Genomic DNA, 60,948 nt, shown 5'->3' with positions numbered 1-60,948 from the left:
CAATGGTAGAATAGAAATGCGTTAGGTTTATACAAATAATGAGTTTGGGATTGAGGTTGATACCAAATGGCTAGAAGTAAATATAAAAATAAAATTAAAATTCACTTACAACAGACAGATAATTATGTTAAATAAAATTAACCAGTGTAGAAAGATGGGACCACAATATGTAGAGGCTGGGGTTCAAATAAGAATCTTGATTATAACCTCTTCTCAAGCACAAAAGCAAGATAATTTTTTTTTAGTTTGAATTAAACTACAAACTAGATCTTATAGTAAGGATTGAAATTTGTATAACTAAAAAAAAAAGAAAAAGACTCAGGCCTTTACTACCAGCTAAAACAACGTGTGTTGTGATGAAGAAACTTGTTGGGAGAGCAAAGTGGTCTTACAAAGCTCAATCCGGATTAGTCAGTTACTCGGATACCTGGTAATATGATCTAGAAAAGGTGCTGGATATCAAGTGACCTAAAGAGTTATGAAAAAACAAAAAAAAAGAATGCGTGTTGTTATTCACCATTAATTTTAATGGTGGGAATATGTGCATCTGGAATGTCCCACTGGTTGCTATTTGCTTTCCAATTGCTTCTAACACTGGATATTTGTTTGGATCGTCATTTACAAATGCATGCTTCAAGAGTAAAAACCAGCAATCATGATCTTAGAGACAGCTCAATTTATATACAGAAAATGTATGTGTGATTCTTTGTTGCTGAGTTGATCTTGCTTCCCCTTCTTCCATTTTGAAAAGGAGTTATAAGATCCTTCCGGTCACTATATGTTTTTAATTCAACAGGTCATCTAACACAATACAAAACTTCTTGTTCCTCAAGCTATTTTTAAATTCAACATGGAGGACGTATAGATTTGTACTACATATATGGTTGACTTCTAAAGTGATAGACTCAAAAAACAAGATTATTTGTCACCTCGAGAACATTAAAATCATCAGAAACACATGCCCAAGCCTTCAAATCATCATAATGCTCTTGCACGAGTTGAAGCCTTGGGGATGTTTCTTCTAGCTTGGAATATAATTCATCCCCAAGTGAAATTGATCTGATAGAGGAAAGGAAGAATCACAACTTGCCAGAGACACGTTTGAAGAATTTATGTGTAACTTTAATTTAGATGAGTAGATATTTTTTTTTGGTGACCATATATTTTATTTCAACCATACCGGTGGAAGATACATTCTAGACAATGAACTGAATGTTAGATTGGCAGTCTATTCAAAATAAAAACAAGAGGTAATTTATTGTGAATGGCCTATCATATTAATAAAAAATTTGCTTTTATTTAAAGAAATTAAATAAAAGAATATAATGAGAGTACAAAAAAATGTGTTTAATAATGGGTGATCAAACTATTACCGGTACTGATAATGTATGAAAGAGAACAAGTATGGGCAGTGATATATCAACCACATCATTACAATTTGAATTCATATATATATGAATTGTGTCCTTATCATGAATTTATTTAAGAGAATCATTAGAAGAAAGAGAAAGCTTTTTTGTCTGTTTGACATATTTTAGAAAGTTACATACACATTTTTTAAAATATTAATTACTTACTTTCCATAAATATCAGTAATTAATATAAAGATGCGTATAAGCATAAAAGAATGATCGTGGTGGGTCATTCATCATAACTTCACTATCCTTTCGCCAAGAAGACTGCCCTACTCACTAGCTGAGATATTTTTGTACCCTAACTTCCAAATGTTCCATTTCATCACTGCCCTCCCAATCTAACTCCGATAAATTCAAAGAAATTATAAGGTTATTAGGTCTAAAAAAATCCTAATAATAAATACTCCTCTGGTCCTTAATATAGGACCCAATTATTAAGTTGGTTTTGGTCCTAAATATAAGGCCTATTTCTCACATTTATTAATTTTTTCTAAATTACCCCTATAGATACTCTCTCAACCATAATCAAATGAAAGAGGGAAAGTGGGTATTAAGAAAGATGATTATGATATTTTAGAAAAAACATGTCACATTTCTTATAATTAACTAATTTACCTAATTTTTTTAATTTAATCAAATTAATTAAATGAGTCTTATATCTTATATTAAGGATCGAAGGAGTAGTAGGTTTCGATAATAAAATTTGTTGTTACATGCTATTTACTTATTATTGTGAGTTTTTTTTTCAAGGAGAATAGTAGGTCTGACAAATTTTTGCCTTTTGCAGTTATTTGCGTCGGACATGTGGCAATGATGTAAAATATGTGAACGCTGACATTTTTGTAAAATATCATTACAACTTTTACATTCAGTCTAAAAAGTCAAATTTTTTTTTTCCAAGAGTTTTTTTTTAACCCGCTTGTACGAGTTATATTGGTCCAAAATTGCTACCTTCGAAAGTTATTTCAAGTTCAAGAATCAAGATGTTTTTTAAATGGTCTGTGTGGGTCAAATTAACCTAGATCCGCTTGTAACCTGCATTTTCACACACGAAGTTACGAACATACGTAAGTGGAATAATGTTTTTTTCTTTTTTTCTTTTTAATCTCTTTCTTCTTCAAGGGAGTGGTAGGTATTTTAGGAATTAATGTATTATAGAAAGTGAGATGACTAGTATGAAATAATTCAAGCCTTAACCTATAATAAAGAAAATTAATTACAATACAAGCTAAACTTACATGAGCCCCTCATGAACTAAAAAAAAAAAAAAGCATCTTTATTGCGTTGGTGGAGTAGAAATGCGTTAGGTTTATACAAATAATGAGTTTTGGATTGAGCTTGATACCCAATGGCTCAAAGTAAACATAAAAATAAAATTGAAATTCACTTACAACAGACTGATAATTATGTTAATTAAATAAAGGACATTAGCTATATTCGATGGTCCAAGAGAAGAATTGAAAGTCTAAGGATGCCATTCAAGCTTTAACAGCATTACTCAGTACAACTTTAACTTAACCAGCAGCGTAGAAAAATGAGACCACAATAATATAAAGAGGTTTTGGGTTCAAATCATCATTATCTTACACACACACACACACACACACATATCCTCCTCTCGAGCACAAAAGCAAGATAATTTTTTATAATTCAAATTGAATTATAAATTAGATCTTATACTAAGAACTAAAGATAATATAAATTGTAAAAAAAACAAAAAAGGGCTCAGGTCTTTACTACCGACCTTAAAAATATGTATGTCGGTCTTCAAAGGTTTTTGTTGCTTTCAGAGTTTGAATATTTTGAGAACCACTTTTGATTCAAGTCAGCCATAAAGCTTAAGAATCTGCACTGTGAAGCAGTTGTCCCAGATGTATAATTCTTAAAAAGAAGTAAGGCGTTGAAGCCCTTCTCCTTCCAACTACTTCAGATTGCTAACATAATTGATATAAGACGCACAAGAGAAATGGGGAGTAATTGAAAGGAGGAGTTCACGATGAGGATCCTTGTTTTGATTGCTGCACTATTTGTGCCCTGTTTCTTCAGGTTGCTAAAGCTAGAAATTAAAAACCTGGAGCGCTTCAAGGCCTTGTGCCATGGTCCTTCTCCAACTTGTATTTTTCCATCTTCTGTAGTCTAATATGCCCGTGGTGAAAACCTTAGGAGTAAAGGTATCTTTATTCAGTTTGCGAATATCATAAGATACCTTATACCTGAGATGGAAACTTGTAGTTTTTCCAAAGCCTCCCATGCCCGAGATAACGATCACTCTTTGATCTTCATCATACAGAAGCCTTTGCAGCAGTTTCTCCTCATCATAGTAAAGTTATAGACTATGAGGGCTTTCTGTAAAAAGACTACTAGCGGTGATATATGGTATGAAAGAGAAAAAGTATGCTTCGGCAAAGAAAACAAAAAGAAAGAAATGTGAAAAAATATTGCTTGTGATATCTCAACCACATCATTCATATCTAGGGGAAAAGACTTGCAATTTGCAATGCTGTTGATAAATGGGACTAAAGCGATTTATTTAGTTAAAAGTTTTAAGTACGTAGATATATAGAATTTTTCCCAAAATATCCTTAAAATTTTGACTGAAGTGATTTATTTATCAATAAGAGAATATTTCCCTTCTATTTAATATTTAGTAAGACTAGTGTAAGTGGAAAATCAAAGTGGATGGCAAGTTACTACTATAATAGCATTACCCATCTATATAAAATTATTTTAGAATTTTGAAATATTTCATATTAAATATTTCTTTTGATTTTAAATATAAAAGTTAATTAGGGGTTGCTTTAATACTAAATATAAAATTCAAATCCACTTTTAGCTGCTAAATTTATAATTTTTTCTTCAACTATAATTGTTGATTTCATATGTTAAGAAAGATTTTCAAAAAGGTAATTTTCAATGCAAATAATTAAATGATCAATTAAAAAACTTTTTTTCCCAAATAATTAATTTGATTTATTTGTTTAACTTAATTAACTTGATCAAGTAAGTTGGAAGAAGAACTCGAATTGCATTCCCAGAAAAGGAAGGACAGCGTTAAATGACTTTGGACTCTGGTGGGAAAGCAATTTCTTATACTATTTTCGTTGTCCAAGGGAGTCAAAAGTTATTTAACTTCCTCCTTTGGGCCAACTCGCCTAATTGTACCAAATGAATTAAAGTTTGCTTTTTTACTTAAAGTGATATAATTAAATATCAAAATTAAGCACAAATCAATTAAATGTTGTCCGAATACGATTAAAGTAATATAATTATAACAGGAGGAAGTATGAAAAAGTGTATCATTTTTTTTTATAAGAAAGAAAAACCTTCATCTTGTTTCGATTTCAGAATAATGAATAGACTACCCAACTACCTGCAACCATTCATTGTGGAAAAAAATATCTACGTACACATCAACAGGATAGGAAATATTAACTTTAAGATAAGAATACTCCATTTATGGTATATTCTGATCATCTATTAAAATATTTTAAATTCAATCTTTCAAAAACTAATTAAAAAAATGTTGCAGTTACTTTTGATGAAACACGAAAGGAGTCATCTTTTAATACGAAAGTGTTGAGTTATAATTTCAGTTACGATTTTGGGGCAAGCGGTGCGACGGATTATCAAATGAGAAAAGCACCAAAAGCAATATTACAATTAGGAAAAAATTCAAAAAAAAAAATGATAGTTGACAAAATTTTAAATTATAAATTACTATAAAAATATGTTATGCTTTTCGAGTGTAATCATTTTTTTCACGAATATAATAATCAATGCTGATTTGAAATTTTAAAATTAAACAATTTTTTAGATTTTTCTTTACACCCTGGGAGAAGTTAAACATTTTTATATGGTGGTTTCTCTCTCATCTGACCTTCCTACTTCCCTTGCATTTATTGAATAGTAATTTATATATGGTAAGAAAATTGAATTATATGTTCTTGGGTCCTAACCATAGAACATATTTATTTAATTCACAAATATTAAGAAAAGTCGGGATTAAAGAATGGATTGACCAGATCAGTTGAAAACATTTATTGAAGTGGCTAATAGCTTGATTTGGATAGAAGAACTATCAGTCAGAATTCGAAATCAAATTGGGAGTTAGTCTTTTTTTTTTTTTTGGGTGTCAAAAGAATTATGAAAAGCTCTACAAGTATAAGAATTGGCCTTCTCATAAAGTCTAATATATTTTCAGACAGTTTGCAAATCCAAAAATGGCATTGATGATCTAAGAGAGAAGCTACCATTTGAAAAAATAAAGGAAAGGAAAAGAGAAGGAAAACAAGAAAGAAACATTAAAGCACATTACTTGCGACTTAATACAGGAAGTAGGCAATCATACACGGTCTCCATGCGTGAAGTCACTGTAAGCTTGTATGCAGTTGGCAAGTTCGGACTCGCCAGATCAATTATATCCTGTCGCAAGCTGTCCATAATATCACTTGTTAATTATGTCACAATTCATCTACTGATATTAGTTACATAATATATTTACAAATTCATGACAATGATTGATTAAGATGATATGGTTTATTGATATGCAATTTTGAGAAATAATAAATAATATAATACTTTTTAGATAGTTTCCCCTCCAAAAGCATCCAAAGAAGAGAAATTTAAAATGAGAGATTTAAATAACACCACCACTTCAGAACGTTAATATATATTTAAAAAAAGAGAGCTCTTTTCCCCCCCAAAAACATCAAGAAATTAATAGAGAGAAATATTATGAGGTCCCAAGAAAGGAATGTGCCTATTAAAAAGTTCTAATGACAAGTGAGCATTACATGCTGTTCATTTGCTAGAGGACTTTTCGGTAATTACATTCTTCACTTGGAATCATGTAGTAATTCTCACCATTAAATATGCTACCAAAAAAAAAAAAAAAACAATGCTGTTTCCTCTCCCCTTTTTGTCCATTATTTTCCATCCTAATTAACATGCAATCATACAGATTCCGAAAAACACCATATATAAAGAAATTAGTCATCTTATAGGTCAGAGGAAAGAAGGGGGAGAAACAAAATGGTACAAGTAATACTTACTATTGCCATTCGCCAGAAGCTTCTGCATGGCCCTTTACAGAACTATAGAGGCGATTCAGGCTATATAATATCAATCCAAACATGCATTGTGCATCTTTCTCCTGTTAAAGGAAAAAGAAAGAAACAAAGAAAGACTAAGACTATAATACTTTAATGTAGTACGTTTTATAAAAAAAATGCATTTTGAAAATAACTGCCCCTCCCTACTCCCAAGAAAGTAAATAAGGCCATCACAAAAATAAAATAAAAAAGCCTAATAATGTGAATACTTTTAAGCTTGAATGCTAATTCAAGACCCTAAGATCATTATTTCCATCACTCACCATTTATGAACACTCCATTCACTAGATATGCCCCCTAAATGTGCAAGCTCAAGAATCGGGGCGTGGGGAAATGGAAGAGATGCAGACGATTAATGAAAGAAAATGAATGTGACTATAAGAATGATCAAGGAGATAGACAGGGAAGCAATTTCTTAACATGATGTAAAGAAATTCTCTATTTCTCTGAAAATGATGAGCCATCGATATAGCCTGCAACCACTCTTTGAGAAATAGCATATAAACATGTGCTAGTTTAGGTTCTTACCATCCCTCGCTCAGCAAAATTTTGGCATTGCATAATCCTTTTCTCAACCTCCACCACAAGAAGCCTCCTTTGAAGCCGAGCAATTCTACCTCTACCCTCAGCTTTTTTGTCCTGATTATTTAAAAAAACAAAATTTCATGTCAAACCTAACAAAATATATTATTCAAAACACTTAACGATGACGCATATCATAAATCATGAAAAGTGTAACTCATTAACCTGGCATTGGCCCACCAGCCCACAATTTTTAAAATTCCCAAGAAAAATAGTCATATAAACAGTAATCTGCCTTCAAAAACACAGGGTGTGGTGGTGGGTGAGAGAAAGATCAAAACTCTTATATGCATCAAGTGAAACTATTAATCTGCTGTAATTTGCAACTTCATCCCAAAATATAAGTGGGAGAATCTGTCTTAAATGAATTGTTTAACCTATCCCCGATTCATCTTGCTCACCCAAAATCTCATCATGCTTCAGGGTTCCACTACATATCATACCTTACTTTGCTAATATCAAATAGTGCATATTATCTTCATTCAGAGCTACTATATCTCATATCAACTATAAGCTTTTGGCTTCATGGGAATGTGGAGAAACAAGAAAAGGGCATTCACCTGCTTGAACCATGCACGTACTACCATGATAAGTAAGAGAGAGAGAAAAAAAGTAGGCAACGCAGCAAGAACCGCAAAGTTGATTTCATTTGCCCGTAGTATTTGGTTCAGCTCAAGCATTGCCCTGATTTTGGGGGGGAAAAATCATCTTAAGAAATTAAAAGGAAAAAAGTATTCACAAAGGGGACAAGATTTGTAAAACTCACGTCTCAATATCTAGTTTGAGCTTCTGAACCTGTATGCATCGGCAAATGCTGTTGATCAGTAATGACATGGAAACTCGGACATAAATTACATATATTACATAAGCGGCATTACCTGAATAAGCAAAGCCCGAGCCAGCTCTCCACCAAGAAGGCTCTGAATGGGATGCGTCAGTTCCTTCTCATACCTGCATTTACATTAGCAGTGCCTGATTACTTAACATGAGAAACATTTTTTCTAATAATAACAAAAGAGAACATTTTATTTAATTTTGATAAAATACAAAACCTGGGACAAGGAACCCTTCCTAAACAGTTAAAAAGAAAACAAATGAACTATTATGACAATGAAGTTCACAATGTCAAGAGGACCAAAGTGGTCGCTTTGTGTGCTACAAACAAAGAATCTAACTTAAATATTTTAAAAACCAAAAACTTAAATGTTTCTTTCTATTATATAATTTGGAAAAGACTACAATGCAAGACGTATAAATATAATTACTCTCTGAATATACTTGTCTCCATCTTTCATCAACATCCATGTTTCCTGAGGGAAATCAGAATTTCTATGTACCGTATCAAACATTTCCCCACACCCAAAAAAAAAAAAAAAAAACCAGGTTCAGAAATTTAAAATTTTCAAAGTTAATGAATCATACTTTTGTTAGAACCATCATTTGGCCAAGCAGCCATCATTTACTGTGTCTTAACTTCCAAGGAACCCAAGTCATCCAATCTAAATGATCAAATCACAAAGAAATTTGAACTATGGGGAAATTCAAAACTATAATTCATCAACAGTTTTAAGAAAAAAGAAAACTGCAAAGGAAACATATTTTCTTTTGTCATAAATACCACTCATATCAGAAAGCAATTTCAGCCGTCTAGAATTACTACTACAAGTTATAGTCCAAACAACCCACCCAACATAGAAGGATATATCCTTACCCAATTTCAAAATCAGGTCAGAATAGTGGCTTGACTGAATAGTGATTTACCCAGGTCAGAATGACCTTAGCGAAATCTAGAGTAATTCAACCACTTTTTGCCAGAATCAATTGTTTCTCATAAAAAGATGTCTTTAAAGCAAGTATTAGTGTGAAATAATTATGTGAGAAACTCTGCAGAGCAGCTCTTTCAACCCCCAGATTTCATTAATTGGGAGCCAGTCACATTTCAGTCCTAAATCCGGTGAAAATAGAAGATTTCTTTACCTAAACAGTACTGACCTTTAGCCTTTAAAAAAAAAAAAAAAAAAAAAGGGCCCCACAAACAGACAATATATCCACATTCGAACCTCAAATACAAATTCAAATTCGCAATTAACTTAATATATCTTGCCAGCAGAGATTATCGGAAAAATGTATGTTCTAACTATGGAACAGAAAGCGAAACTCACCGAGCCATAACTATTTCAAGCATTTCCTGATCTGAGGCGTTTTCAGGTAACTTTTCACCTTTAATCTGCTCACTGAATGCCAGTAACATTCTGCATACAAATTTTCACACGACAAAGCTGATGATTAGGTATAATTTAAAGTATTCCTTTAAAAGACAGATGACAGGATCAGGAATGCTACTGAAAAAACATATCTCATCTTTTACAACCCAATTTCATCAATATGAGATGAGGCTGATGCCAAATATTGAATATAAGAAAGCCGGAAAATCATTATTCTAAAGAAGACCACCAAAGCAATCATTATATATCAAAACAATGAAAATGGAAGAGCGAGCTCCAAGTATATTTGTTTTAACTTTCAGTAGCAAAGGAAATGACAGAATATCTCTGTCTGCAAATAGCTTATGATTTATGTCCTTTCCCCACGTTTATGTGTAGATCAGTTTCAGCTTCCAAGCTGCCAAAAACTGCTCTACCAACACATCATCAGAAGTCAACTCATCTCAGTTCTCAGCTTAACATCAAAATTTCCAAGCACTTATTACAGCATCCTAACATAACTTTCACATCCTTGATGCATGGTTCATGGAACACTTGTGGACAAGTAAAATTATATATATGCTTATTAATCAATAACTTCAGGTCAGAATATTAGTAATTACTTATAGTGCACATTTATCAACAGTACAGTGAACCATTTCATGAAAAATTGCCCAGTCTTGTGAATTTTAAGAATAATGGATTATGAAAATAGACTAGGAAAGATAACATCAATTACTTGTGAATTAGAATAATACATAAATATAGAAAATAGGATTTTAAATAAGATAAGGAGTGTTTACTTAAGAATCAATTGGGGTTAATTTGTTCTGTTAGGAATAAATTGTCATGGTTGCTAAAATAAAATTCTAGGATCATAAAAATTTAAATATAAATATTTAAAAACATGGATTTAAAATTATTGTTTTAGGATTATAATTTCTTTTTTGTTAAGAATTACGTATTATCTTGCATTTGAAATGTTATCATTTGGGCTGTAGGTAAAGCCTTTAGTAAATATAGACAGGCCACCTCTCTGACTAATTGTTAACAAAACTCTCATGGTTTGTTAGCTCCCTCTCTCCGTTCCTTTTTTTTTTTTTTTCACATCTTCCTTCTTCTCTTCTATCCTCCCCTTTACTTATCCTCCTCTCACTTCTTTTGATATATGTTTGCTAGTTGCCAATATTCCTACGTGGGGCGAAAAAACTCATTGACCACTTGGTAATTTATTTCTAGCTAACATGATAGTATCCTCTCTCATTCATCAAGCGTGCAAAGATGGCATATATAAAACACCCCAAATTAATATGAAGCCTCGGGAATTTTTGGGGAGAATCAACATATATTGCAACATTCGGGTTCTATTCTAGTTCACAGAAAGGAAAGGTTAGATGATATCAAGATGATAAACAATAACCTGTGTAGTGAGTCGGAAGTTAACTTCACCTCTTCTTGTTCCATTATACCTTCATGCCTCTTCCTGAATGTCTCAAAAAGTTCATCTCTGATAGACAAAAGCTGGATACTTATTGCATCAGCATATAACTTGACATCCAAACTATCATTTATTGATGCGAGAAAAAAAAAATCTGTTCCAATAATGTGTTGGTTTTAAATAATTTTTGCAGGGACTACTCAGATTTTATTTGGTTATTGGTAGCCGATGGCAATGCTGCCACGCAATCCATGTAACTTACCCCAACTAGTAGATAAAGCTTTCTTATGGTTGTTATACTTGGGTTTTACTTGGTTATTGTAGACATTTTTAAGACAATTGGAGTGTTGCAAGTGCGTTACAGGTTAGAAGATACTAGAATGTTGATACTTGCATTCAAGTATAACTGTGCCTGCAGAAAGTAAAATTAGCAATGGTTCTTTTTTCCCCCCTTTCTTTCCAATCATGAGTATTACTAAAATGACTTGTCCTTTATTTCTGGTCTGTTCCAAAGCCTATCAACCATGGGGACTAAAGGTTATCTGGTAGATGATTTCTAGATCTATTTTATGTTGCCATCCTGCCTACCAGCTACTGCCATAATTTCAAAACCCCAGAATGCACAATGCAGCGCACTTTCCACAGATATAAGGGAAGACAATAAGAATGAAGGACACAAATTGAAGAAACAGTGTGCCCATTGATAATGGAAAAAGGTACAGCAGAATGTTCAGTTTATTAATAATATTAAAGATGTCAACAGATTACCAACAAACCGTAAGAGGTTAATGAGAAAATGAAATGAACAGCTCCTCTCTGAAGGAGGTCCTTAGTTCAAATTGCCATAACCTGCTTTTCCTTTATACTAGCATGTCTCACAGAGTGGAAGAAACTAAGAGGTGACACACAATCTATTAGGAAATACACGAGAAGAAATATACCGGTTGCTCAACATGTTCTGTATAAAAGCTAGTTGTTGAGTCCTTGGCTTCTCGAATCCAATTGTCAATATCTGAACTTCCCATCAATCTACTACGTTGTAGGAGCCAGATAGAGCAAACTGACAAACCAACTGCACCACATGAATAGCGGATCCAATATTGAGTTATTTTCCTTGGCTTTCTGTGTTTGGTAACCTGAAACAAAAGACAACCAGTGTATTTCATATCCAAAGTAAAAGGCAACTAGAGGATTGCATCTTAAAATTTGATTACATCACCAACAAATTGGCATATGCCAATTGAAAACAAGAAAATATAGTGTACCAAGTGAGCAATCGCTCTAACTTTAAATCTCTGCAAAATGCTGTTAAATTCGATATATATCACAAGTTGAAAATGAGAATCCCTGGCTACTTCAGTCCGGCAATACACAATTTCGTCAACTTCACATAGCAACTGAGCAACAACTAGGAGTCATGATCTCGTCAGGACAGACTAAGGCCCTCTAACAAAGCTAGGGCATCAGGGGAATGAAAGCACAAGCAGGTTTCTAGTGTCTAACCCAAAACATTTTTATTGATGCAATTCAAGAATAATGTTTGTGGTTCCCAAGCCTCTACTATAACATGACTTTCAAGATGAGAGACTGATCTTGTAAAAGCACTTAGATTGAAAATAATCATCCAGAAATCTCTTTTTCACTTTTTAACATTTTTATGCGTAATTACAAATTTTTGGAATCATCAACTTTGAAAGTACAACTTAAAGACAACAAAAATAATAATGAGCTCAGGAGTGCGAAACCCAAAAAAAAAAAAAAAGTGGCTAAACCAAAAAGCAAATAAATATTGATAATTAAGTGGGTAGAAAAAATTGAATTGTCTACCAAGAACAAACCCCTTCTCTTCTTTCCAAGGCCATGCATGTCACTGCATGGTTCATAAATTTTCACCACAAAAAGAAATTATGTTTTAATAGTTATCAGTTTTTTTCCATATTAAAAGGTATTACTAGGATATGTTACGAAGCTGCAAAAGCCGCACTTGCTAGTAGATAAAGGAGTACAACGGAATATACCATACAATGAATTTTCTGGCAATCATAAGCATTTAGGTAATATTAAGATAATTATCTCCTCCATAAGCCAATGCCAGAATATAGATAAAAGCTCTTACAAGTACAGAAATATAACTGTCCAGCTTGTGCAAATTTCGATAAACAGAATTGATAGCATCGCTAATTTCACAATCTGTCCATTGAGACCCCTCATGATTTATTTCCGGCAGCTTCTCAAACAGCAGAGGAAAAGAATAGGTCCCATCGACAGAAGAATCACTCTGCAAGAAGAAACCAACAGATTTGGAAACAAGTATTGAAACTGAATGCAAAGTACAATTGCCTCCAGTTTATTAGCATTAAAAAATCATACATCAGAAAATAAAAATACAAAATGAAGAAAGAAACAAGAAAAGAGGAACTGCTGCTCTGTTCATGCAAACCTGGCGCATTGCATGTATGTGTCCAATAGATGCTTCTAAAGTTGTGAACAAATCGTTAATTGTACCCAATAAAGATGGCAGTTTCTGCTCTGGATCCTTTACTAACTCCTCTCCAGTTCTATCAACTTCAAAATAAACCTGAAAATATTTTTCCAAACATAATAAGAAGGATAACCTAAGGGCAAATCTGAAATTTCGCATTTGACGTAATATCAATAAATTTATGGCTTCAAATAAAATTGATCTCATATGCATTAAATTGAACCTGTTTATTTTTCATTGTAGGTTTTCGGCTACTCTGTTGAGTTCCCAGCATAGTTTTGGACTATTTTGTTTATAAAATCATGTTACGTTCCAGAAACTAAATTCAATTAAGTGATCATGCCCACATGTGAAGAGCACTATTTGAAGCCTCTGCGGACTGAATCATGAAGCTATATTCCAAGATAGAGTGAATAAGATAAGGCATTGGTTGGGGATACCTCAGTGGCATCATTTTATTACAGGATAATAGGAAATCCTCCAGAAATGACCAAAAACAAAAGAAGAAAAAAGGAAAGGGGGGAGGGGGATCAATAAAAGAAAACTATCCAATCTTATTCACCGTTAATACCTCATAAGCTTTTTTTCCATAATAAAAAGTCGTTTGCTAATAGTTGTCGCTAAATCATAATTCTCCCTCTCATTCCCCCTTTAATAAAAGATTGCATCAATAGAAAAAATAGATCATCAGAGTCCTTCCATGACCAATGAACAAAAAAGACAAAAAAGAAAAACAAAAGGCAAAAGCTAACCAAAAGCACGGGTTTCAAGGTTAACTGCACCATTTTGTCAAGGAGTTCCACAATTTTCATAATTAATTGAACACAATTTTGTCCCAGGAAGAAAAACATTGTTCTCAATTGGCAGAATACTCTTGCACCAAACCAATCAATACATTCTATTATCCCACCAACAATATACATTAATATCTAAATAAGCCCTTCAATCTCTCTGACAGGCCAACAAAGAAAATCACCAGAGAAACTTAGGATTGAACACTCATGAGGCAGCACAAAATAATCCATTTTAACACCACCAGTATCCAGCTGGATATACAATATTTTCAAACTGCAACAAATTCATGAGTCGACTGAATTCAACCTGTTAAACCATTGACTCATAACAAATCTGTCATGAGAGGAACTAAGTCAACTAGTTAAATAAGTCAACCACTTAAACCATTGACTCATAACAAATCTGTTATGAGAGAAACTAGGGGCAGTGTTAGAAATATGAGATTACTTTTAGCAAGTGCAGAACTCACACTGGAACCCCACCTGACCAATCAGCCAAACTGGTTCAGCAACACATAGGGAATATTAAGGAGGATTGATAGCTCAACCCTCTTTCATATTTGCTACAACCAACAATATTAAGACAATGTTCAAGATAGCTAACAAAATCGCCATTATATTAGAATATTTAGATCCAAAAATCCAATCAATATCATGAGCAATAGCGCCTTCAAATGTCCAATATAGCCATGTTAAAGGACAACCATACATGCCTACATCGCATAGAATTACCAATCTAAACAAGAGGAAGAAAGAAATAATATGGTTGAGAGTAAGACCATCATGATATTAACACAAACTAGCTGACAGTTGGATGAAGCAAACTGCTAACCTGAGCCAAGAACGTGGCAAGTGAATATCTTAAGGTACTTAAGACAGTTACTCTCTCGTTTATATAGACAGATGCAGATTGACTCAGCTGCTGTATGGAAGAACCATTAGCTTCATGTCCACGCAACAAGTGAACTGTTTCATCAATAAAAGCCCTTGGACCTCTCTCAAGAATCATGAAATATGCTTTGCTAGCATCTGATTTCTGAATACGAAAACAAGGAACCAACAAAGTTTACAATGACTTATTGAAGTGCATTCAATGAACATTATTGGCTTTACAGCCTAAACACAGCCCCAAAAAAAAAAAAAAAAAAAACACTAACCTCCGCTCTGGACTGCCAAAACTGCAGATTCTTTTGAATGCTATGCAAATTTTTCAGAACATGTTCAAATATATCCTCCAAAACATCATACGCTCTAGATGGCTTACTCATAAACCTGCGATGCAAGGACGCCAAACTTCTGAATCAGCATATTCATTATAGAACAAGTGAAATGACATGCAAAATTGTTTTTGAAGTTCATTTCTTCTCAAATTTCTATTAACTCAATTCAATGTGGGTAGCGAGGAAGCGGTTGAGTGGAATGAAACAAGTCCTCTTTCTCCCGCAAGGAACCCCATAAATCATTCAGTATCGTGCAATTATAAACTTTGCATATTTCATTGATTGAAATCATTCAAAGTCTATGGCAGCTAATCTTTGCTAGGAGCCCAATGGCCAGAGCAATGAGAAAAAGAACACAGGAACTGCAAATATCTTCAAATAGAGACACTGAATTCAGAGTTAATTTATCACTGCAAGTCAAGGAACAACCAAACGAGCTCAACATGACACTTAACAAATTCACTCTCACTGAATATCTCGCAGGCAAAACAAAGCTATAAATGAATGTCAAATGACCATACAAAGAAGAGTCCAGCGAGCTGGAAGGCAATGGCAGAGGGAGGCATTCCCGACGTTTGCGTGATCTAAAACGAGCAGCCACGTTATGAAGGTTGTAGAACGTGCCGATGAATGCATACAAACCGTGCAGACGATTCCAGATATAGTTGGAGTAAAGAGAGAGAAGGTTTCTATTTCCAGCCGATTCTGCCTCTGAAGTTGGAGAAGCCATTGGAGCTAAGGTCGAAGCTCGTTTCGCAGTGCTTTGCGGACTTCCTTCTTACAGCGCAAGGCGAAAGAACATAACTGTAGAAGAATGTCGGACCTCGAATGCTTGGATCGGTCAGTTTTCGCGGTTCGTGATTCTTCGAGTGTTTGCAAACCTGAAATGACCCGCCCCAAAAAGGAATAAACCCGGAAATGAGGAGCGTGCGGGTCTTCACCCGCCCGAAATGCCATCTCAATTTCAACTTGATCAAATAATTAAAAAAATTACTTATTTAATTTACTAATTTTTTTATGAAAGTCAAAATAATATTAAAAGAAGATAAACTTACCTAATTATGTAGGGGATTAACCTAATAATTGTTATGTACTCTCTCCGATTCAAAGTATAAGACCTATTTTGCAGTAAAACCCATTTTATAGTACTCCTCCGGTCCTAATTATAAGACCCAATTGACTTATTTGAGGAAATTAAGGAAGTAAGTTAAGTTGGTTATTTATAATAAATAAGTATTGTCATTCCTAAAATATCCTTGCTAATTAAGTATATTGGCTAAAACTATCATTATTAGAAGGATTATCTTGGAAAAAAATACATAAATATAAGAGACAAAATGGATTGGGTCTTATAATTAGGACCAAATAAAAAGTCAAATTGGGTCTTATAATAAGGACCGGAGGAGTATAATTTACACTACAAAATAGGTTTTATATTTAGGACTGAAGGAGTACCCATTTTATAGTATAATTTATACAATAAAATGTGTCTTATATTTAGAATCAGTGGAGTACTTAGCGTCAAATTTCAAGGATAAATGACAGAGTCTTACAACTCAGTTGAAAAGCCAATTAGTTGCTGAACTTGTGTGAATATTTGGTGCAAAATTCTATATCTAATTATACAAAAGAGAAGAAGAAATCTAAAATAAAGCAAAAGGTGATTACTCGCCACTACTAAATTGCATAATGCCCTTCCACAACCCACAATTCTCAGAAAAGAAGAAAGCTAGGACGCAATCGCCTCATGTGCTCCCCTTAGCTACCCAATGACTACATGTCGTTGATCCTCCTCGGTAAAACGTACGAAAATATTTGATTGGTGACACGCTGGCGTGTACACGATTCCATAATGGATTGTCCCGCAGATGATCTCCTTCGATGGCGCCATTTTAACCAGAGAAATGATATAAAAGAGGAGGCAGAGGAGGACTCCGAAAAGAAGACTATCAAGCAAGAGATCAAATAATCGAAGAGAGAGTAAAGCGAAATGGCAGCATTGGGTGGTGTTCGTGAGGTTGAAGGAAACCAGAACAGCCTTGAGATCGACAATCTTGCTCGTTTCGCCGTCGACGAGCACAACAAAAAAGAGGTTTCTTTTTCTTTTTCTTTTTCTTTTTCTTTTTCTTCGATCTCTCTCACTCCCAAATTGGTATTCCTTTCGCATTTCTTTGTTTCCCGAGAAATCCGATATGTTAAATTTGTTTAGGGTCGACTGATAATCTGTTTCCGCATTTTGATTTGCTGATGTTAATGGTTGTTTTAGTGTTTCGGAGCTTGAATTAAATTCCAATGTTATCATGCATTTCTCGTAATGTATTATTGAATTCTAGATATGTAATATCTGAGAATGGAAAATTTCAATTGTAAATTTTGTATCCTTTTTTAATTGAATTTTTTTCTAATTAAATTTACCATATTTATGCAGAATGCACTTCTGGAGTTTGGGAGGGTTATAAACACAAAAAAGCAGGTGGTTGCTGGTACCTTGTACCACATCACGCTGGAGGCAACGGACGGTGGGAAGAAAAATGTTTATGAAGCCAAGGTTTTGGAGAAGCCATGGTTGAACTCAAAGGAGGTGCAGGATTTTAAGCTCGTGGGTGATGCCCCTTCGGTGTCTAGCACTTAGCAAGGTATTTGATTACTGTGAATCCTTCATTAAAGTGTTCACGGTGCTCACTAATTTAAGTTGAACTGATTTGACTGTTGTAGTTGAAAAGGGGTTTCTGTTCTATAAAATAAAAAGCATTATGTGAAGCAGATCTGGAATGAATTTCTTGTTTAATGATTGAATATTATAATCTGGTAGAGTGCCTCTGGAATGATTACAATGAAAGATATTTTTTGTGCTGGAAAAGAAGTAGTCAAGGGGGGAAAAAAGTTGAACTACTTAATATTTATAATTTCACTGCATGCATATGTGCTTTTGATGCTTGCATATTTAGAATTTGGCTAATAAGATGTTGGGTGAAACACAGAAATATATATCTTGTTGCTAAGATACTGAGAAGGTTGGACATGAACACGGAGAGGAATGATAGAATTTAGAGTCTTATAGACAAGAGGACATATATAGGAAGAGACAATTTCGCTAGCAAATTAACTTGGAGGTAAATGGCAGGACAATGTAATGATGGTGCAAGATTAACATGTATATTGCTGAATTACATCCCTCTCACTTTAATTTTTAACCTGTTCTTTTAATATTTTTTGATGGATTATTGGTTTCATTCTTCATGCTTTCAGAAGGATTGATTATATTTTTGGTTCAGTATAGTTTCATGAAATTATCCAATTTGGAAGGAAAACCAATATTATATCATGCCTGAGTTTAAGACATTGAGGAGAAGGGTCCTTTATCTGTTAGACATAAATGGGATTAATGCTTAAACGTTGCATTGCATTGTCCTAAACACCAAAAGACTGAGACCTTTTGATGAATTAGTTCAACTTAAACTAAGATAATTCCTCTTACATTCATCTTTGGATTTGTAAGTATATACCTTCTCATCCTCCATTTGTTTGTATGTTTACCTCTGTTTTCAGGTGGGGTATGGCTTGAACGCAGGGCGGAGATATCAGGATATGAAATATATTAACCATCTATGGTTAAAATAAATGTAACTTAATTGATACTCAAATCTTCCACTTTACATTTTGATATGCATCACTGGTCCCCCTGTTCTCATGGTAACCATTATGTGTTTGGTGCATCACTATTCATATGTAAACAAAATATATAAACCATTGAGGCTCCGTTCCGTTTCTACGCGAAACATATGAAATATCAGAAAAATTTTAAGACGATGAGCAGAAATAAACAGGATTTATATCTTCTGCATTTAGCAAGCAAATACATACAATATATTTTTAGAGAGTTAATCAGAGTAAAAAAAATAAGAAATGGGTAGTATTGTAGCAACAATAAGTCTCAAACATACTTCTACTTAGGAACGTGTCATTCCAGGAAATTTTGTGGCTAGTAGTGTCCGAACGAGTCACAAATTAGCATCGCCAATGTGTGGTGCTCAAGTCAAGTTCAATGTTTAATTCAATTTCAATGTCAATGATTACCTTGTAATGATTAACGTCCTTTATTTGAATCACCTGCAATAATCATGTGTGTATATGTAAATCCTTAATTAAAATAAGAAAAACTCTAGATAAATAGCCCCTAAAATTTGGAAAACCCAAATTAGTGACTCGAATTTGACAAATGCCAGATCATTATTCCCCATGTATCAAATTGAAATTTAGAAATTTCGTATTTTTACACTCATGATCGATTTGCTTACTATATCCCCCCCCCCCAAAAAAAAAAGCGAGCGCACACGCACTCTTCTTTGTTTGGGCAAGATTCTGATTTTTTTTTTTTTTAAAGCATTCATTGGACTTTTGAATACAACAAAATTCGGGAAAAAAATAGTGAAATTATTATTTTCCAATTCAGACCAGAAAAGAAAGTAAATTGAAATTGAAAATTTGAAATTCAAGAAAAATGATAAAAATATTATTTTATTTTTTTTATATAAAAGAAGTTTTGCCCCCTCGTCAGCACCCGGCTACTGGCTAGCTGCCCAGCAATGCCAGAACTCTAGTGCTAGCCACTAGTGGGGATGTTTTTCCTTTTTTACAAGAGGAATTTTTTTTAAAGGGAGGAAAGTGAGGTTAGTGGGATTTGATCCCCTAACTACGCCGCTTTCCAAACACCGAAAGCCATTGGGGGCCGCCGTCGACATGATATCCGACAAGGGGTTGAACTGTTTTGTTTTCTTCTTTTTTTGAAAAAAAATAAAGTACATTTTTATCATTTCTCTTGAATTTCAAAATGCTAATTTAGATTTACTTCTTTTTCTGTCATTTTAAAATGTTAGATGCTTGAATCTAATTGCATGCATGGGACTACAAAAATTTGTACCTATAGACTTTGTTTGATACAAAGCATTAAAAATGAGCAGTAAGAATTATGATTGGGATTAAAAAAATGTTAAACGACTGTTTAATATAAGAAATTGTTCGTCACCTGAAAGCAAACCCTTATAGGTAGGAGCCATGAGGAGAGATGTAATATTTCTCAATCACACTCACATGGGATTATATAATCTTGTGTAACAAATAATAATCTCATGGAACAAACAATTACTCATAATAGTTTTTCTCAATTCTAATCTCAATCCTTCTCATTCTCAATCAACCATACAGTAAAGTAAATAATAACAATAGAACAGACTTGTGTTGGTTGGTTACAAAGATTTTCTTCTGATGCCACATGACTATACTTTACAATCATCAATATCATCTAGTACCTCACACAATCACTGACTTGTCGATGAGCTGGGTTCGATCCTTTTTTTTTTTTTCCCTTTTTTGGGATAAGGGACAACTCTATTAATTAAAGCATAAGCTATGAATCATTTCTATAATGTCTTCACAATAACACCAAGATGTGAGGTTGACACATGGAGTGATGCGATTTCTGTGTTTGGAATAATCAATCTGCAATTGAGACAAAGGTGGGGAAAAGCTAAATGCATTAAAAAAAATGATGTTTGGGATGGTGATAGAAACAAAAGAGCTTTCTCCGTGTTCTACTCTGATGATAATTATTATTAGCACGTGTACATATTGCATCTAGATTAATATTTGCAAAGATGTCTACGTGGAGCTATCCTTTTCCGTTCAGCTCTCCCCCTCTTCTCTATTTGCAAATATGTTCTGGTCCGACTGCGCGGATAGGCCCTTATGCACTGAATGTTTCAAAAAACATAAAATATTGCAAAAAAAATCCCATGAAACTTGCAAATTAATCTGAAGTCCCAAAGGGACTTATTAATTGCAATTGAGTTAATTGTGAAAGAACCCCATTGCCCTTACTAATACACACTAAATGTCTTGCAATTTTGAAGCCCTATTCCTGTTTTAATCGCTCAATTACTTCTCTCATCACAAGAACATATTCTCATCTGAAGCAACTAGCCAAAATTCTCTTAATCATCACCGGAGTTGTTGAAAGCCGTCCTCATCGCCCTTATTGTTGAAGGTCAATGTAGTTGTAGTGAATCTCCTCACTTTGTTCATCTGTTGAAGAATCTTTGATTTTTGGTAATGTATTCCTTCTCTTTCATTGAGGCAAACTCTTTTATTTTTTCTTTTGAAATTTTCTTTGGTCGACAACGAATTTGCATTAGCATAACGAGGTTCAATGTGGTTTTTATTTGTTGGATGTCTACTAATAAGAGATATGTTCTTAATATTTCAAAAGAGATTATGAATGGCTTGTCTATGTAGTTTAATGCGATTCTGTTGGCTGTATTCCCAAAGAAATGAATAACATCTGAATGCATTTTGCAAGACATCAAATAATATCTGAATCTATTTTACAAGACATTGAACAATATCTCTGTTAGCAATGCACAACATTCACATATGACTAGCTACGTGTTTAATTAGACAACTATATGCATTATGATAGTCTTTAATGAATGTTAGGAATTTTGCAATGATGCTTTATATATGTGTATACACATATAGATGTGTAATTTGTGCGGTAAAGTTGCGATCATAGAGTTTGTAGAATTTGAAGTATTGGAGATAGAGGGAAAATAGGGCCTTTGAGTTATTATTAATCCTTGAATCGATAAGAATATGAATAAGCCTTTATGTGGGCAAATGATAAACTAATAAGCTAAACTTAGAATCTTATCTAATCAAATCTAGTCTTAATATCTTATATTTATTCTTTTAAAATAGGTAAGGTATGATAAAAGATTCTTATAGAACATAATATCCGTATCTAGTCCTAGGATATAATAAATATCATAATATAAAAACTTAATCAATAGAATTAATTAATCTAAATTTCTTAGTTTGCTTACTGTTCTTTCTCATGCGTCTCTAGCATACAATCATATATTTTTTGTCAATATCAGGTGGTTCACATAAATAGAGTTACATCATTATAGAATTTTAGTTTATGAAATTTGTGCTTTGAATAACCCGAAGAAGAAATGTGCTTTTTCTCACATCATTATAGCATACAAGCATATTTCTGGCCTTATATGCTTATTTTACATGTTTATTTTATACTTTTGATTATTATATTTCTTTCTGTTTTTTATTTACGTGATTGTCTGTGACAGTGCTCTGTACACCGATAAGGAGCAATCTGCTGCTACGGAAATGTAACAGACGCAAGAGGAATGGACCCAGAATATGGAAGCCCAGAGGTGAATACAAAGCCCAATCCGATTAGAAGAAGCCATCGGATCAGGAAAAAGCATTGGAAGCTAAGGGACCTGGAGGGCATTGCAGGATAAATACGACAAAGTTAGTTAGAATAGGTGTGGAATGATTTGGATTGTCTCTCTCTCTCTCTCGCGAATCTCATTCTGGCCTCTTCCCCGTTCTTTTGTGATTCTGTTACTGTAATGCTCTCATCCCTTCTGAATAAGCTCTGTAACCGTGATATCCATTAATATAAGCATTGAGAGCTGGTTATATCGATCAATTCGTGTAGTTCTAAATTTAAACGTGACATTTGGTGCTTTCATTGAGAGACTCAAATGGCGGAGAACACACGACTGAAGGAGCTGCAGGTTGATATGAAGAAGACCCATGAGTTTATTGATGATGCACGGGAACATTTTGATGGAATAGACAAACGGTTTGACTCATTGGAGACATTGTTGCGGACGCTGGTACAGAGGGCGGACAATCAAGACAAGCGGACTGAAGCATCGCAAAGTGCAAGCAAAGACGGTTCACCGTCGTCGGATGCGCTAGTGGGCCAACATATCAGTTATGCCTTCCCGGGTAGGACTGTTAAGATGGATTTTCCGAGATTTAATGGAACAGAGGCACTAGACTGGATATATAAAGCAGAGCAATATTTCAAGTACTACGAGATACCCGACGCACAGAGGTCTCTGATCGCCTCCGTGCATTTTGATGGAGAGGTGCTTCCTTGGTACCAGATGGTGGAGAGGTCCGGACGTATACCGAACTGGTACGCTCTGACCAAGGCGGTGGAGGTCCAATATGGACCCACGCGATTCGACTACCCCAGAGCACAACTATTCAAACTGACCCAAAGGGAAGTAGGAGGTAACCTGGACGACTACAATCAAAAGTTTATTGCTCTGGCTAATCGCACGGAAGAGGTGACTGAACCCGCATTACTCGACTGTTATTTGGGAGGACTGGCTCCCAACTTGAAACGTGATGTTTTGGTCCAGCGACCAGGATCAGTACTAAGCGCCATGGCCTTAGCCCGATTGTTTGCAGAGCCTGTTACAAGCGGAGTATCTACACCCCGACTCCCAATCGTTACAGCGAGTCCAAGCAAGTCTATAATACCGTACCATCCTAGTAACGCGGGGGGAACATCCTCAGTGTCATCCGGAGGGGGTAAGGCTAACTTACCACCGCTTTTACCAACACCTAAGGCACCGCCGATCAGGAAAATCACACCAGCTGAAATGCAAGTTCGAAGGGAAAAGGGGTTATGTTATACGTGTGATGCGAAGTTCTCCCCGACTCATCGATGTCCCAATAAACAACTTATGATGCTTTTGGGAGAAGACGAGCTCGAGGACGGCGGAAAGGAAGTGGCAGAAGAGGCCGTTACCTAGGAGCTCACGGAAGGCATGGCAATAGTAGAAGCCAACGCCACGCTACACCATCTATCGTTGCATGCATTGCGTGGGACGCAAGGACCTGCCACCATTTGATTCCATGGGATGATTCAGGGAATGAAGGTACAGATCCTCCTGGACGGTGGCAGCTCGGATAATTTTGTTCACCCTCGGATTGTGAAGCATTTGAATATTCCAGTGGAGCCCACTACTGAGATAAGGGTGCTGGGCGGCACAGGGGGAAAAATATTAAGGAGTTCAACCAAAGTGAGGGATGTGGGAATCAATATCAATGACCATGTCATATCACTAACCATGTACGTGATACCAATTACAGGGGCTGACATAGTGATGGGAGCAAATTGGTTAGAGACTCTAGGGGCCCATGTGTCTGACTACAGTACGTCTACCATCAAATACTTGCATAATGATCAGTTTGTCATTCTCAAAGGCTTTAGGGGACCTGCAGTAGCACAGGCCGAATTCCACCATCTTACTCGAATTCAACAGGTGGACGCCGTGGCAGAGTGTTATATGCTAGAAAATATAACAGATACACCCACACTATCGGAGAAGGATGAAGTGTGGCCAGAGGAACTTGCACGAATACTAGAAGGGCTCCAGAAAGTATTTGACACACCCCACGACTTGCCCCCAGAAAGAGGACACGAGCACCGCATCGACTTACTGCCTAACGCAGGACCTGTGAAGGTGCGACAGTATCGGTACCCTGTGAGTCAGAAGAATGAGATAGAAAAGCTGGTAGAAGAATTGTTGTCCGACGGGTTGATACAGCCTAGCTCCAGCCCATTCTCAGCTCCAGTAATTTTAGTAAGGAAAAAAGATGGTACGTGGCGCTTTTGTGTGGACTACAGAGCTTTAGATGCCGTCACTGTGAAGGACGCATTTTCGATGCCTACGGTCGATGAACTGCTAGACGAGCTTTATGGATCAATATTCTACTCCAAGCTCGACCTTCGCTCTGGTTACCACCAAATTTTGATGCGTGATAGTGACAGAGAGAAGACAGCTTTTCGAACTCATTTGGGTTTATATGAATGGCTTGTTATGCCCTTCGGTTTAACAAACGCACCAGCGACGTTTCAAGCGTTGATGAATGATATTTTTCGGCCATTCTTGCGTCACTTTGTGCTTATATTCTTTGACGATATTCTGATTTACAGCTCATCTTGGGAGTTGCACCTAGAACATCTAAGCATAGTTCTGGTGATTTTGGAGAAACATCATCTATTCGCTAAAATGGCAAAGTATACACTCGGGCGCCGACGTGTGGAGTACTTAGGACACATTGTGTCGGGTGATGGTGTAGAGATGGACCCGGCCAAACTACACGCAGTCCAGCAGTGGCCTACGCCTACCAATGTCACTCAGTTGAAGGGATTTCTGGGACTTAGTGGGTATTATCGACGCTTCATTAAACACTATGCCCAAAAGGCAAGTCCTCTTACGAAGTTGCTGTGCAAGGATAAGTTTGATTGGTCCGAAGAGGCTCAAACTGCTTTTGACGACATGAAAGCGGCCCTAACCCAAGCTCCGGTGCTTGCTTTACCAAATTTCTCTAAGCCATTCGTACTGGAGACAAACGCCTCTAGTGGAGGTATTGGCGCTGTGCTAAGCCAGCAAAATCACCCAATTGCGTTTTTCTCTAAAAAGCTTTCACCGTGTCTACAGGTACAATCTGTTTATGCCCGGGAACTTCATGCAATCACTGAGGCTGTTGCGAAATTTCGGCATTATCTCTTCGGGCATCCATTTGTGATTCGTACGGATCATGAGAGCCTACGCCATTTGATGACTCAAACGATTCAAACCCCCGAACAGGAAGCGTGTCTACCTAAGTTGCTCGGATACAGGTTCTCCATTGAGTACAAACCAGGGAAACATAATCAGGCTACGGATGCACTGTCACGGGTCACTTACATGGCTCTATCGTCGATGACTGGGACTTTTATGGATGGAGTATATGCCACCGTCGAACAATCAGACGAAATACGACTCCTACGGCAACGGTTCCAACAAGGTGAGCTTGTTGAATCACCATTTAATTTAAGACAGGGCGTCCTATATTGGCATGACAGATTAGTTGTTCCCTCCACCAACACCGACTTAATCAACAACATTCTTCACAAATTCCATTCTTCAATAATCGGTGGTCACTCTGGTTTCCTACGAACTTTTCAGCGTGTTGCGCGGTTATTTTATTGGAAACATATGCGACAGGATATACGATTATTCATCAAGCATTGTACGGTTTGCCAACAGGCCAAGGTGTCTCAATTGCACCCTTCCGGCCTCTTACAGCCTCTTCCTATTCCGGAACACATTTGGGAAGATATAGCCATGGATTTTATCACTGGGCTTCCAAAAGTTAAGGGCTCTGCTGCTATCCTCGTAGTCGTAGATAGGCTATCCAAGTATTGTCATTTTGTCGCCTTACCACACCCGTTCTCCAGTGCTCAAGTGGCAGAGATTTTTCTGCAACATGTTGTTAAATTGCATGGCGTTCCGAAATCAATTGTGTCGGACCGGGATAAGATATTCACAAGTGCTTTTTGGCGCCATCTAATGAAGCTTCAAGGTTCTCAGTTGAATTTCTCATCAGCTTACCACCCCCAGTCCGATGGACAATCAGAGGCATTGAATAAATGCTTGGAAATGTATTTACGATGCTTTGTACATGACTTTCCACGGCAATGGTTATCTTACTTACCATGGGCCGAACTCTGGTATAACACGTCGTTACATCACTCCACGGGTCTAACTCCTTTCAAGGTGGTATATGGTCGAGACCCGCCCCCGCTGATTCGCCATTCATCCAGTGCCGACACTCCCTTCGATGTCCATAAGCAACTCGAACAAAGGGATGAGTTACTTATACTTCTAAAACAGAACATCCAGCGAGCTCAGGGTCGTATGAAACGATTTGCAGATCAAAAACGCCGTGAGGATGAGTTTCAACTCGGTGATCTGGTTTTGGTGAAACTTCAGCCATATCGACAACATTCCGTAGAACTTCGCAGGTTTCAGAAACTTGCTCTGGTATATTTTGGCCCTTTCAGAGTGCTCGAACGCATAGGAAAGGTGGCTTACTGTTTAGAACTTCCACCTTCAGCGAAAATCCACCCTGTTTTTCACGTTTCAATTCTTAAGAAATTTCATGGTGATGAGTCATCAAGTTCATACCTACCCCTACCACTTTCAACAGCTCCAGAGGGTCCTATTTCTCAACCGCGGACCATTCTGGACACCCGCATCGTCTCCTCTCACGACACTCCAGTTACTGAAGTATTGGTGGCCTGGGATGGCTCCCTCGAACCCAGTTGGGAAGATTATGAGGTCATGCGGACTCAGTACCCGTCCTTGGGCCTTGCGGACAAGTCCCTATTTAAAGAGGGTGGTGATGTAACGGACGCAAGAGGAATGGACCCAGAATATGGAAGCCTAGAGGTGAAGACAAAGCCCAATCCGGTTAGAAGAAGCCATCGGATCAGGAAAAAGCATTGGAAGCTGAGGGACCTAGAGGGCATTGCAGGATAAATACGACAAAGTTAGTTAGAATAGGTGTGGAATGATTTGGATTGTCTCTCTCTCTCTCTCGCGAATCTCGTTCTGGCCTCTTCCCCGTTCTTTTGTGATTCTGTTACTGTAATGCTCTCATCCCTTCTGAATAAGCTCTGTAACCATGATATCCATTAATATAAGCATTGAGAGCTGGTTATATCGATCAATTCGTGTAGTTCTAAATTTAAATGTGACAGTGATTGTCTGTGACAGTGCTCTGTACACCGATAAGGAGCAATCTGCTGCTACGGAAACCAACTGGAAAAGATTTCACTCGCAACGCATAGCAACCTGCCCATGCATGGTCTATTATTGATTGCAATGATCTTGCATGATCCTGACATGAAAGAACTTTAGAGAAAAGAGTTAAAAGGTTATATTGAAGCATGGGTGATGAATTGAAGGAGTTATACCTTAATGATCCCGACATGAAAGCAAAGGGACAAGATAGATGTAAAGAGTCTAAGAGTATATAACAGGAATGCCTAACTTGTGTATGGCCTTTTTTATAAATAAGAAATAGCTTATATGTAACTTCAATGACAAGCCAAGCCAAGAGAAGGAGAAAAATGTACAAATAGATATATATCATTCCTTGTAACTTATTTGACAATCAATATAATGGCATATTCATTTAGTTCATTTGTATTGACTTAATTTTAGTGGTAAATGAAGGCTGTTATCTCATTTATGTGTATTGGCTCTTTTCTTTTTCCTTTTTTTTTGGGGTAAAGAAGGCTTTGCTATAAATTGACAAGTAAAAGTGTTTGTATTAAGAAGTTAACATGCTGGAATTGACAATTGAGGACACCAACTTTAATTTATATTAGATTTTTAGCAGCAAGAAAATTAACAACTAAGAGTACTTTCATTGATCGGTTAAGGTGCTCACATTGAGAAGTAAGGGTGCCATAATTGACAACTCTTTTTATATCAGAAGGAGATAGTCAAATAAAAGGAGATAAGTAATATATTTACATCCAAGCCAATGACAAGTCACTTCCTCTGCATTAATATATTTTAGTTAAAATATGATATAAAATTGTCATTAAAAGTCAATTATTATTGATGTAACATTATAAAATCACTTATTATTAACCACACATTCACTTGTTAATGGTGACAATACAATTTCTCAATGATGGCACTTTCACTTAACAATTTATCTATTGATATAAGTTAAAAAAATGTGATTTCAAGTTATACATAATATCTTATGATATCATCAATTTCTCTACACTAATATATTTTGGTTATAATGTCATATAAAATTGTTACTGAAGGCCAATTATTAGTGACATAAAATTGTAAAATCACTTGTCATTAGTTACACTTTCACGTGTTAATAGTTGTATTATTACTTGTTAATAGTGGCAGTATAACTTATCAATGATAGCATTGTCATTAATAACATCATAACTTGTTAATAGTGGTAGGGTGACTTGTTAACGATATCACTGTCCCTTGTCAATTTATATGTTTATATGAATATGCTTATGTATGTCATTTAATTAACATAAATTTCAATAATACGTTCTGGTTATAACGTGTTATAATAATATAAAATAATTATATTTTAAGTTAAGTATAATTAAATTGAAATTATGAAATTAATAACACCTTTAGCTGTTAATGTTTCTTATGAGTTCGTATTTTATTATGATTTTTTAATCTTATTTGAGGATTTTATCATATTTATTGGGCTTAATTGCACTTATTATGATTAATTTGAATTAAATGTAATTTGATGAAAATACTACTAAAAAGAGCAAAAATATCATATTTTTATGATTTATTTTAACTGAATGATTTTTAGAATATTTGATATTATATTATCTTGGATTTCATTGCAGGAAAATTAAATGTTTTTTTTTTGTTGTGAAGAAGGAATCATATGCGGAAGAAAGATGAACTGAAAGCGCAAGTTAGAATGATGATTTCGCAACTCACAAATCATTTGGACAAGCTTGAATTCATAGATGTGCCGCAAAAGCTGGGAGTGTCTCACCATTTCGTCCATGAAATAAGAAACATGCTGCAAGAAGTGTCCGCCAAGAGTTCTAAAGGCAGATTTAAAACCAAGTCTGATGACTTACACACCATTGCTCTTCAATTTAGAATCTTAAGGCAACGCGGATTTGATGTGTCATCAGGCATGTACTATAAACTAGATCCTAATTCTTTTGTTTAATAATGCTTCTAATAGGATTTCTCCTAGTGGGAAGATGCTTATTCATAGCAAAAAAAAAAAAAAAAACAAAGAAAGATAGATGCTTAAGGTGGATATGATGTGTCATCAGGTACTACTAAGTTGGAACCTAACTCTTTTATTTGCAACACCCTGACAAGGAACAAAAAACCAAACCGATAATTAAATCGGTCAAGATACTGGGTTAAGAGTTAATGGGTCAGATCGGGGTTAACCGGTAATCAAATCGGTAATAATTAAAATGTTATGTTTTAAATTATATATTAGCTATTTTAAATAGAAATTAAAATAAAGATATGAAGAAAAATGTATAAAATAAAAGTATACTCCTCCGGTCTTTAATATAGGACCCAATTCTTGAGTTGGTTTTGGTCCTAAATATAGGACCCATTCAATATATTTATCAATTTTCTCTAAATTACCCTTATGGATACTCCCTCAGCCATAATCAAGTAGAAGAATGAGATAGGGTATTAAGAAAGATGATTATGGTGTTTTAGAAAAAAATGTATTACTTTTTTTATAATTAACTAACTTACCTAACTTCCTTAATTTAATCAAATTAATTAAATGGGTCTTATATTAAGGACCGGAAGAGTATTTAAGAAATTATATATGTAGTAAATAATATGATACAAGTACTTATTAGCCAAATCCATCTATTCTTGTAGGGTGATTTTGCGTGGGACACTTGAACTGCATGGGAAATCTAATTTTTTATTCACCTCTTTCAGTTTCAAGTGTTCACATCTTTCAAGATCTGCTTCTCCGTTTGAACCACTTCACATTTTTTTTTTTTTGGGTGAAAACCACTTCACATTTTTGTATCATTTTCTTTCATTATTCAATCTTTTTATATCTTGTATGGGATGGATCAGGCATTCACGTGCTGTGGTAGCTTTCTCTCTTGTTCTCATTCTTCTCTCTATTTCAGTATTTTTTTCTTCTTCGTTCAGATGTTCCCCTCTTCTTTCTTTCGTTTTCATACCTCCATCCTCCCTTGCCTTCGTTCATATGTATTTGCAAAGCCAGGATGAAATAAATTTTATTTTTATTTATAGAGCAAACATGCAAAAACGTAGTAACTGAAGAAAACGGTCATCTTTCTTTTATTTCTGTTTTTCTTCTTCTTCAATCAATATTTTTTGTTTGTGTGCATGAAATAGTCTCAGGTTCTTCTTCTTCTTTTTCTTTCAAACAACCCGGCTAAACCATCTAAACCAACGGTTTGGCCGGTTGTGACCGGTTTGCACAGGTTCTTTCCGGTTCGATTTTCCTCCGGTTTTATTGTTAAGCCAGACTGGATTACTGACTGATTCATTGGTTTCTGGTTTGAATCAGCCAATCCGGTTTTTTAATTCATTGCACCATGTTGTAAGAAGAAAGACAGATGCCTAAAGTAAATGAGCCCCACTTGACATGAGACATTTGCCCATCTGCATAGTACACATATATCTATATCTCTTCTCGCAATATCACTATTGCAAGCAAAACTTTCTGTGTTGGTTAGGAAAGACTTTTAGTGCATAAGAGTGTGGTAATTTGTTCTAAATTTAGTTCGGTAAAACAGATAATGTAAAAATTAAACGACCTTATATTAGAATAGCCTTATAACTTAATGGCATAAAAGCTCCCATGTAAGTAGGAGGTTGCAGAGATCTTTAGTGTCTACAATATTGTAGCTGCATTGGAGAGGGAAAAAACCATACCAAATCAAACTGTACTGAGTTTTAATATTGACTAATAAATCTATAACATGCACGTATTGCTTTTTTCACAGAGATATTCAAAAGTTTTGAAGATGAGAAGGCGAATTTTGATTTGGATGATATAAAGGGGATTCTATCACTGTATGAAGCATCGTTTCATTCAATGGAAAGTGAAACTATACTTGAGGAAGCAAGAGATTTTTGCAGTAATTATCTGAAACAATTTGTGAAGAAGGAGAAGAAAGATAGTGAGATATCAGTAATGATAAGTCATGTGTTGGAGCTTCCCCTACGATGGAGGATACCCAGACTTGAAGCTCCCTGGTTCATTGACTTGTACCAAAGAAGAAATAATGTGAGCCCTGCCTTGCTTAAGCTTGCTCGTTTGGATTTGAATGTAGTCCAAGTCACCCACCAAGAAGACTTAAAATATATATCAAGGTAAAGAAAACAGAGAGGTGTTATTGATGTGAGACTGATGTTTACCACAACTATGGGAATTAAAAACTTTGTTTTTGCACCAAAAAAAAGTAAAACTACACAATCACATGCTTGCATGACTCCAAAAGGTGTATTTTATCATCATTAAAAGCTTTTGTTTTTCAATAAGAACAGAAGTAAATACTTATGGTGGTGCTTGACTTTATTATAAATTAAACAATGAAGATGGGGGAAAGAAATGAGAGATGGAGAAAAGCTGAGCTTTGTAAGGGACATACCAGCAAAAAACTTCTTTTGGGGTGTGGGAATGGCTTCCCAACCAGAGCTTTCATATTTCAGAAGAGAGATGACCAAGATCACTTCCTTCATAACGATCATAGATGATATTTATGATGTTTATGGCACATTGCAAGAACTTGAACTCTTCACTCATGTGGTCCACAAGTCAGCATATTATTCTAATTAACTACTACTCCTTTAATCCTTAGTATAGGACCTAATTGATAAGTTGACGTTGATCCTAAATGTAAGACCTATTTCAAATGTTTATCAATTTTTTCTCAAATTAATCCCATTGATATTCTCTCAACAATAATTAAATAGAAGAGGGAGGGAAATTAAGAAAGATGCTTAGGGTATTTTAAAACAAATATCACATTTACTAATTTAATTAACATCTTTAATCTATTCAAATTAGTTATTTAAGTCTTATATTAAGGATAGGAAGAGTGTGTGTGTATATACAGAGCTTCTCTTCGCATCTTCAATCATGTAATATATTGTGTTGATTGTAGCTGGGACATACATGCAATGCACACGTTTCCAAGTTACATGAAAATATGTTTTCTTGCACTCTATAATTCTGTCAATGACGCCGCTTTTGCCATCCTCAAACATACAGGCATCAACATCATCCCTTACCTCAAGAAAGTGGTATGCACATATATATATATATATATATATATATATATATATATGATTCAAGATTCAAATCTTAAAATTTTCAGAATATAATGTAATGATCATGTGTGTTTTTTTAATTTTTCCAGTGGGGTGATATCTGTGAATCAAATCTGACAGATTCGTGGATTTCAGTGGGCACGTGCCAAGCATGCAAGAATATATAGATAATGCATGGATTTCAGTGGGAGGGGCTGTGGCTCTGGTTCAAGTTTACTTTCTGCAGATTCAATATGATTCAATCAGGCCACAGGATTTTGAGTATTTACAAGAATACCCCTGTATTATTCGCCTTTCTTCCACCATTGTACGATTTGCTATTGACCTTGCAGCATACAACATTACTAATAGTGATGTTTCATCAAAATCATCAAGTGGTGAGTTTGATGCTGACATTACCAAGTCACTAAAATGCTACATGAATGAAACTGGAACTTCTGAACAAGAGGCGTATGAATATGTCCTCACCTTGATATGCCAAACTTGGAAGAAGATGAATGAAGCAGTGCATAATTCTGAATTCTCTCCGGGTTCCACAGAAATTGCTCTCAACCTTGCAAGAATGGCTCGAGATATGTACCAGCATGGAGATGGTCATCCTGACGATTCTCATACTAGCCTTCCTATTCTTTCCTTGCTTGACCACCCAATTCCTATTACATCTACATGCTAGTGTTTTTTTTTTTTTTTGCGTCTATATTTAGTTTGGGATCACGTTTGGAGCCCAAACATGCATCTCAACCAGCAAAAGCTCTTTTTTTGTTAAAAGTGATGTTTGGCACACCATTTTTGCAATCTGGCTTTTGGATTCAAATGGACTTTTGGAATAAAACTGATAGATCTTGCTTTTCACAGTGGGAAGAATACTAGTGCGCTGAAATGGGATATGTATTCTTGTTTAATTAGTAGTTGTGATTTTAGAGTAGCAACTTTATTTAAATCTGTTGATATGAAACTTTTGTTCATTTCTTAGGTGTTTATATGAACTGATTTAGAGGGTATATTTATCCATGTAATATATTTAATTAAGTATTTTAGTATTTTTTTAATTCTTCTTAATTTAATATGTTAATAATTTTCTTTTCAATATTTCTTTTACAATTGTCATATTATATACATACAATGTTAAATATGTATTGCTTAGTAAAATTTATATTCTTTTTAATTATTTTACATTTAAACTTATTTTTTCATTAATCATCAAAACAATTTCAGTTTGTCAAGCTGATTTTTTTACAAAAGCTAATTCAAACATAAATCACATTACACTATCTGACTTTTATCCTAACTTCAATTTGCAAAAGTGAGATTGGAAAAACACTACTTCTGTTACACATAATCCAAACACATCTTTTTTTTTTTTAATAAATGGGATCCAAAGGGTTAATATAGACAAAAGGGCATAATATATAGAAATGTAGAAAGATTATTCTCTCTTTGTCCTTCTCCCCGTGAGCTCTTCTTTTTTCTATGATTATGTGACTTTTTATATGTTGTTTTTTGAGGGAGAATTACTATAAGCTCGTAAGAAAGGAATTTAATTACTAAAAAGTTTAAATGATAAGTGAGCAGTATAAACCAGTTATCATTTCCTATACTAGAAATTGTTATTATATGCTTCTTAGTTGTCAACAGATTTTAGAGTAATTAAATCCCTTTCTTGGGACCTGATTCCAATTGCTCCTTTTTTTATTCCAACGGCAACCATGCATTTGTTTTATTGAGATCTCGGACTGATAATGAGAAGCGATAACCCCTTCACGGGAAACCTCCAAAAACTTGATTCTCTTGATTCGGATGCAGGATGCTACGACCACAACAAACATAAAAATATGTTTTCTTAGGTTATTGAACCTACGGTCTTTGGCTTCATCTTACTTCCCATTTATTCCACCCACTATGGTATCAACTCATAAATTGTCAAGCAGCCTAATCACACCAAACACCTCTCTTAAGCCTTTCCTAAGCATTGTGATGGTTGCATGAATAAATTGAAAGATCACACTCAAGTACGAAGTTCTAGATGTTTGGGGACCCAGGTTATGTCGCTAATTAAGGGATTCCCAAGGACCCAGGTGGTGAAGTGTCTGTTTAGGAGTGTTCATATCTGAGAAAGACAACTTTTGCTGTGTTGGTTCTTTGGACAGTTCAATTATTCCTTGTACAAACTTTGTCATTTTTCTCGTTCTGTTGTGTTGCTTTCATTTGTTCTGTGACTGCCCCCAGGTATCTGATATCGTAAATCAGATATGAAAATGTCGACATTGTAGAAATGGGTCCAAAGAAGAGCCATCACCATGAAATTTGGTGCATACCAATACCACAAATTGCTTTAATTATATAAGGCCAAAGGTTGCCCTTTATGTTTCTGCTGTCCTTCAGCACCTTCCCACAACTTTCCTTTCATATTAAGTTCCCTATTACGGCTTTCTCATGCAAATTCACAGCAGGATAGTGTGTCTGTGTGTGCGTGTAGTATGAATCTCCTCATCTTATGGTCTAAAAAACAGTTATTTTGAGTAAAATTTGACAGTATGGTGAGGATCAGTTAATTAGAACAATTGAAGTCTATGGGAAGTGATAATAAAAACAAAGCTAACTTGTCAGAAAAACTGGTTATGTTTCTTTTTTTCTATTATAATCTTATTTAAAAGGAATTTATTAGACTTTTGAATATTAATGTCAAACCATTGGTTTTTTTTTTTTGGGCCCCAGATTTGAACATTTTGAAATTAATTTTTCAATATATCATTCAAACACATTTATGACAAATTGATTTTTTTATAGAAACTTATCTAAACATAAGTTGCATTTTATTAATTGGCTTTTATTCAACTACAGTTTGCAAACATTAATCCAAACAAGCATGAGGTTTGTCTTGGCGTTTAGCTATTTTAGCTGCCTGCAATACGTATATGTAACCACTAAAAAATATCAACACCCTCGATTGCAAGTGAACCTTTGTTGTTCACACATTCAGAAATCTGGATTTGAGAGGCTGATGATGTTTTCTCTCGCCTTTGGGGCGAGCTCTTCCCTTTCCCTCTCCAGAAATTTCTTCAGGCAGTGAGAACTCACTTTCTCTCGTTTTTGCACGAGTGGCAGTCACGGCGTCTCTCTCCCCAGCGCCTTCCGCTGGCGGAGGGGACGTCCGTCTTTTGTTTTGTTCTGTTCTTCTCTTTCTGTGGTGATGGGTCTTTTGTAGCGATCTTCTCTTTCTATCTGGCAATAAACAAGTCTGTGATGTCTGGCACTGCTTGCTTTGATGGTGATTTTGCAAATCCTGACTTAAAGCCTGTTTGGAATCACTTTGAAAAGTGTTTATAAGCACGTTTTGTGTAAGTTAAGATAAAATTCTTTTCATATATTTATCTTGTATTTTATAAATGATAATTGAAAAGTTACTTATAAATTGTTCTAAACAGACACTTAGTGGCTTGGATGTACGCTTTTGGTAAAAAGGGCTCATTGACCGCCTTTGCTTCCTTGGCATTGTTGTTAGGGTTAGCGTTTTTGTTATTGGGCTGTTAGTTTGTTGCACTTTTTTCATTGGACCCCTTTTGGGCTGTGTATTTTTATTAATGAAAATCTCTATTATCAGGTTGGAGAAAAAAAAAGTATTCAGGTATCTGCTGAGATCATTAGGTTACTCGGACTGTTCCTCGTAATTTTTCTCTGCTATCCAATCTCCTTCCATCATCTCCACGCACTATTTCCAACACAGAAAGTTAATGGCTTTTTTACCGGCAGGCTACAAAAAGTAAAAATATATACAAAAATGCTGCTATTTCAAAAGTATTTATCAATATGCTACAACTAAAATTATTATTGATAAGAACGATTTTTAAATTATATACAAGTCGTTTTTGTCAAGAACAATACGAGAATGATTTGTATGTTATCTGATAAAGAGTAAAATCATTCTTGGCGTGAATGATTTCACTTTTTAATATTTTATTTTTTTAAAATCAAAAAGTGAAATCATTCGCACCAAGAACAATTTTATTTTTTTACTATCACTTCCCCACACGACAATCTTTCTACTATTTTCTTCCCAATGCTTACTTCTCTTAGTTGTCAACTCAATTCTTTCTTTCCATGCAAACCCATGAGGTCACAGCAATTTATGTGCTTTTATATATTTACATGTTTAGTTTTTGTTTTCTGCTTCATCTCCTTTCATCTCGAAGCTCTCTCTTCTTTTTCTTCTTTTTCCTCCCCTTGATGGTTCACTTGTTCTATTTTCATTATTCTCTTGCTTTTTTATTTTTGCACTCCTGACAAGCTCTTTTACTGCTACTGTAGGTATGTTGTTTCTCTTCTTGGTTTTTTTTTTAAAAAGATTTGCAGCTGTGATATAGAATTTGATTTTTCATCCATACTATCTTTGATGAGCTAATAATTCATTATTCTAATTTTCAGAAGGTGAGTAGTGGTTTCAACAATCTGGAATATTAGTACTCTTTCTAAACCAAGTACCTCTACCAATGGCTGTTTGGCTGAGTAGTGTGTGTGTGTGTGGGGTGTGTGCGTTGCGAGTTTGGTTCCGCCCCCTTAACCCAAAAAAAAAAAATCAGATGCCTCTTATTTTGACGGTAAAACTATCATCTATTATATTATATTAAAATGTTAAAATTTTGATATAAGCTCAAATCTTTTTTTAGTATATGATTATTATTTTGTCTTGTGAAAGTATACTTCTCCAGGAGTTTAATTTGGTAAGATAAAACTGAAAAACAATTATATGTACACCCTAAATATCAAATATGTAGTATATATTAAGTTGGTGAAAAAAGAAAGAAAGAAAGTGTTCTACCAACTTCAAGTGAACTATTACTTTCATATATTTTTTAGGTAAAAATAAGGTGCAAGTAATGAAAAATTGAAATGAATGAAAGGCACTCATAATTTCTTTTTTTCATTTTGCCTTTTCCTTGCTATTTGCTATGTTGCATTTTTGAATCGGTGATAATATGTCACTACATTAGTGTTTTGAATCAAGAGTAAAATAATCTAACTATTCTTCTAGTTTGCATCAATTACATAAATTGCTCCTCTATTTTAAAAACATATAGTTTGATTCAATTAGTTAACACCGTTAGAAATATTCTAAAAATATTATTTTTAACTAAAATTTATATTAAAATTAAATTTATTTACTATTTTACTCCTCATTTTAAGAAATTCCTAAATTATACTTTTATAGTTACATCAATTTCATTTAGTTGAGGCAACCATAAAAGATTTGATTAAAACTTTAACTAATTTTTTTAATAAATATATATTTAACTGAATATATTTATAAATCTTTGTAATAAATGAAAATGAAAATGCAAGCGAACATGAATCTCCAATTTTTACTTAAGCTTTTGACACATCACCCTCACCATCATCCCTCCTTATCTCTATTGATCCTACACAACTTGAGTCTCATTATATGGCATCCTCATCATCATGATTTTATTAGATAATCCTACAATATTTTTAGCTAAATATAAAACTTTTACTTTTGAACATGTTGAATCATCAAATAAAGCATTTGTCACTCATTGACAATCTATACATTTAAATGAATCACCTTAATTTGATTCAAATACGCTAACTACGTAAACAAATGAGACACTTGAATCTCAAAAAGTTGACATACAGCAACGGCCACAATGTCTGAGAAGGAGGGCAAGATGTCATATTGGAAGTCACTATCAGTAAGGTGGATAATTTTTTCCTTATAAACTTAATTTTTATTTATTATTTTTTATAATAAAATAATTATTACTTTTTTTATTCAATATACATCGTATACTTATTTCACAATTAGTTTTAATATTACTCTTCCGGTCCTTAATATAGGACCCAATTTTTGAGTTGGTTTTGGTTCTAAACATAAGACCTATTTCTCATATTTGTCAATTTTCTCTAAATTACTCCTATGGATACTCCTTCAATCATAATCAAGTAGAAGAGGGAGATGGGGTATTAATAAATATGATTATGGTGTTTTAGAAAAAATGTGTCACTTTTTTTTATAATTAACTAATTTACCTAACTTCCTTAATTTAATCAAATTAGTTAAATGGGTCTTATATTAAGGACCGGAGTATTATTATGTAATTATCAATACTTTTTCCCCCATTATTTAGTATGATTTTTCATTCAAATGCTTGATAAATCATTATAATGATCATTTTATTTTCATTTATTAGGAGAGAAGGTGAGAAGTCGTTTAGTAGGAGATGAAGTTTTGCAATCCTTCATCAGAAGAACGATTTTCAGTCACTTCACGCACATTGATGCTTATTCTAAAGAAATCGTTCATTCAGAAGGACAACTTTGAAAATTAACCTAAAGAACGATTTTAAATATAGTATATTGGTAAATACTTTTAAAATTACAATATTTTAGTATATATTTTTACTTTTTGCAGCATACTGGTAAAAAAGTCGAAAGTTAATATTTCATGCCAGAAAATTTCTTATGGTTGATTAGAAATTAAACATAAAGGTAATTTAGAGATCCACATCGTATAATTCAAGATAAAACATGCAGTGTATAAAACGCCTAACTAGCCATCTCAACACAAGAAGCTGGACCAGGTACTGCCTAGAGGTGGAAATACAGACTAACCTGGCAGAGTTGACAACTTTAAAAAGGTCGGTTATATAGAGTCAAAATTTTAAAAATATCTTAATTTGCTAGGTCTAACCCTTAAACTAATGAGTTCAGGACCTGCCAACAGGCTTTCGGCCTTTTTAAAAAAAATTATTTTTCATATTTCTCATAAATTTTCCTAAAAAAAAGAAAATAAATCGATAAAATTATTAATAAAAGACATAAATATGAATAAAATATAAAATATCATATATATATAAATATCAATCAACGCCTAAGAACATATAAAACATTCATCAACAAGATAACAACATTTAAAAGTTTCATCTATAGTGCAAACGTATAATAAATAAACACTACCATTAATCTTTTGAAATTTTATCATCACTATACTTAATTACTCTTCTTCATAAGTATGCTTTTCTTTCATAGTAAAAATATCAAGTTTTTCTTCTTTATAGGAATTTCACTTGTAAATTTTACAGTCTAGCTATTATTTTACTTTAGTTTAAGAAACATTGTTATTGAAACTTGTAAATTTCCAATTCAAATTACAGAATCATAAGTTATATAAGTATAAAAATACTTTCTTATCAAATATATATAGTTTAAAAATATCAACACATATAATATAAATAAAATCATTATTAAAGTCCAAATTAACCTATTTTTTAAAAATTTAATTGGACAAATTCCTGTCTAAAACTAAATAAATCAAACCATTCTGTAAAATTTAATTTTAAAATAATAATAATAACTAAATATTCAAATTATCATTAACAATGTAAAAAATTTAATAATATTATAATTACACAAAAATTTAGAAAAACAAAAAAAATTATAAAAAAGCATAAATGGGCCGGCCCATTTAAGTCTTCGACTCTACAAGGTCAATCCTTTTAAGCCTGTTTCTCATTTCAAAAGAAAAATTTCAAATCAAGTCTTCAATTTTTGAGTATAAACTGATCAGTCCAATAGACTCAGCCTATTTTCTTGACTCTAACTAACGCTGGGTAGTTACCCGAGTGTGGGATTAAGGTGATGTGGATCCCGGGGGGATGGGGCTTGTGGTGAAGGTGGCTGGTGATGAATCTTGTGGATCAGGTCAGATTAGATCTATTCGTTGAGATGGCTTCCAAGAGCAGCCAAAATTCCACCATGTTTTGTCCGGTGGATTGCCAACTTGAGCCTGATCCCTTCAACCACCAACCTTCTTGTTCATGATGAAAAGGTGCTTTTTAATTGCTCTGAGATTCTTCAGTTTGAGTGGAATAAAAAAGACAAATAAACTTGTTAATTATAATGAATGTGATATGATTTGATGAGTAAAATATCTTTATATAGCATTAGATTGTATATAAATTTATAAATTAGTTTATAAGAAGAATATTATGCTACTCCCTTTGATTCAAAATGTAATAAGCATTAGATCTTTGAAGGTTTTTTTTTTAGTATTAATTTGTATTTTTCTGATCATTTAATATATATTTTTTATTTTTATCGTGAATTAGGTATATGTCTCTCTCATCCTTTTTCTTTTCCACTCATTTTCTCTCATATATTTTCTTAACTCATTCTCCCTCCCACTTATTCTCTCCATAAATAGGAATATTATAGAAAGATAAGTTATATTTTATTTATTTATTAAATTTAACCAATTTTAAGCAACTTTTTGAGTTGCGTAATTTAGTTAACTATTTAATGCTTATAATTTGAAGCCGACGTGGTATTAACAGAGTTTCCATGGGTTATGGGCAAATAGATTAAAAGCACAAAAAGATAAAAAAGAAATAATATCAAAAGTATATGAATGTATTAAGATTTTCATTATGGTTTTTTTTCATTATCTAAAATTAATAAATATACAATGATGTGAAAATTCTGAAATATAACCAAATATAAAGCATTTGCGGTAATGAATCTGAAGCTTGTTTTCTTTGATTCTGCTGTCCACCTCACGGCCCCGAAGAAATCACCGGTTGAAATTACTCGTGTTGCACGTGGAAATGAATAAAATATAAAATCTAACAAAACTTTCTTTGACATCTCTCCGTATATTTTAAAAGTATCTGGCTAGCGTCAAGAGTGTATCCACTTGGCTTATTGATGACCACATGGTACATTTCTTTCTTTTTAACAACTTATGGCAACTTGTTCACGAATTTGATATTGGTTCTAATTATAAAATCTCATTTGTAATCTATAAATGAGGTCTTATAATTAGGATTAGAGGTGGAATATATATATTCCATTTCGATTTTTTTTATAAGAGCATGAAATTTGAATTTCCTTGATCCTTTACTATTTTTGCCCCTAATAAATTTTATATATTGTATTAATTAAAAAGTTGATAACTTGACATACTACCCTCCTTTTCATACTTTCTCTCACTATTATTCTCCTGCTTTTTCTTACTTGCCCCTTATAAATAAGGGCAAACTTGAAAAAAAAAGTTCATTTCTTATTTATTTATTATTTTTAATTAATTTTAACTGTTTTATAAGATTGTTTAGTTTTTAGTTATGAGGCTCTTATAAAAAGTAACGGAAGGAGTATATAAATCATGTTCTCTCTCTCTTTCTATATGCACGCCCACGTATATAACTCTTGAGCTTTGAAGCCAAGGCTTTTCGTCTGAGACTAAGAACTGATGGCTCTCCCCAGACTAGCCTCATTCCCAAATTGCAGTCTCTTCAAAGTGCTCTCGCCATCAAAAACAAAATCCTCAGTGTTCGCTGTTAAATGTAATACTTCCTTTACTACTCTTCATTTCGTTTCTGATCAAAACAACGCCAATCTTCGCCGATCTGCAAATTATCAACCTTCAAGTTGGAGTTATGAACTTATCCAGTCAATCACTAGTGAATATGGGGTACATATATTTCTGACTTCTAATAATCTCTTCATTTTTCCTAACTTATAATAATTCTTGTCCTTCATAATTAACCTGTTTTCGTTTTCTGTGCAGAAAGAATCATATGCAGAAGAAAGAGATGAACTGAAAGCGCAAGTTAGAAAGATGATTTCCCAACTCACAAATGATTTGGACAAACTTGAATTCATAGATGGGTTGCAAAAGCTGGGAGTGTCTCACCATTTCGTCCATGAAATAAGAGACATGCTGCAACATGTGTACGCCCAGAATTATGAAGACAGATTGAAAACTAAGTCTGATGACTTACACACCATTGCTCTTCAATTCCGAATCTTAAGGCAACATGGATTTGATGTGTCATCAGGTACTACTAACTTGGACCCGAATTCTTTTATTTACAGCACCATGATGCTATAAGAAGAAAGATATTTGCAGGTGGATGGGCCCCACTTGACATAAGACATTTGCCTATCTACTCAATGTACAATGCACATATCTATATCTCTTCTTGCAACACGTCACTATTGCAAGCAAAACTTTCTGTGTTGGTTAGGGAAGACGTTTAGTGTGTAAGAGTATGGTAATTTGTTCTAATTTTACTACGGTAAAACAAATACTGTAGAAATTAAATGACTTTATATTACAGTAGCCTTATAACTTAGCTGCATAAAAACTCCCCCTAGGAGGTTGCCGGTTTGATTTCACTTGTAACCTCAGGTCTTTAGTGTCTACAGTATTGTAGCTTTCACTGGAAAGAAAAAAGGCATACCAAATCGAACTGTACTGATTTTTAGTATTGACTAATGAATCTATAACATGCATGTACTGCTTTTTTCACAGAGGTTTTTAGAAGTTTTCAAGATGAGAAAGGGAATTTTGATTTGGATGATACAAAGGGAATTCTATCATTGTACGAAGCATCGTTTCATTCAATGGAAGGTGAAACTATACTTGAGGAAGTTAGAGATTTTTGCAGTAATTATCTGAAACAATTTGTGAAGAAGGAGGAGAAAGATAGTGATGATATATCAGCAATGATCAGTCATGCACTGGAGATTCCCCTACACTGGAGGATTCCCAGACTTGAAGCTTCATGGTTCATTGACTTATACCAGAAAAGCAATGATGTGAGCCCTGCCTTGCTTAAGCTTGCTCGTTTGGATTTCAATGTTGTCCAAGTCACCCATCAACAAGACTTAAAATATACATCAAGGTAAACGAAACAAAATAATTCTATGTCTTTTCTTTTTTTAGCCAAATTATTTATATATCCAATAATTCTATAGGAAGTCATATTGTTTACCAGTTTTGAATAATACGACTAACTGAGAAAATATATTACATATAGTTAGACAATGAATTGTGCAGGTTTTATCTTTCGTATACTTTTATGTTTTCTGCTACTACTTAGTTACATAACTGAAGATATCTAATTTCTACTTTGAAGATGGTGGAAAGAAATGAGAGATGGAGAAAAGCTGAGCTTTGTAAGGGACATGCCAACGGAAAACTTCTTTTGGGGTGTGGGAATGGCTTCCCAACCTGAGCTTTCATATTTCAGAAGAGAGATGACTAAGATCACTTCCTTCATAACCATCATAGATGATATTTATGACGTTTATGGCACATTGCAAGAACTTGAACTCTTCACTCATGTGGTCCACAGGTCAGCATATACTCTTAATTAATACATCATCTGTATATATGTATATAGACATAGATATACATATATAGATAGCTCCTTGTCCACATCATCTCCAATAATGTAATATACTTTTGTCGATTGTAGATGGGATATACATGCAATGCACACTCTTCCAAGTTACATGAAAATATGTTTTCTTGCACTCTATAATTCTGTCAATGAGGTAGCTTTTGCCATCCTCAAACATACAGGCATCGACATCATCCCTTACCTCAAGAAAGTGGTAGGCATATATATATATATATAATATTCAAGATTCAAATCTTAAAATTTTCAGAATAATGTAATGATCGTGTGTGTTTGTTTAATTTTTCAAGTGGGGCGATCTCTGTGAATCATATCTGATAGAAGCAAGGTGGTACAACAATGGGCACGTGCCAAGCATGCAAGAATATTTAGATAATGCATGGATTTCAGTGGGAGGGGCTGTGGCTCTAGTTCAAGGTTACTTTCTGCAGATTCCAGATTCAATTAGGCCCCAGGATCTGGAGTATTTAAAAGAATACCCCAATATTATTCGCCTTTCTTCCACTATTGTACGACTTGCCAATGACCTTGCATCACACAAGATTATTAATAGTGATGCTTCATCAAAGTCATCATCAAGTGGTGGGTTTGATAGTGACATTCCCAAGTCACTAAGATGCTACATGAACGAAACTGGAGCTTCTGAACAAGAGGCTTATGAATATGTCTACACTTTGATGTGCCAAACTTGGAAGAAGATGAACGAAGCAGTGCATAATTCTGAATTCTCTCAAAGTTTCACAGAAATTGCTGTCAACCTTGCAAGAATGGCTCAATATATGTACCAACATGGAGATGGTCATGCTGAAGATTCTCATACTAACCTTCGTATTCTTTCCTTGCTTCACCACCCAATTCCTATTACATCTACACGCTAGTGTTTTTTTCCGTCTATATTTAGGGCTTGTTTGGGATCACATTGGGGGCTCAAATGTGCATACAGGCAGGCAAAAGCTCTTTTTTTTTGTTGGGTTAAAAGTGATGTTTGACACCCCATTTTTACAATCTAGCTTTTGGGTTCAAATGGACTTTTGGAATGAAACTTATGAATCTTGCTTTTCACAGTGGGAAAAATACCAGGGCGGTGAAAAGGGGGGAAAAGTTACAGTATTTTGAGTTTTTCTAGTGTTATATGTTCTTGTTTTATTAGAAGTTGTGATTTTAGAGCAGCAACCTTATTTAAATCTGTTGGTATGAAATTTTTATTTATTTTTTAGATATTTATATGAACTGATTCAGAGGGTATATTTATCCATGTAATATATTTAATTAAGTATTTTCGTTTTTTTTTATTTCTTCCTAATAATAAAATAATTTTAATATTTTAATAATTTTATTTTCAATATTTCTTTTACAGTTGTCACATTATGTACACATAATATTAAATATGTATTACTTAATAAAATTTGCATTCTTTTCAGTCATTTTACATTTAAACTTACCTTTTTATTAATTATCAAAATAAGTGTTAGTTTGTCAAACTAACTTTTTTTTTAATAAAAACCAATCCAAATATAAATCATATCATACTATTTGACTTGTACCCTAACTTTAGTTTGCGGAAGTCAGATTTAAAAAAAGCTACTCTTGCCATTACCACCGCTAATCCAAACATACTCTTAGCTCTTTATAAATGGAATCCAAAGGATTAATACAACTATGGACAAAAGGGCATAATATATATAACCGCAGAAAGATTATTCTCTCTTTGCCCTTCTCACCGTGAGCTCTTCTTTTTGCCCATGATTATGTGACTCTTGTTTTTTTTTTAGAGAGAATTGCTATAAGGTTCCGAGAAATGAATTTAATTACTAAAAAATTCAAATAATAAGTAAGCAGTATAAATCGGTTGCCATTTTCTATATTAGAACTTGTCGTTACATGCTTTTTGATTGTTAACGGACTTTAGAGTAATTAAATTCTTTTCTTAGAACCTAATTGCAATTCCCTCTTCTTTTTTTTATTCCAATGACAACCATGCATCTGTTTTATTGAGATCTCAGACTGATAATGAGAAGCAGTGACCCCTTCACGGGAAACCTTCAAAAACTTGATTCTCTTGATTCGGATGCAGGATGCTACGACCACAACAAACATAAAAATATGTTTTCTTAGGTTGCTGAACCTACGGTCTCTGGCTTCATCTTACTTTCCATTTATTCCACCCACTAAGGTATTAACTCATAAACTGTCAGGCAGAATAATCACACCAAACACCTCTCTTAATTTCTTAAGCATTGTGATGGTTGCATGAAAAAATTGAAAGATCACACTCAAGTACAAAGTTCTAGATGTTTGGGGACGCAGGTTATGTCGCTAATTAAGGGATTCACAAGGACCCAGCTGGTGAAGTGTCTGTTTATGAGAGTGTTAATATCTGAGAAAGACAACTTTTTCTGTGATGCTTCTTTGGACAGTTCAATTACTGCTTGTGCAAACTTTGTCATTTTTCTCGTTCTGTTGTGTTGCTTTCATTTGTCCCGTGACTGCCCCAATACCATAAAATGTTGACATTGTAGAAATGAGTCGCAAAAAGAGCCATCACCGTAAAATTTGGTACACACCAATACCCCAAATTGCTTTAATTATATAAGGCCAAAAGGTTGCCCTTTATGCTTCTGCCGTCCTTCAGCACCTTCCCACAAATTTCCTTTCACATTAAATTCCCTATTACGGCTCTCATGCAAATTAACAGCAGGATAGCTGTGTGTGTGTGTGTGTGCGCGCGCGCACGTAGTATGAAGCTCCTCATCTTATAGTTTGAAAAACAGTTATTTCGAGTAAAATTTGACAGTATGGTGAGGATCAGTTAATATGAACAATTGAATTCTATGGGAAATGATAATAAAAACAAAGCTAACTTGTCAGGAAAACTGGTTATGTTTCTCTTTTTCTGTTATAATCTTATTTGCTGAAGCTGCATTGAAACAAAGTAGCGGCTGAAAATGATTCTATTGAAAATAAGGATAGTGGGAAGGACAAAGAATTCTTTCCCAGGTTGAATGCAGCTTTGTCTGTTTGGCCTCAGATTTTGTTGCATGTCATATCATTTTGAATCTGATAGGTTTCAATAATTTGGCGTTGCCAAAATATACTTAGCGTCCAAAACCTTTGCTGATTTATCCATATTTTTCTTCTTTGTCGGTGCTTGGTTAAGTGCATATGTTTTGTTTGCTTGCTTGATTCTCCTCAATTTTATTGCCTGTTTAATTGTTATTTACTTTCAATCTGATATGTGTTTCAGTAATTTGGTGTTGCAAATAATAGAAATAGTCTCCCTCTCCTTGTGTGTGTTATGTTGATCAAAATGGCAGAGGTCAGAAATAGAGCAGTGGCAAAGTGCCAGAATAAAACGTGGGGGATCAAGCCACCCGGCCCAGCAGGCATAGTGGGCCGGAGAAGCAGCAGCCTGTGGTCCTTCCTCGTGCCGTGCACTCTCTTCCAGGAACCACAAGCCTCAAAGCCTTTGCTCTGAACTCCTGGCTCGGCTCTCCACTCAGAACGGGCAGGCCAGCGCGAGTCGCATCCTCCAAACCGACCAGATGATGCCAGAGCCGTGTTCCATTCAAGGAATTTTTTTTTTCAAAAAAGAAAAAAAAATGAATGGGACACTAAATAAGTTGAGATAGTGATTCAATGGTCAATTAGTTAGATTGTAGTCAACTCGAGATAAGTCAACTCAGAATTAAACCGGTTATGTTAAAATAATATAATTTAATTAAAAATAGCAAAATAGAACAACATTGATAATCATTAATAATAAAATACAAAAAAATATAATAATAGTTTGATCGTAACAATAATTAAGTATAACAACATTGAGAATTTTGATTTTTATGATTGATTAATAATTAAAATTAACAACTATTGATATCAAAGTTATTAGTAAAATTCATTCAAATATATAGTGACTGAGATATTAAGAACTATATAATAAAAAATAAAATCAACTGTTTCAGTCCGTTGGTCAATTCAACAACCAATCTAAACCACACTACAACCACTAATCAATTCACTAGTTTTTCAGTTATCCTTATCGGTTTGGTCTCTTTTTTTTTTTTTTTTTGGGTTGTTTCATCAACTTATCCCCCCTACTTGGACTACCAAGCTAGTGTTACCCAGCGCATCAAGCTGCATGTTGCTTTGGATGTTTATATAACATAATTTGAGCTAAATTCATCAACCCCTTTTATTATCATTTACAGGAAGACGGTTTTTTTTTTTTATAGACCAGAGGGATTCCTAGACGTCAGTAAAAAATGTTACTAGAATCTTAAGATTTCCAAGCTAATCTCTTTCATTTCTTATTCAAACTGTACTTCGATTTATCATTTTTTGTCATAGTTGTATCTAATGTCAGCCTAACAGAAGATATTAATTTCAAGGTTAAAATATGCATCATTGATAATCTTACTTTCAGTTTAATATATCATATAATGAATTATTTACCACCAAAGCTTAACCACATGTTCGTCCACAATATAAAATCATTGGATGTGGACATTTTAGCATAGTATGCGCCTGCATTATTTCATAATTAATGATAATAGTTGCCTGAATGTTAAATTAAAAAATTGCGCAATTTGCTGAGTTTCATTGTTAACATAATAAAATCCACATATTCTGCTCATTCTTGAATGATGAGGATTCATTTTGTTTTTTATTTTATAATTTTAATGTTTGTTAAAATTTAAACACTATTTTAACTGGAAAACAAAAATTTAAAATTTAAAATGTATAAATTAGATATGTACCATCTCAATCTCAATGAGAGTACAACGTAATTTATATATTTAAACATTATTATAAGGCATTTCTCAGCTTCAACTCAAGTGGTAAAGCTGTCAACAACAATCAAATCTGAACCAAAAACAAAAAAGGCAAATTCATCAGTACTAACCAAGCACTCAAATTCAGCTGCTTACAACAGTCAGCTGAGCATTCCTTTCAAATACAGCACAAGAATTAAAATCTCCTACTCCCGTCATTTAGTTGAATATATATACTATAGGGAGAATGTATATATAATAGGCATTAAACTTTTATTGTTCACTGTTTTGAGGTTCTTTTAGAATTTGAAATCAAATAACCAAACACAAAGTAAACAGCCTAAATGCCAAATGGTCTGTGCTTAGCACTTGTTATATCCCTAAACTCGCTCTGTGCCATCTCCAGACGTCTTCTGGCTTCTTCTTTTTCTTTTTGAACTTGCTTCAAGTTCACTTCGCAAGTCTCAAGCTCGGCCTCCATGGCTCGAATTTTCTCTTGTGCCAATGAGACATCAGACATGTTAACACCAAAAACTCTGGCTCGAACCGAATCAACCCAACCTTTGTTGAACCCAAGAGAAATTGCTTCGCGCAGGTTATCCTCCAAGGTTGACTTTTCTGGTGCTGTAATGTTATATGGAGTCTTGTTAGCTAGCACGACCAATATGTCAACTAGTACTCTGTAGGAAAATGCTATTCTTCGGCGGGTTCGTTGTTCACGATGAGGTAACAATAGTTCCGGGTATTGCTTAAGTGCTTGTGCAAGTAAAGCCGCTTCACCATCTTTTAACTCCACAAGTTGGAAAATTTCAAGAATCTCCAACGTAGGAGAAGGGCTAGAAGTGCCATTTTGTGGTGATTCTGTAATAGCTCAGTAAGTTAGTGGATAATTGAAATAAAAACTAGAAGCATCACATAAAAGAAAAGATACTTACGATGATAGAGAGAAGGAATAACATTAGGAACATTTGGTTTTGAGCCATTCTCTAGTTTTTGTTCGACAGTCTGCATGGAACACAATGAAAAATTTATTGTAGTTTATTTGGTTCCATCTCTTAAAAATGCATTCTTTTTACAAATATAAGTCAAAGCTCATCAGATGTACCGAATCCAATGGAGTTGCTGCCATCGGTGATGTCTCAACACTTCCCCTTGCTGCTTCCTTATTAGTACTCTGACAAACATCAATATTTGAATATGCAAGTTGTTCATTTGTTAAATTCACTAATATGTTTATTTTTTCAGTTAGAGTGGGGGTCTGCCCATCTCTCTCAATATGAATTAAGCAAATTAGAAGCAGGTTATGAACATGTGCAAATTCTTTTTCCAAGAGATTAACAAAAGCGAATTCTTGGTTTTCTCCAAGAGTGAAAGAGCCTTTTGTTTAGTCTACTAGTCTTAACATTTATGTCTATTTTTTCGGATACTGTTTGTACGTTAGAATTATGTTGATCAAATCATGGAACCCCATTTCATGTAAATAAGAGTTTGGAAATGTGATTTTGTTCACCTCTGAATTTTTTGAAATTGCGGACATTGCTGTCTGTGAAGCAACCAGTATCCCAGTCGCTTTCCCTGTTCTTGAGCTCTGATCAAAAGATAAAATTAATTTCATAAAACAACTCCATTATTTCATGTAATTCACAGGGTTTAGGGTTTAGAATTATGTTGATCAAATCACGGAACCCCATTTCATGTGAATAATTTGGAAATGTCGTTTTGTTCACCTCTGAATTTGTTGAAATCGTGGACATTGCTGTCTGTGAAGCAACCAGTATCCCAGTCTCTTTCCCTGTTCTTGAGCTCTGATCAAAAGATAAAATTAATTTCATAAAACAACTCTATTATTTCATGTAATTCATAGGATATACTTTATCTCTTCATGCACTAGCCAATTCTTCTCCCACCAATATTTATTAGTTCGCATCTTAGTACAAGTTCTGAACGTGATTGCAACGTTGCCGTTTTTGATATCTTTGAAATCGAAAATTTTCTGTAATGTCTTTCACTATTTCCAGAATGTGCTGACAAGCAATATAACATAGGTAATCAATTTTTAAAAGCTACATAAAATCTCAAATTTGATGGAATTCACATTATTTCCTTAAGTATACTTAAGAGGAAAAACATAATTATCAAAACACATGAAAGGTTCTCTCATGTGAAGAATAGATAGAGCTTAGAGATGCCATTTTGATCACCTTTGGATTTGATGAAGTTGCAGTCACCGATGACTCCGGAGCTAATCCTGCAACTTCCCTTCCTGTTTCTAAGTTCTGAATAACACCAAAGGTAAATTTTTTTTTTTTTTAATAAAGTAAGTTCATTAATGTACTGAATTTATCATTTTATTCACTGATCAATTCCTTTTTCTTGCAAAATTTAGATACATGGGTTATAAAAGGTGGTTTTAACTAAGATAAATGGCATAGTTGTTAGTATTGTGGCTTGCAAAGATGTAATAGACAATGGTTTATAAAGATAATCAAACTTACCTGTGATAATTCTTTGGCTAAAGAATTATCCGATGATACTCCAGATTGCGTCCTTAACCCCAAACATTTTTGTTGAATTGTCATCATCATCATGTCCCCCTTAGATTTAACTTGCTCTTGAAAGCCTTGTTCTGCTGTTTCTTTCAAACCATCAACCTAAAAAACATGAAGAAAGTTGTTCTTCCACTTATTTTGCAACTCCAATTATGCTCTAAAGTTCAACAACATTATGCATACAATGAAAGAACACATCTAGTGGGTAGGGAATTTGAATTTCACTTTTTATATTGCTTCTCCAAGTGCGAGTTGGTAGTCATTGGTTGTTCAATGACCAACTATAATACCATACATGAATGTACAAAAATAAGTCAGTCTTATTTATCCTTGAAGCTTGATCCGCGTTCAAATCCATTGGAAAGGCCATATTAAACTTCCAATTTTTTTTCGCGTGTGGCTGGATTTACAATAGTATTCAAATGCATGGTCTTAGTCAATAAAATATGAACATGAGTCAATCCTAAACCTTTACACCAATTTTTATGTACTAAAAAAATTAGTCATCAAAATGCATGGAAACTTCTCTCATGTGAAGAATAGATAGAGCTTAGAGATCCCATTTTGATCACCTTTGAATTTGAAGTGGTAGCCACTGATGCCTCTGAAGCTGTTCCTACAACTTCTTTTCCTGCTTTTGAGTTCTGAATAACACCAAAGGTAAAAAATTTTTGTATCTTTCTATTCACTGATCAATTCTTTTTTCTTGCAACGTTTAGACACGTAAAGGGGTTGGAGATACCATTTTGATCACCTCGGAAACTTGTGCAGTTTTGGCTGTAGGTAACTTTGAAGCAGGAACGTCTTTGCCAATTTCCTTCCCTGTTTCCTTATCAATCTGAGTCACAACAGAATATTTAACTAAGCAGTCAACTAAGGTAACTTCATTAATTCTTAAATCTTTTCATTGTCTGCCATTCAAATTCCATCACCCCCCCCCCCCAAAAAAAAAAGAGAAAGTAAAGGGAGATAAGATGCATGGGATAGACTTGCTGTGTTGACATGTAAAGATGAATGGTTGGTATTTAGAACTGACATGTATAAAATCATGTTATAAGTACTTTGGTGAACTTACTATTGTAGATGGACCAGATTGTGAACCCCCTGCTTCTGTCGTGGAAGTATGAACTTTAGGTTCCATAATTCCTGTTTCCCTTGGAATTTGTTCAGTGACACTCTGCAAAAATACACAGAGAAATGTAAGTATCAAGTGATTTAATTACAATCCTTTAATATTTATAAGAGTTCGAGCTTACAACAGCTGATATTTCTCCTAGTACTTGCTCATGTGTTATGGTTGTTTCACTCGTCGGCTTTGTCTTCTTCAAACCCTGAAAGAAGCAATGAATATAGAAGGTACAAGTTTAAGCTATTTCATGAGCGTATGACCGATATTATTAGATTAAAAAGCGCACAGCACACTGATTAATAACCATTGAAAACTCTTATTGTAGCAGAATGATTAATGTTTCTGATAAGTTTCTCAGTCCTAAGTTAGTTAACATAGTTGCTACCTCAACATCCTCTGAGGTACGACCCTCTCGAACTCTTTCCTTTGATATAGCATCAGCACTCTGAGCAACACAGATAATAATAGGATGTCATATGTTGTAATAATAATGCAACTTCAAAATCAATACTCTTTTATGTTATAGCGCACATCATCATCATCAAGTGGTACTACGCTGGTTTTTTGAGGAACCTCATTTGTTGTTTTCGTTTCTCCAAGTCCATGATCTTGATGTTGGAGTTTCCCATTTGGTTTTTTCATTGTCTGTTCATCATTCAACTCCTATTTGAAACATTGAAAAAAAGATTAAGACCATTTTAGAAGCAATTTATTATTAAACTAATAATAACCAAGTAATCAATAAACTTACATGTAGAGATGCCCTTCTTGGTAGTGAATTAAGCGTTGAAGTTCCAAATGCTTGTTTCTCTAAAGCGTGAGTAGGTTCCTTGGCTTCAACCTCCTTTGTTGTTTTCTTCATGCTCTACAATAGGAAAAGAAACGTTTTGTCAATGCATCAATTTCTCTTTTTTTCATAGTGCACATGATAGAATCCTTTAACAATTAGACAACATATGTATGATATTTTCCCCATGTAATGATTATTCCAATATACCTCTGCTGAGTTTGGCAAGGAACTTGTTTCTCCCACATGTGACAGAGCCTCGACATTATTGGAATGTGGACAAAGTGGCTCCTCATTTGCTGCTTGAATATCTAAATCCAAATGCTCAGGTTCTGCTTCTTGGACTTGTTGAGAAGTAATTTCTGCGGTGGTATTTTCAATATTATTACATATTACTAATATTAATAAAAACTAGCAATTAAAAGGAGCGAACTTTTTCTAGTTACATTCATACCTTGATACTTAGGACAATCAACCACTTGATGATCTGGCAAAGTTTGAAACGGCATCCCCCAACAAACAGTGACAAGCTTTGGCAATTTTATGAGTCTTAAATATGAGAGATTTGGAAACGCATCTTTTACCACCATCTTCTGTGTATCATCTTGTTTGCGTTTAAATATTTGCTCTAGCTCATAGGCTGCTTCTATTTCCAAACTCTCTAGCTTTGGGAACATGTTGGGTGTGGAAATTGAGAAGAGAAATTTCAAGCCATGACAGTTCTGGATGTGAACTTTTTCTAATTTTGGGAAGCTCATTTGTTGCCTATCATCATCAGCACTTTTTTGGGCATCCTCCTCAATAATCTGAACTAATTCTTCACAGTCTTTTATTTTTAAATGGAACAAGTTTGGCAGTTCTTTCCGTATCGAGATGGAGAAGACCGCTCTTAGGCTTTTACATCCTATGACCTTCAGACTGCGAAGATGGTCGAAGCTCAAACTACTTTTAGGGCCCTTACACATTTGCTTCAGCTCACTTAGATTTTTCAGCATCATGGATTGTAAGCTTAATCTCACTAGTCTTCCAATTTTTACTCCTTCCAGGTTAAAAACCTCGTCTATTGTGGAGTTCCCAACCTCAACATTTGTCAAGCGACAAATTTTCTTTAAGTCCTAGTAGAGGCAGTCCAATTCCAAATTTCAGTACAAATTCAACAAGTTAATGGATAATAGATTATTGACAAAACAATTGTATACTCATACACGTATGTATCTACACACATGCATCAGAATAAAGTGAACTAAAATATTCAGACTCAATTGGTAAAAATTAACAAAAGGCGTTGATAAAACGAATTAATGATGTTCCATCTAAATCTCATAAATGAAATTGAGACAACAGATCAGCAAGGTTTTGCAAGGAATGGATCCTCATCTTAGCTAGCTATTTTTTTTAATCCTCTTAATAAACCTCATCCAATGAAAAGATTAGAATTGGTTTCGAAATTGAAAGTACTAGTCACCTTTCTTAAGAATTTGTTGAGTTAGCCCATTTCACTAAAAGTTGAACTTTAATTGGGAAAAAAAAAAAAGAATTCAAGCAAGAGGGTCAAATAAGCACAGCACTAGCTAGCACATGTCATATAACCAAAAAACAAGAGAGGCGTTACCTTTGCAGGCTTCCAATAACCCGTCAAATTTAGAGAATCCCTTGTCAGCTGACAGTTGTCTAAACCAATTTGCTGTAGAGATGGCAGCATCACAGAATATCTTTTGGCACAAATGTTGATGATATGTGGCACGTCTCTAAGTGATAGTGTTTTCAAAGCTGGGAGATCAACCTCAAACCTACCATTCTGTTTCTCATTAGATAAATAATCTCCCTGATGGTATTTTCCAAAAATACATTTCAGAACAGCAGCTTGCTCGACGATCATAGATTTCAATTTTGGAAGGCCTCGAAGGAAAGAGGAAGGAAATATAGACTCCAATTTGTTGCAATTCTGGATTTGAAGATATTCCAGTTTTGGGAGAATGTCTCTGTCACTGAAATCATCATAGTCATTTGAATCCTCATCAAGTACATGAACTAATTCTTCACAGTTTAATATACATAACTTCCATAACTGCGATAGCCTTCTCCATGTAGAGGCAGGGAACATAGCTTTTATCTTTCTGCATTCTATGATCTTTATTTCTCGAAGACTATGGAAGTTGAGAACTTTGGCGCTCACACTTGATGTCATTGGTCTTTCATCATCAATTATCTCTTCTATTTCGGATTCCATTTCTCCTTGACTGCTCAAATTCTGCATATGCATGTTAATTGTAAGTTCTAGATTAGTCTATCTAAAACAGATAACCATTGACAATCAACAACGAATACTGGGGGGGGGGGGGAAACCAATAAGCAGTAATCATATAAATGTACAAGTTTGAAAGAATATCCAAGCACTGTTGTAAAGAAACTAGCTATTAATAAAAAGGGCAATATTTGTGCCCGGAAATTAGAGTAATATTAACATGCTCTAGAACAGTCAGTTCAAAGTGCTACGTACCTTTGCCGTTTCCAAACTCCGGTGTCTTCCATTTGTACAAATGCCGACGACATTTGGCACATTTATAAGGCTTATTGTTTCCAGTGCAGGTGCATCAATGTAAAGCTCTTTATTTTCATTCTCATTTGACAAATACTCTTCACGACCAAATCTCCCAAAGACATATTTCAGTTTTGGAGCAGCTTTAATAATCACAAACCTCAACTTTTGAAGACGTGCTGAAGAACTGGATGGAAATATAGATTCCATATTCCTGCAATCAACAATTACGAGCTCCTCTAGTTTTGGGAAAATGGAGATGCAGTCCATATGATCATGATCCTCTTCCTCATTTGTTATGACGTGCTTCAACTCATCACACCTTTGGATTGTCAACTTCTCCAACATTATAGTTGTAGCAATGGATATACTGAACAGTGATGTTAATTTCCAACATTGCACAATTGTCATCTGCCTTATATTTTCTAGGTTCACTGGTTGTCTCAAAAGACACTGAGCTGCATGAAAAGTTTGAGTCCCTTGCATTGAGGCTGGTGATCCCTACAAACATTTGTTTTTATAAATTTCAATAAGAGTTGATTAAATTGTTTTGACAAGAATTTATATCATGCACACACGAAGCAAAAAGAAAAAAAGAAAAAAGAAATGGTATGCTCTCTTAGTTACCAATTTAAGATTTCAATGATTTGACAACAATCAAACCATAATCAACAATAAGTATTTAATGATCAATGATGATACAGAAGTAAAATTTTAAAAGAATATTGACATGCTGTAAAACAGTAAGTAAAAGTGGGTTACCTTTGCGGTTTCCAAATTCAATTGTTTTCCATTTGAAGAAATGCTGATGATATTTGGCACATCTGTAAGGCTTAGTGTTTTCAGAGCAGGGAGATCGATGGAAAGCTCTTTGTTTTCTATCTCATTTGATAAATACTCTTCACGGCCAAAAACATATTTTAGTTCTGCAGCAGCTCCAATAATCAGAGACTTCAATTTTTGAAGACACACTGAAAAAGTAGATGGAAAAATAAATTCCATATTCCTGCAGTCAACAATTACGAGCTCCTCTAGTTCTGGGAAAATGGAGATACTGTCCATGTGACTCTCCTCTTCCTCATTTATTATGACGTGCTTCATCTCATGACACCTCTGGATTGTCAACTTCTCCAACTTTACAGTTGTGGCAATGGATACAGAGAACAAAGACATTAAATTTGAACATTCCACAATTGTCATCTGCTTTACATTTTGCAGGTTTAATGATCGTCTCAAAAGACACTTCGCTCTTTGACTCTCTTTCATTGAGGCTAGTAATTCCTACAAACACACATTTTTCAGACAAAAATAATTTCAAGTGATTAATGCGATGTGGCAAAAACTTTGACTGATAAGAACTCATGAAATATAGTAATAAAGAAGGAAATATCCACTCTAGAAAATGTAGAATTTTGACCAGTCCTTTCATTTACTATTAGAATGAGAAATCATAAGGTAAAATTCAAAGTGGGGCAAGAGTAACATACCAGTGAAGTTGTATGGTCTTGCATATCTGTGTTACATTCTGGAAATGGTGTGATGAAATTGGGTACATCATCAAGTACCATTTTTGTCAATGAAGGGAGCATAATCTCTTCATGCAAAACCCGGCCCTCATGTCCTCGGCATTCACCAAATAGGTATTTCAGCTCCTTGCATTTTCTTATAATTACAGCTTCCAAACGGAGAAGGTCTTTGGCATAAAGGCGTGGTGATATCAATTCTAATTTGCCACACCCTTTTATTTCTAGAGTTCTCAACTTTGGAAACAGTGTGCTGTAACTGTTTTTTTTATTATCAACTTCCACTATTCCCTCTCCCAAGCTCTCATAAGTAATTATTCTTTCCAGCTCCTCAAAATCACTGATTATTAGTTCTTGCAACTGCTCTAAACTCTGAGCAACAGATGATTGGAAGATTGATGATTGGAACGCGGAACAATTTATCAAATGCAAGACCTTCAGTTGAGGTAGTTTGAGATTTCTATCGGAGAATATATTGCGCAGATTCTTGCAGTTTCGCAGCTTTAAAATCTCCAGCCGCTCGAGAAATCCAGAGATCATAGGACCCCGATATAATTCTCTCACATCCACACCATCTAGAAACAGCTGAACCAAGTGGGAGAAGACTTCCACCTTAGAATCAAGATCATAATTGCTAGTGTCAACGAGGCACTCCATATCAACTAAAGAATACAAACAAAGCTTAGTTAAATCATTCATGCCTCCATTTTCCAAAGGAATGATGTCAGGTACAAGATTCTTCCATCCCACACCTCTTACTTCTCCCAGCTCAAGAACCTCTGCTGTTCTCACAATGTTCTTAAACATGGCATTTGAGATTAAGCTTTTTAGATTCTCGGTATTAAAGCAATTTAGCATGCCATTATCATCATGATAAAAATATTTAAGATGAGGGCAAGCTATAGAGTACCTTTTCAATGTAGGAGGAGAGACATCTGGAACAACTTCATCTATATTTTCTATCTCACCATCTTCCTTCCAATCTTCAGAATTGCAATTCAAAACGAAATCCAGCTCTTCTAATTGAATGCACCTTTCAATCACTTCAAAAGGATTATTCCTTTCAATTTTACACTTCCTTAATCCTAATGATCTCAGATTTTTCAGCTCCGTTATTTCATCTGGTAACTCATCGATTAAGCAATTGGTCAACTCAATAATCTCAAGACCACGTAGGACTTTCAAAACAGAGATGTCACCTAATCTCCAAGCATCCAAGATAAGCGTTCGGATGTTCTTCAACGAATGAAGCAGCTTCAATGATACAGTGACATATTTATGATCACTAGCACAGTGTAAAACTAAAACTCTGAGTCTTGCCATCTCTTCAAAGATTGAGTATGAATCTTCTGTCTTCACTTTTCCTTTTATCCAAAGTACTAGAATCTCAAGCTTAGTGCCATCGAATTGACTGGGAAGGTCATCTCTACTCCAAAACAAAAATCGTATGTGTGATTTTGCACTTGTCCTTGAATCCATAATCACCTGCACATCCTTGTTTGATACCCATAAGGCCATTTCACGAACCATGCGATGCATCATTACACATGCTTCTTTAGGCTCAAACAATAATGAAGATGATTTGAGGATATCTTTTACTCTAATTGCCTTGCTTCTTGCTGCCAAACAGTTGTGAACTTCCTCAAAAAGGCCCAGTCCTACACTAAGTTTGCATAAAAGGTGTAGAGGAATTTCATAACCTTGAGGAAAGAGAGAGCATAATAGGAACACATGTTTGGCACTTCCCTCAAGTCTATCATAGCTTGATCTCAAAGCATCATAAACTTGCGTCATGCCCTCATGAACATTATGCAATGGCTCACAACGCTGCAAGGCTTCCAGAGCAATCTTCCACTCTCTCAGAGGCCAACTTTTAAATGTGGTCGCTATTGTCACAATTGCAATTGGTAGTCCTCCACACTCGCGTACGATTTCTCGTGCACGATTCATGTATTCATTGAACATTAGATCACCTTTTGTTATACCAACATGTTCAACGAAAAGATTCAATGCATCCTGGTCAGTTGTTAATGTCTGCAGTCCAATTGTCCGTTGGGATCCCATTACATCACAAACTCTTGAATTACGTGTGGTTATCAAAACACAACAATTCATGTGATTGGAGCCATGGGGAATCCCTATATCCGTTAGATCTAGCTCTTCCCACATGCCATCTAGTATTATAAGTACCCTTTTATCATAGCTAGCGATTCTTGTCCACAAAATCCTCGAGTACACTTCTTCCTTTCCCTCTTCCAAATACAAAGGCAACTGACTTGCAATGTTGAGTTGAATCTTTTTTATATCTGGAGGACTAGGCACAACAACAAAGATGACTCTTCCAAATGCTCCGGAATTTTTAACTAGTATGCCCACCTGTTTTGCTAGAGTGGTTTTACCAGTTCCGCCCATCCCATATAATCCAATCATGGAGAAATTTACGTCTTCTAGTGCGTTCACAAGTTTCTGGAATTCTGATTCTCTGCTCTCGAAATCAATAAAGTTTTGTGAATAGAATTCTATGCCTGGAAGTTCATTTCCATGTGCCACTCTACTGAAATCACCTTTCTTTATTAGGTCTGTAATCTCTCTCGTCCACTTTGCTACCTTCTTCCCTTGTCGGTAATTCCAGCAGAAATTAGGACACCAACCAAAAAGACATGTCTTCATTGGTATAGGATCCTCTTGAGAGATATAATAATCAGTTTGTCGCAGCCATTTCAGAACTTCAGCGGAAACTTGGGTCTCATTTCTCATTTTGGCCTCTTCAACTGCTTGCAGCACAATTATTCTTTTAGCATCTAATGAGCTCTTTTTTTCCTCAAAGTCTTCAACGTAAGTCTTGAATCTACATAAATAGCTTGCTTCCTTTGAAAAGTCACTCACCAATATCCCAACCAAACCACCCGCAACGCTTGACATCATCTGACAAGGATATATGAGACTACCGTTAAAGTAATTCCAATTGTCTGCGCATTAAACCATTCGACACAAAAAATGGTAACTTAAGAAGTCAAAAGCTATGGGGATATGCAATGTTTTACTGATATAATGTGCAATGAAGTTAAATGAATTATAAAGTCAGAGTCTATCCTTGTTGTCCAAAGGGGGGGGGGGGAAAGAGTCTGTCCTGTTTGCATTTTCTTTTTCCCCTTTTTTTCAGTTATGTTAGTTTTGTCATCCAAATTTTACTAATTTATATGGAAAAACGTCTTGAAAATGAACCTTTAATATATTCAAACTCTATAGTATATTTTATGGGAAAAATCATGTGTTCCTGGAGGATTATATATTCAAAACTGTATTGTACATTGTTTCCTCATCTAACCCAATTAGGAAAGATTTCTTTAGCATCAACAAGGATGGATGGACAATTATATTATACTACCTCTGGTCCTTAATATAAGACACAATCCACTTTACCTCTCACATTTATCCTTTTTTTTCTCAAAATAGTTCTTATAATCATGATAGTTTTAGCCAATATACTTAATTAGCAAGAATATTTTTTTAAAAAACAATACATATTTATTACAAATAAATAACATAATTAATTTTTTTAATATACATAAATTTGTCAATTAGCTCTTATATTAAGGACCAGAGGTAGTATTGCTTAAACGAAAATAACGTAATATTTCTTTCTGTACTTC

General features: G+C 34.6%; 6 protein-coding genes across 7 annotated transcripts; 3 read left to right on the top strand and 3 right to left on the bottom strand.

The window, feature by feature from the left end:
* The first annotated feature begins 2,866 nt into the window (after nucleotides 1–2,866).
* LOC114758999 (cysteine proteinase inhibitor-like) lies at nucleotides 2,867–19,051 on the top strand. 2 transcript variants are annotated; one of them, XM_028948098.1, is made up of 5 exons: nucleotides 2,867–2,878; nucleotides 15,927–15,931; nucleotides 17,224–17,338; nucleotides 17,675–17,882; nucleotides 18,796–19,051. In XM_028948098.1, exons 3-4 carry the CDS (start codon nucleotides 17,237–17,239, stop codon nucleotides 17,876–17,878), a joined length of 306 nt encoding a protein of 101 aa, XP_028803931.1. In that variant the 5' UTR covers nucleotides 2,867–2,878; nucleotides 15,927–15,931; nucleotides 17,224–17,236; the 3' UTR covers nucleotides 17,879–17,882; nucleotides 18,796–19,051. The 2 variants fall into 2 exon arrangements, with proteins under 2 accessions (XP_028803931.1, XP_028803930.1); XM_028948097.1 differs by lacking the exons at nucleotides 2,867–2,878; nucleotides 15,927–15,931 and having other exon boundaries at nucleotides 17,200–17,338.
* On the bottom strand, nucleotides 5,576–16,073 carry LOC114759000 (protein DGS1, mitochondrial). Its single transcript, XM_028948099.1, has 14 exons — nucleotides 15,768–16,073; nucleotides 15,184–15,298; nucleotides 14,859–15,062; nucleotides 13,191–13,328; nucleotides 12,867–13,028; nucleotides 11,692–11,886; nucleotides 10,733–10,833; nucleotides 9,271–9,360; nucleotides 7,987–8,059; nucleotides 7,875–7,903; nucleotides 7,669–7,792; nucleotides 7,055–7,165; nucleotides 6,467–6,567; nucleotides 5,576–5,847 (listed from the first exon to the last, which is right to left on the bottom strand). The coding sequence occupies exons 1-14, from the start codon at nucleotides 15,974–15,976 to the stop codon at nucleotides 5,727–5,729; spliced, it is 1,773 nt and encodes a 590-aa protein (XP_028803932.1). The 5' UTR covers nucleotides 15,977–16,073; the 3' UTR covers nucleotides 5,576–5,726.
* A 13,010-nt stretch (nucleotides 19,052–32,061) lies between the features above and the next one.
* Nucleotides 32,062–33,456, top strand: LOC114758984 (terpene synthase 10-like). Its single transcript, XM_028948079.1, has 4 exons — nucleotides 32,062–32,267; nucleotides 32,618–32,756; nucleotides 32,873–32,917; nucleotides 33,010–33,456. The coding sequence occupies exons 1-4, from the start codon at nucleotides 32,062–32,064 to the stop codon at nucleotides 33,454–33,456; spliced, it is 837 nt and encodes a 278-aa protein (XP_028803912.1).
* Nucleotides 33,457–42,042: 8,586 nt separating this feature from the next.
* On the top strand, nucleotides 42,043–44,877 carry LOC114758982 (terpene synthase 10-like). The gene is made up of 6 exons (XM_028948078.1): nucleotides 42,043–42,264; nucleotides 42,361–42,631; nucleotides 43,108–43,480; nucleotides 43,715–43,933; nucleotides 44,057–44,195; nucleotides 44,290–44,877. Exons 1-6 carry the CDS (start codon nucleotides 42,043–42,045, stop codon nucleotides 44,875–44,877), a joined length of 1,812 nt encoding a protein of 603 aa, XP_028803911.1.
* Nucleotides 44,878–48,860: 3,983 nt separating this feature from the next.
* Nucleotides 48,861–56,945, bottom strand: LOC114758981 (uncharacterized). Its single transcript, XM_028948077.1, has 18 exons — nucleotides 56,535–56,945; nucleotides 55,734–56,273; nucleotides 54,846–55,484; nucleotides 53,688–54,348; nucleotides 53,444–53,595; nucleotides 53,198–53,311; nucleotides 52,978–53,109; nucleotides 52,832–52,891; nucleotides 52,574–52,648; nucleotides 52,393–52,494; nucleotides 52,060–52,155; nucleotides 51,890–51,961; nucleotides 51,264–51,419; nucleotides 50,496–50,573; nucleotides 50,279–50,356; nucleotides 49,874–49,942; nucleotides 49,704–49,773; nucleotides 48,861–49,629 (listed from the first exon to the last, which is right to left on the bottom strand). The coding sequence occupies exons 1-18, from the start codon at nucleotides 56,943–56,945 to the stop codon at nucleotides 49,109–49,111; spliced, it is 4,026 nt and encodes a 1,341-aa protein (XP_028803910.1). The 3' UTR covers nucleotides 48,861–49,108.
* A 544-nt stretch (nucleotides 56,946–57,489) lies between these two features.
* Nucleotides 57,490–60,217, bottom strand: LOC114758980 (disease resistance protein At4g27190-like). The gene is made up of 2 exons (XM_028948076.1): nucleotides 57,575–60,217; nucleotides 57,490–57,495 (listed from the first exon to the last, which is right to left on the bottom strand). Exons 1-2 carry the CDS (start codon nucleotides 60,215–60,217, stop codon nucleotides 57,490–57,492), a joined length of 2,649 nt encoding a protein of 882 aa, XP_028803909.1.
* Between the last annotated feature and the right edge of the window lie 731 nt (nucleotides 60,218–60,948).

The sequence above is a fragment of the Neltuma alba genome, unplaced genomic scaffold, assembly GCF_004799145.2.
Source record: "Neltuma alba isolate B1F8T4 unplaced genomic scaffold, ASM479914v2 tig00010779_pilon, whole genome shotgun sequence".
Lineage (NCBI taxonomy): Eukaryota > Viridiplantae > Streptophyta > Magnoliopsida > Fabales > Fabaceae > Neltuma > Neltuma alba.
Note: the sequence above shows the minus strand (reverse complement) of the source record. Positions and strands in the feature narration are given on the sequence as shown.

Bases quoted from the DNA above. Each gene is read 5' to 3' on its own strand.
- LOC114758984 (XM_028948079.1), top strand. From the start codon at position 32,062: ATGAGAGATGGAGAAAAGCTGAGCTTTGTAAGGGACATACCAGCAAAA. The intron at 32,268-32,617 runs GTCAGCATATTA...TGTTGATTGTAG, and splicing joins TTCACTCATGTGGTCCACAA to CTGGGACATACATGCAATGC. The intron at 32,918-33,009 runs GTGGGCACGTGC...TACTTTCTGCAG, and splicing joins TGACAGATTCGTGGATTTCA to ATTCAATATGATTCAATCAG.
- LOC114758981 (XM_028948077.1), bottom strand. From the start codon at position 56,945: ATGTCTTTGTTCTCTGTATCCATTGCCACAACTGTAAAGTTGGAGAAG. The intron at 52,892-52,977 runs GTGCGCTATAAC...TGTGTTGCTCAG, and splicing joins TACCACTTGATGATGATGAT to AGTGCTGATGCTATATCAAA. The intron at 51,962-52,059 runs GTATCTCCAACC...GGTGTTATTCAG, and splicing joins TTTCCGAGGTGATCAAAATG to AACTCAAAAGCAGGAAAAGA.
- LOC114758982 (XM_028948078.1), top strand. From the start codon at position 42,043: ATGGCTCTCCCCAGACTAGCCTCATTCCCAAATTGCAGTCTCTTCAAA. The intron at 43,481-43,714 runs GTAAACGAAACA...TCTACTTTGAAG, and splicing joins GACTTAAAATATACATCAAG to ATGGTGGAAAGAAATGAGAG. The intron at 43,934-44,056 runs GTCAGCATATAC...TGTCGATTGTAG, and splicing joins TTCACTCATGTGGTCCACAG to ATGGGATATACATGCAATGC.
- LOC114758980 (XM_028948076.1), bottom strand. From the start codon at position 60,217: ATGTCAAGCGTTGCGGGTGGTTTGGTTGGGATATTGGTGAGTGACTTT.
- LOC114758999 (XM_028948098.1), top strand. From the start codon at position 17,237: ATGGCAGCATTGGGTGGTGTTCGTGAGGTTGAAGGAAACCAGAACAGC. The intron at 17,339-17,674 runs GTTTCTTTTTCT...ATATTTATGCAG, and splicing joins ACGAGCACAACAAAAAAGAG to AATGCACTTCTGGAGTTTGG.
- LOC114759000 (XM_028948099.1), bottom strand. From the start codon at position 15,976: ATGGCTTCTCCAACTTCAGAGGCAGAATCGGCTGGAAATAGAAACCTT. The intron at 7,904-7,986 runs GTAATGCCGCTT...CGATGCATACAG, and splicing joins CTCGGGCTTTGCTTATTCAG to GTTCAGAAGCTCAAACTAGA. The intron at 5,848-6,466 runs GTAAGTATTACT...TATTATGGACAG, and splicing joins GCTTCTGGCGAATGGCAATA to CTTGCGACAGGATATAATTG.